Source organism: Carassius auratus, unplaced genomic scaffold (genome assembly GCF_003368295.1).
Source record: "Carassius auratus strain Wakin unplaced genomic scaffold, ASM336829v1 scaf_tig00215261, whole genome shotgun sequence".
Classification (NCBI taxonomy): Eukaryota; Metazoa; Chordata; class Actinopteri; order Cypriniformes; family Cyprinidae; genus Carassius; species Carassius auratus.
This window is the reverse complement of record NW_020528011.1, coordinates 533,312-604,417: the sequence shown is the minus strand read 5'-3', so window position 1 is coordinate 604,417 and position 71,106 is coordinate 533,312. Positions and strand designations below refer to the sequence as shown.

Here is a 71,106-nt window from a genome sequence, read left to right as displayed (position 1 = left end):
CGCAGATGGTGCTTGCAACGAGCTATTGTACAACATTTACAAATGGGTTTATGAATCTGTATAATTGTACATCCGCTCCATCAGTAAGGTGTGTGTGTGTGTGTGTGGTGGGTGTTCTGGCGCAATATGGTTGCCGTCTATGTTCAGCTTTTCAAAGAATCTAGCATTACATGAACCGTGGATGCAAGTATGGCTGCATGGACAGGTGTGTGGAGTGTTGCCCAGAACATAACCATACCGCCAACACTAACCGTATGCAATATAATTGTCATAAAATATACTTGACGGAAGTGGTCCTGATTGAAATTAAGGCCAATGCAATATTAGACTTGAGGTCCAGGATTTTCTGTAATAAGGCTGTTTTTTGGTGCATTTATGGTTGGAGGCTTTGTTTAACTGCAGACTCATGAGATTAAGTTTATATATATATATATATATATATATATATATATGTGTGTGTGTGTGTGTGTGTGTGTGTGTGTGTGTGTGTGTGTATGTATATATGTATATGTATGTATGTGTGTATATATATGTGTGTGTGTGTCTTGTATAATCTTTTTTTTGTCGTATTTCTCACATTCTGAACCTCACAACACTTTTAGCAATTGGACTTTATCCTCTAATGAAATTTTTACACCTTCCATGTTCCCAAAACCTCCACGTCTCCAGTGAATTTCCACTTAAAATAGTCACAAAAGAGGCTATTGTCTGTAAAATAAGGCCTTTATTTCTGTAAATGGTCCTCATACTGATTACAACGAGGCAGCATTGTGCAGGAACAAAGGCTCATTTCAGATCAATGGTACATCAGGCTGTAGTGTCTCTGCTAAATTCATACGGTGACGTTTGAATGACCCGGGAACACTTACTGAAATTGACGCTTTTGTTCAGTCAAATAAAAGTGAACCTTCAAAATCAGCTGTAGGTGTGACTCTACAGTAAAGCCACAAAAATGAATGTTTTGGTTTTTTTATTCGTTCATCATTATTACTGAAGCACTGCTCAACATACCTGCATTTATTTATGCATTTAGCAGACGCTTTTATCCAAACGACTTAGAGTGCATTCAGGCTATCAATTTTTACATATCATGTGTTCCCGGGGAATCGAACCCCCAACCTTGCACTTGCTTGCTTGCTTGCTAGAGCAGTGCTCTACCAGTTGAGCTACAGGAACACTATATGATGGTCACAGACACAATTCACTTCCACAAAGTTGTGAATCACATCAAAACACAAATGCGAAGGATGAGCTAGTGCAGATCTGACAATTCAGGCAATTGAGATTTAAATCTTCTGATTTCTGAAGCTATATCGTGATTCTGAGGTTCTATCGTGATTCTGAGGATATATTGTGCTTGTATTGTGATTCTGAGGTTATATCGTGAATCTGAGGTTATATCGTGCTTATATTGTGATTCTGAGGATATATTGTGCTTATATTGTGATTCTGAGGATATATCGTGATTCTGAGGATATATTGTGCTTATATTGTGATTCTGAGGATAGATCGTGTTTATATTGTGATTTCTGAGGATATATTGTGATTCTGAGGTTCTATCGTGTTTATATCGTGATTCTGAGGGTATATTGTGATTCTGAGGATATATCGTGTTTATATTGTGATTCTGAGGATATATCGTGTTTATATCGTGATACTGAGGATAGATCGTGTTTATATTGTGATTCTGAGGGTATATTGCGATTCTGAGGATAGATCGTGTTTATATTGTGATTTCTGAGGATATATTGTGCTTATATCGTGATTCTGAGGATATATTGTGCTTATATTGTGATTCTGAGGATAGATCGTGTTTATATTGTGATTTCTGAGGATATATTGTGATTCTGAGGATATATCGTGTTTATATCGTGATTCTGAGGATATATCGTGTTTATATCGTGATTCTGAGGGTATATTGTGATTCTGAGGATAGATCGTGTTTATATTGTGATTTCTGAGGATATATCGTGTTTATATCGTGATTCTGAGGGTATATTGTGATTCTGAGGATAGATCGTGTTTATATTGTGATTTCTGAGGATATATCGTGTTTATATCGTGATTCTGAGGGTATATTGTGATTCTGAGGATAGATCGTGTTTATATTGTGATTTCTGAGGATATATCGTGTTTATATCGTGATTCTGAGGGTATATTGTGATTCTGAGGATATATCGTGTTTATATCGTGATTCTGAGGATATATCGTGTTTATATCGTGATTCTGAGGGTATATTGTGATTCTGAGGATAGATCGTGTTTATATTGTGATTTCTGAGGATATATCGTGTTTATATCGTGATTCTGAGGGTATATTGTGATTCTGAGGATAGATCGTGTTTATATCGTGATTCTGAGGATATATTGTGCTTATATCGTGATTCTGAGGATATATTGTGCTTATATTGTGATTCTGAGGATATATCGTGATTCTGAGGATATATTGTGTTTATATTGTGATTCTGAGGATAGATCGTGTTTATATTGTGATTTCTGAGGATATATTGTGATTCTGAGGTTCTATCGTGTTTATATCGTGATTCTGAGGGTATATTGTGATTCTGAGGATATATCGTGTTTATATTGTGATTCTGAGGATATATCGTGTTTATATCGTGATACTGAGGATAGATCGTGTTTATATTGTGATTCTGAGGGTATATTGCGATTCTGAGGATAGATCGTGTTTATATTGTGATTTCTGAGGATATATTGTGCTTATATTGTGATTCTGAGGATATATCGTGATTCTGAGGATATATTGTGCTTATATTGTGATTCTGAGGATAGATCGTGTTTATATTGTGATTTCTGAGGATATATTGTGATTCTGAGGATATATCGTGTTTATATCGTGATTCTGAGGATATATCGTGTTTATATCGTGATTCTGAGGGTATATTGTGATTCTGAGGATAGATCGTGTTTATATTGTGATTTCTGAGGATATATCGTGTTTATATCGTGATTCTGAGGGTATATTGTGATTCTGAGGATAGATCGTGTTTATATTGTGATTTCTGAGGATATATCGTGTTTATATCGTGATTCTGAGGGTATATTGTGATTCTGAGGATAGATCGTGTTTATATTGTGATTTCTGAGGATATATCGTGTTTATATCGTGATTCTGAGGATATATTGTGCTTATATCGTGATTCTGAGGATATATTGTGATTCTGAGGATATATCGTGCTTATATCGTGATTCTGAGGATATATTGTGCTTATATTGTGATTCTGAGGATATATCGTGTTTATATCGTGATTCTGAGGATATATTGTGATTCTGAGGATAGATCGTGTTTATATTGTGATTTCTGAGGATATATTGTGATTCTGAGGATATATCGTGTTTATATCGTGATTCTGAGGATATATTGTGATTCTGAGGATAGATCGTGTTTATATTGTGATTTCTGAGGATATATTGTGATTCTGAGGATATATCGTGTTTATATCGTGATTCTGAGGATATATTGTGCTTATATTGTGATTCTGAGGATATATCGTGTTTATATCGTGATACTGAGGATAGATCGTGTTTATATTGTGATTCTGAGGGTATATTGCGATTCTGAGGATATATTGTGCTTATATTGTGATTCTGAGGATATATCGTGTTTATATCGTGATTCTGAGGATATATCGTGTTTATATTGTGATTGAGGATATATCGTGATTCTGAGGATATATTGTGTTTATATTGTGCTTCTATTGTGATTCTGAGTGTGTCGTTATCTGAGTTTATATTCTGAATTTTAGTTTATGCCTAGATTCTAAGTTTTCATCACAGTTATGAGATAATAACTTGTACTTCTTACTTTATATAGTGATTATTCATTTTATTTTGCGACTGCGTTTAAATCTCAAATCTTGGTTGTAGTGAGATAAGAAAAAAAGTTGCATCCTGTGGCAGAAACAGTCTTTCATACATTTCTGTTTAAGTATTTGTGAAGAGTAGTTCTAGTTTCTGAGTGAGTGTTGTTTCTACATCAGTTGTTCCCAGTGTAGTAAGAGCTGAATGTTTGGCCTGTGTTCTCTCATACAGAGGGTTTTCTCCTGGTGTTTGCTGCAGATGTCCGTGTTGATCTCCTGAGAGAGATGTGCCTTTATTCACATCAGCTGAGAGGAGGAGAGTCGTGTAACCGCAGATCAATATCTGCGCTGCATGAGGGAAACGCATCCGATGTGAAAGCAGGGAGTTTCATCTGCACTGAGCCTCTAATAACGTCTAATAATCCCAGAGGATCAGAGTCCGTCTCACAGAGTCCTTCTTCTGTAAGACGGTGAAGCTCTTGAAACAGCAAGATGCTCAAACTCCAAGCTGAACTCCTAAAGTTATTCTTCTGAAAAAATACAAAGTCACTGTCAAGATTCAGTTCAAGTTTATTTGTATAGCACTGTTTACAATACAAAGCATTGCAAGAAACTTTACAGAAAATGAAGTTTCAACAATATTTAGTAGTATCTTGTCAGTTTATGTGCATATTACAGAATTTGTTTTGGAGAAGGATTAATACAAGACGTAGCAGCAACTTTTATTTGATGCAATCACACTTGAAGTGATAATTTAACCAAAAGTTCTGATTTGGTGACAGTGACAGAGATGTCATGTGACGAATGATTAATTTCTATATGATAAACATCTGAGTGTGACTTTGCACAGTGTGCTGTCACTCATTAGCACATGATTTATGTCTGAAATGAGATCGGAGCAGCATATTAATCTCAGCGGTGTGAACGTCTCTCAGCGTGATTATTATTCAGTGCACACATTTCTCCATTATCTTATCCAGCTCCTCTGAAAGCTGCAAACATTGATTTATGCTGTTGTGTTTCAGGACAGGCTTTCTCCTCGCCTGTTTACCGAGGTCAGGAACATCCGATAGAAACCCAAATGACTGCTTCCTGAACCGCAGAATAATCCGAGATCCAGCAAAACACCGGACCGCAGTAACAACACTCATTTACTGCACGGAGAGCAATAATACAGCAGCTCTTAGTTTATTAACCCTGCGAAACCTGACATACTGTATGAACCTACAGTCAGAGAAACATCTCATTTCTCCAGCAGTAAATCATCATATTATTCTGATTTCTGAAGATCATGTGACACTGAAGACTGGAGGAATGATGCTGAAAATACAGCGGAGCATCACAGAAATAAATTACAGTTTAACACAGATTCACATTACGTTAAAATTAAACATGTTTCACAATTATTACTGTATTTTTGAACAAATAAATGTAGTCTTGGTAAGCAGAAACAATAAAAAAATTAACTATTCCATAATATTGAACTCTATTGTAATAATATTTAAATAATATTTAAGAATTATGAATTGCATATTTTAGTTTTAACTAATATATTTTTTTTTTTTTTTTTTTTTTTTTTAATTTAGGAAGCAGTTGAGGAACCAACAGAAAACTTACAGATTTACATCTAAAGTAAACGAGTATTATCCCATATATTTTTGCTGACGTGTATTTTTTGAACAGAAGGTTCAGGAAGAACAGCATTTATTTGAGACAGAAATATTCTGTACCATTATGAGTGCCTTCGCTCTTCATCAACTGAATGTGTCCTTGATTAGCGGAAGCATTAACTTCTCCTCCCAAACTGGAGAGGAGCAGGAGCTGAGTGCAGGTTCAGCTGGTGAACGACCGCACTAATGGACAGAGATCGGTCCAGATGAGTGTAATTGGTGAGCGCTGACCGATGACACGAGACTCACACACTCAACATGTTCCTCTAACGAGCTTCTGAGCAGACGAGGATGAGGTCGGCCCATCTGACCACGCAGGTTAATTAGCGGAGATCCCAGCGACTCTGAACTCTCAGCCAGAGACTAATTGAATTCCTTGATCACTGACGAGCTCCGAAACCTCAGCAGAACTCAGACGGAACGTCCTGTGCCTTCATGATGGATCCGTGAGAACCCTGGAAGACTGGGTTCCGTACTGAGGCCTAAGCGGTACTCGTGTGTGTGTGTGTGTGTGTGTGTGTATAGTCCATGGCCTTAGAGCCTGTGTTTCCCCGGCAGACTTCTTCCTTCTCAAGAGGGTTTTAATCACCTCAGATTTCTCCATATTCTCCTAGACGGATGCTATATGTGTATTTGCCCCAGAGACCTCCTCCGGGAAGGATGGGGCTTCCGCAGCGTCCCTGTTCCAAGCGGAATGGGAACGTTTTCCCCGGTGTTACCTGATCTCACCCGGTGAGGTGGTGCTCTGACATCGGTGAGTGAGCTGCTTGTTCTGAGCCCCGGTCTACACCTAACAGGGGCGCAGCGGCCCACAAGAGGAAGCACCCGCGGCGCTTTGGGTGGCGTCTCCGTTCCCTCCTTCAGGGAGGGACGTTCTGAGTTTATCTCCCACAATTATCTTTGAGCATTTTTGACTTAATCTCAATTTCTGCTTTTTCTTATGATCCTTAGTTTATATCTTGCAATTGTAACTTTTTTCCTTAATTCTGAAATGATATCTCACAATATTGTTTTTCTGTTTTTGGAGTTTTCAGTTGATCTCCCACAATTATTTTTTTTAGCATTTTGACTTAATAGCAAAATTTACTTTTAACTTTTTTTTTTGTTTTGTTATATCTTGCAATTTTTTTTTTTATTTACTCAATTCTGAAACTGTATCTTACTAATATATATATATATATATATATAATTACTTCTGGTAATTCTGAGATTATTTCTCATAATTTTGAGGGTTTTTGTTACTGCAATTCTAAATTTAATTTATCACAATTCAGATTTTTGGGTTCTTAAGTTCACATCTTACGAATCAGTTTTATTCATTTTTTTCCCCTCACTGTTACAAGTTTAAATACCAAACATTCTGTCTTTACCTTTCAAAACTGTACGTCTGTATTTCATAGTTCTGAGTTTGTGTCACAGATCTGAAAACAATGTCAGAAATTGAGATTTAAAAAAGTTACAATTACCTTTTTTTCATGTTTTTTGTTCCATGTGGAAACAAACATCCATAGCTCTGAGTTTTATCTCTATTGCACTGATATTTTTCCAGGTTACTGTCGTTAGTCAGTGAGTTTAATCACACGTTGATGCTCAATTATTCTTCCTTTTCTTTTGCAAGTGAAACGAATCTTCATAAAGAGAGTTTAAACAGTTGTGCAGTTCAGTAGCTCTTCTGGGAAACTCAATGCGAGGAGACGTCATGCTTTTCTCCATCATAATCAATCCTCCAGACTCCTCCAAAACATCAAGATCTTAACTTCCAGAAATATGATCTCTCCTAATGAACCGATAACAGACGAGAGAGAGAAAATACAGCAGAGGAACTGATTGTCAGATATATTTCCCAGAATGCTTTGCATGTTAAAGGAACAAAGTGTTCAATAGAAGTTAAGCTCTGGATGATAAAGCTCATTACTTCCAGTTGAACAGCTGAGCCACTTTAGTTATATCTGAAGAAAAGCTTCACAGATAAATTGATGTATTTTGGTGGAACTAATCTATTTAAGATTTCAAAACCATATGTAATTTAACTTCATTGTTTAAACCTGTATTTAATATATGTATATTTGATTGATCTTGAACCCAGAACATTCCTTTAGAAGCGTCCACGCGCCTGAATCTCTCCGTGTGAGCGTGCATAATAAACCTCACGAGGATTGATGTGTTTGTGTTGCATGAGGTTCTTCTCCACACAGAAATTACCTGAGAAGTGAAGAAGAAGAAGTCCCTGAAGCTCCCTGAAGTCCATCTCCGCTCGGGAAATGAGCTTTAAACTGTGAGGAAGAGGAAGGCCGTTTCAGACAGTGGATGTGCAAATATGAGGCGATAGAATCTCAATGAGGTTTGAGACGGAGAATGAATAAACAGATTAAAGAGAAAGTGGCTACGCCGCACCAAAGCAAATCTAATTCTGAACGCGCTGGATCTCCTGATTTAGAAAAGAAAACTGGCACGTGTGTGATGAAGAAATACAAGGATGACCTTCTGGTGGAGTTTACAGGAATACTTCAGGAATACTTCAGGTAATAGTTAAAGGTGTTTTTTTTATTTATAAAATAGTATTTGGTTTTCATTCAACTCAAGGATGTGTTTGAATCGTTCACCCAAAAGAGAAGAATGACTGAATGTGTTCATCCCAGATCAGGATGAGTGTGTGTCTTCATCAGGTTTGGAGAATCAGTGTCTGATGGATGTGAATGGGTGCCGTCAGAATCCGAGTCCTGACTGACAATGGAAAGTGTTACTTACACACGGAGTTATTTGTAAAGCACTTTCATGATATTTTTATGAAATCCCTTGATTGAGAGTCGTTCTGCTGAAATATCAGACCAGAGATTGTCCAGAGAAACAGAATTATTGTTTTTATTTTAATAACTGAGAGATTTATTGATCATTTGAGGCTTGTGATCATTTTATTACTTAGTATTTCTGTCTTGTTTCCTATAAGCATCCATATATTAAGACACGTTTACTTAAGAAAAAAAATTACTTTTTAGTATTAAGTCTTGTTTTTCAGAAAAACATTTTAAAAGTTGCTTAAATATGAACTTACTTCAAAGGGGAAAAGTTAGTTTTATTTATTTCAAGAGAAGAAAAACATGTATTAAACAAAAAAATATATAATTAAGCTTAGTGTGTGTGTGTGTGTGTGTGTGTGTGTGTGTATGTATATATATAGGAAAGATACTTTAGAATGTTTTCTAAAACTACTATGTATTAATTTTTCAAAAAGTTAGATATGTCCGACTAAAATGTTTAAGAAAACATTCCAGTAATGAAGCAGAAATAATGCTCACACTTTGAGAATGTTCCTAAAAACAAAGAATCAAAGAAGTTTTTGACGTCTTAAGACATTAACTTATAGACTGGATTATTGTGATGTTTTTATCAGACTCTCATTCTGACGGCACCCATTCACTGCAGAGCATCCACTGATGAGACACTGCTGCAGTGCTACATTTCTACAAACCTGATGAAGAAACAAACTCATCTACATCTCGGATGAACACATTTTCATATAATTATAATTTTTACATGAAACACAGATGATTTGTGTCCTGACAAATGAAGCGAGAAAAACAGGAAGTGCTGTTGACTAATCTCAGGTTTTAATGAAAGGCCGCATCACTTTATATAAAATAATGATGACATAAGAATCTCTGGAGATCGCGCAGGAATCACCTCCAGCTTCATTTGTGCTGAATAATTCATGCTTCATTAATTGGAGAGTAAATGAATTGCGATGTTTCCATACATGAATAATGTGAGCGATCAGTGTGTCTGAATCATTTACAGCATCCCTGAAGAGACCTGGCAGGAGTCTGTACACCATATAATCATAAAATAACACATTTAATTCTAGAATTAATCACTCAATAAATAATTAACTCAATGAGCAACTAAATAGAAAATAATTTAGTTACTTATCGAATAAATAAATATTTTAGTAACTTTTATAAATAACCAATGTATTTACTAATGAAAGAAATAAATGGTTTAATTACTAAAGAAAGTTATTTTATAAATAAATAATTACTTATTGCATACATGAAATTACAAATTTAGTTACTATATTAAATAATTTAATTAAGTGATTTATTATATTAAATTAATTTAGTTACTTAAACATTGCATTTACTTATTAAATCAATTATTTATGTATTAAATAATATAAATAATTGAGCTACTTATGAAATAAATAACTAATTTAGTTACTCATTAAATAGTTAAGGTGTTTATAATATAAGTAAATAATTATTAAAATTTGTGATTCATGATTCACAATGTTTTATTTTATTTTTATTTTCATTTCCGTTCAATTTTTACATATTTTATGATGTTTTTGACATTTCTTTTTTTAAGGTCTATATAGTTTGAATCACTGTTTATATTTTATTTTATTTAACTTTTTATTGAAATTTCTAGTAACAAAAACATGCAAAAGGAAATAACCAAATAATATGAAGCACAAAGCATCTGTAAAGCCGTTGTTGTTGTTAAGATTGAGAAAAAATGCTGTGTATTTTCTACAATATAAAACACAAAATTAACATGGAATAATTTTCATTTTGACATTGTGCATTTGAAAAAGTAGTTAACTAAAAGTGACTAGCTAATAAGAAGCAGCAAATAAACAAATCTAACTAAAAGCTAAATCAAGTGCTAAACCACAAAATAATGATTTGCAAAAATATGATTAGACTACTACTACTAGACCGCTTCTTCTGTGGCATCATGAAGCATCTTTATTTTTCAGAGTCGATGCAGTTTGTTCTCAACACCAGTGTATTTGCAATTCAAAAGCAAACTCATGGAGGTTAGAAACGATGACTCCCTGACAGTTTAATCGCTCCTCAAGAGAAACAGAGAGAGATCCAGGCCAGATTAAAACATAGGTTAGCTGTAAAAGTTAAACAGCCTCGTACAGCACACTCCAGATCCAGAGAGCTTCAGAGACTCGTATAAATGTGTGTGTGTGTGTGTGTGTGTGATCAGATGCAGAGCAGAACACGTTCCTGGATCCATTGCATCAGTGTCTCATCAATGGATGCTCTGCAGTGAATGGGTGCCGTCAGAATGAGAGTCTGATAAAAACATCACAATAATCCACAGCACTCCAGTCCATCAGTGAACATCTGGAGAAGACACAAGATGAAACACATCCAGCATTAAGATGATTTTAACTCAAACACATAGAGTCTATAATCCAGAATAACACTTCCTCCAGTGAAGAAGTGTTCTGGTCTGAATCAGGAGAGAAATCTGCACTGATCCAGCAGCGTTTGTCCGGCTCAGTTTGTCTGTTAGAAAACGAGGAGCGACAGATCGAGCACAGTTCACATTAAACAACTCCGGCTGAACCTGATTCAGTCTGACGGAGAGAAAAGGGCAGCTGTGTGATCCGGTCTGTTCATCCGATGTAAGACGCTTTACTTGTCTATCATACGCTGGTCTTCAAGCACGCTGCATGAAAACATGTCTCTCTCCTTCAGAAGCGGCTCGGTTTGAGCGACCTACTGTATTCAGAGAAACACTGTCTCTACCACTGCTATCAGCTCAGAAAGATCTTATCCTAAAAAGGATTTACAGTATTTAAGGGAAGATGTTAATTATGGACTAGGTGCGTAAAGATCTGCCATATTTTCAGACAATGTTTTGCATGTTTCTAATGTAAGTTTTCCAGAACGTAAAGCATTTATCAAATGCAAATATCTCTGAAAAAAAAATCAGTTTTATGATTACAAGAAGCTACATGAACTAACTTTAAGTGCAATGTAGGATGTATTGAATATAAAGTGACAATAGGATAAAAACAAGGCTGAGCTAACAATGGACACAAAGTACAGTTTGCACCATTTGCAAATATCTTACATTCTTTACATATAATAAAAAAAAATCTAACTTAATTTTTTTAATGCATTCGTTTTTTTTATTTTCAGTTTTATGATTGCAATGATCTCCGTGTTTTTTTGTTGTTGTTGTTGTTGTTTTAACAAGGAGTGAAAGTTCAGATTAAATCATTTTTCTACATTTTCCAACCTAGACATGCAAATTGTACAAATGCATTAATAAGATTTGCAGCACTGTAACCCAAACAGCATGACATTAAAAACACCAGCCATGAGTTTGATAGGGAATGCATGTACGTCATCTTTAATAAAAGCTGACAAATGCATAAAAAATAGATATTTACAATGAGTTTAGCATGCAGCCTTTAACAAGAACTGGTATGCAATCTCATGCACTTTTTATATTATTGCATTATACGTGCAATGATATATTATTATATATATATATAGCATTCCTTACTTGCAGTGTAGTGTAGTCCAGAGTCGTCTAAAGAGGGTCGGTGTGAACTCACTCTTTACATGATGTTAAATGTCACTCCTTGATCTTTCTGCACTCAGGAGTAATTCAGCTTCCCATCAACGCTTAGCAAAAGGCTATAGCTCTCAAAAGACACTTTTACGGCTTTGGCTCTCATGTCTGATGATGTTATCGACACACACATCTGACCTGACTTCACACAAGACGGTTTGTTCAATTAAACTGCAACTAAGTGATTTAACACTGCTGAACTAATTAACCAGTAGTCCCCAGTTTTTTTCCAATTTTTCCATCCCTGTTTCTCAAGAAATACTGAAGATATCTTAATATCCTTTCAGATTTAGGTTGTTAACAAACATTTATTTGATCATGTTCATTTTTAAGTTCCTATATGGTTCAGACACAGAGATTTGGGGATCTCAATGTGGTTCTACGACTAAAACTGTTCCAAAATCATTATTTTTCCAATGTTTGCATGCCTGTAACTCAAGGAATACTGAAGATATCTTCATATCCTTTCAGATTTTGGTTCTTAACAAACTTTTCTTTTGGTATTTAAATTTGTAAGGCCCTGTCTGGGTTATACTCTGAGATTTGGGGATCTCAACATGGCTCCGTGACTGATTTAAACAGCTGGCTTCACTGCTGCAGGCCCAGAATGCTGTGCATACAGTAATACCTGAGCTTGAGGAGTGCATTCACACATCCACCATCTGTAATGAGAAGAAGATGCGTCTCACACACACAAACAGAGCCTGTTTATACTGGCCTTGAGGTTCTGCCTTGATTTGCTGTGTGCGAGCCGTGCTATGCACTTCAAATGGCGTGGAATATTTAATTAGCTCCGCCTCGATTGATCGTCTTATCCTGACTGGCTCTTAACTTATCCTATTTGCATGTGTCTTTTAACAGAGGGCTTCAGAAGCGCCTTGAGGGTTTAAAAACAGCCAGGCACCTTCAGTTCACCCTGTCCACATCCATTAGCATGGCTCTGAATACTGAAGATCATATGAGCTGTGTGTGGTGCACGAGCGCCTCCTCAGGACACGAGCGGGACTGCACAGAAGGAGGAAACCAAGCCATATACAGTAATATAGAGCAGAGGATCACAGATATATTCACAACAGGCAGGAAGCCACTATTTACTAACAACTTAGCAACACACAAAATACCCTAGCAACCAAAAGGACCACAGGAACTGCTCATGATCAATGTTTCTATAACACAACACCAACACAACCAGGCTTACAGTCATCATTTAAGAGTGAAACGTTTTCAAAGTTGTCAAGAAAAAGAGCTCGACTTCACCCCGAAACAAATGATATATGTACTTCTGTTAAAATTATTAAAAACTATGTAATAAATAAATTATTATCATTAAGTTTTGCATTGTCTTAAATGACATTAAGCACATTTTATTACAAATTCACATTATTACCTGAAATTATAAAGATAAATATGTAATATAAAAGTTTATATATATATAGTATTTAGAGATAGTATTAAGAAGTAAATATGTATGGCAGTAATTTGTTATACTAAAGTAGTAACTACACCTCATATAAATATATTTTATTAGGAAAAACATTAGCTTTTACATTTTTACTTGTATTTTCTGCTGCTAAATATAATATTATTGTAGTGTTAATGGATTTTTGAACTGTTATGTAAACATTTTCAAATAATTACATTTTCAGTTTTATTTTTGCTGCAAAATATAATTTGCTCTGTGTTATTAGAACTAAAACAATTATTGCATCTTAATACAAAGTATTTATTGTTATTATTTATAAGTGAAATATTAATTCGAAATATTAAATTGTTATACTGCATTTAATTTATACCATCTAAAAAGAAGTGTATTATAGTATTATATATATATATATATATATATATATATATATATATATATATATATATATATATATATATATATATATATATATATATTTACAATAATTACAAAAAAATTATAAAGTAAATTTCCAGGATGCATTAGCAATTTGACTCATTATAGAAAGCACAATGAATTATTTCATGTGCAAACCTTACTTTAATTAATGCAAATTAATAACTTATTTTATGTATCTCCTGATTTTAGGTGAAATAATGATGGCATGCTCACATTTATATTTGTTGAATCTTTGTGCAAGTACACAGCAGGAAAGTGTTTGACCAGACGTACTGTTATCATATCAGGATGAAATCATGCGAAGCCTGTGTGGAAAAAAAGATAAGCTCAAAGGTCAAACCCCGTCACAGTCTGTGAGGAGCGAGTGTATCTTCATGTGCATCCAGAGGCAGCGGATGCAAACCATGTGCCATGTTGCCATGCCAACCAGCCTCGAAGCAGCATCCGAAGTCTCCTGTTATCTTAGAAACAGATGGCAAGCCAAGGGTCACGCGACTGACCGAGTAAATCATGAGGCTTCCAGATACACATTTAACTCCCCTTTCATTTTACAGCCAATGGCAGAGCATTAATAGCCAGCAGATATCCATTAATATCTCTTACTGTTAATATCTCTTACTGTATAAACTGCATGAGCTGTACACCACTGCTTTTGACCTTAAACTGTTTTACTTGTCTGTCTAGATGCAGATATAAACAGTTGAGTTTTAACTCAACCACAGTCGAATACACAGTTTTATCTGTGTGTGTGTGTATGCGCGCAGGGTGGATTTACCCACCCCAGTTGGCAACAACGAATTAATTGTTATGGCCAATTTGAAAATTAACGAGCGCGAATCTTTCGTGATTCACGATCCCGCTCCGAACTCCCGAACTGATTCAAATGATTCGCGATCCCCAAACTGACTCAAATGATTCGCGAACCCGCTTTGAACTCCCGAGCTGACTCAAATGATTCGCCATCCCCAAACTGACTCAAATGATTCGCGAACCCGCTCCGAACTCTCGAACTGACTCAAATGATTCGCGATCCCGCTACGAACTCCCGAACTGATTCAAATGATTCGCGATCCCCAAACTGACTCAAATGATTCGCGATCCTGCTACGAACTCCCAAACTGACTCAAATGATTCGCGATCCCGCTACTAACTCCCAAACTGATTCAAATGATTCGCGATCCCCAAACTGACTCAAATGATTCGCGAACCCGCTTTGAACTCCCGAACTGACTCAAATGATTCGCGAACCCGCTTTGAACTCCCGAACTGACTCAAATGATTAGCGAACCCGCTCAGAACTTTGACATATATTCAGATATAAGTGTAATTAAAAAAATAAATTAATAATTTTTTAGATTTTCAAATATTGCACCTGTCAAACACAGTTACCTACTTTTAAAAAGCGTGAGGATACGTAACAAATTCGTTCACAATTTCATTCATAATTCACCCCATTTATGTTTGAAAAGCGACAGGGATTAAATCGTGGAAATGGAACTTGCTGTATAAAGCATAACGTCACGGAATTCGGCCATTTTTTTATGAATAAATCAAAAGTAGAGCATTTAATCAAATCTCGATATGGGCAATATTAAAGGTGTTCAGTACCGTCGCTCCCTACACGCAGAGTAGGGCACCATCCCAGTTGCACAAAAAGAAAAAACTTCCTCCATTCTCCCATCCGCGCTCGTGACCGCTAGCACCTCGTGTTTGCGGCTGAATGTTCATGATTGATGGATGAACATCTATACCCGGGTAGAGTACATCAGCAATCCAGTGAAGAGAAAAGAAAGCTAAAAGTTAAAAAAACATTGGACGTTGGACGAGTCTCAATTTAGGGACCGTCTCTAAAGTTACATGTGATATTGTTATACACTTTTCTAACGTCAGTAGCGTTTGAAGAGAATGACTTCTAGTCATAAAAACAGTTCTTCTAGGTGACAGCTGTAATGCACAATTGAATTAAATGTTTGATATCTATTAAAATAATCTGTAAATCATATGTAAATTATGCTACTCTTTCACTTGGGCTCAAACGCAAATTTGAAGCTCAATAGCATTTGAGGAGAAAGACTTGCAGTCAAAAAACTATTGTAATGTGTTCATTTAGGTGTCAGCTACAATGCACACCTTAAACATTTTTAATATATATTAAAATAAAGTATAAATCATTTAGGTAAAAACGAGGCCCGTTTATCAATTTCAGGCACATTCCTGTGAAAGATTTATTTTTTTCTCAGGTTCCCTTACGAAAACTACCAATCATTGTTCTTGTAGCCAAGGTAACTGCAAATTAGCCATGGTTTTGTTACTTCAAATAATAATTTACAAAGTATTAATATGATAATTTGTTGTTGTTGTTGCTATAAGAACAGACCGAAGCCATCAATAGCCTTTAAAATGACTTAAAATGCATTATATAAAAAAATAATGAGGCAATAATGATTGGTTAATAATAACACTGTTACAATACATAATGTAGGCAAATACAAAATAAACAATGTTATGTACATGTTATTACAAATGCCATGTGATTGCTGTTGTTACACTTACAGGACAATCAAATCCTTGTTTAGGCGACTGACCAAACATTTCAATCAAATATTCACTTCATCTTTCATTTTTGGACACCTTTTTGCTATAGATAACACAGGCTTTATAATTTCTTCAACAAAAAACGTGCATATCACAACCCTTACAGAAATAAACCATGGTTTTATCATAGTAAAACTGCTTAGTTTCCTTTTGCATGTTTTCTGAATGCTTGAGACTATAAAATAAATTAGAGTCATAATAAAGTTATAGCCACAGGTAAATGTCGAGAGCTACAATTGTGATTTGTAAATAATACAATGTATTCTTTCAGTTTTCTTATTTTTATTAAGTTTTCATAGATGTTTTAATTTAAAATTGCCAAAACAATGACACCATATTTTTCAAAAACAATTTCTAAAAGTACATTTGTATTTGTGCCTATAATGTTTATTTATTTATTATTATTGTCAGCTAATAAAAGCTATGCTTCAGGATCATATTCATATAACATCTAAGGCTAAATGTAGCTCTTGACTGGTTGAGTTAGATGATGATTAACACTAAACTGTAGAAAATCAGCTGAGACTCCCCATTTGTAAATGTCATTGGCTGTTAAAATCTTGTGTTTCTTATAATAAATTGACATATTGATAACATCGAATCTTTTATAATGCTCTTAATTACATGTCGAAGCATACTGTATGCATTAGTGAGTGTGTGGTGCTTATGGGGTATTTGGTGCTCTTTAAACTGTGATAACTGTGACAAAATTCAGTACATATACGTCAAAAATTCCTGCCCCCTCCTTGCCACTCCATCAATATTTTTCTAGATCCGCCCCTGTATGCGCGCGTGTTTACACTCATAGTGTTAAATCAACTCTTTAAATGTTTTGCGCTTCTGCCATCTAGTGTCTGACAGCAGGTTTATAATTTTATATATAAAGACATATATAATTCTGGAAGATAAACCCGTGCTTTACAAAACAAAGAGCAAAATACAGCGTAAAAAATGGCACAACTTTTATAATTTGAAATAAAACACGCTGATTTCGACTCCAAACACGTGACAGCAGCTGCTTAACGTGTTTATGACAAAACACTTAAAAATGCAAAGTAATCTTTTTTTGTTTTGAGTAATTGTGATTGAAAAATGTCGTAACAAATTGTTTTGGGAGGCTATACACACTCATTTTGTAATAACTGAATTAATTCTAGATTCATATTTTAACATTAAAATATAATTTACATTTTTTCTTCCCCCTAATCTCTTGCTTTTTTTAAACGTCATTTTGGTCCGTTTTTAAGTAGTCGCTTTAAATTGTTTAGCGTTAAACGCAGACAACATAATTGGAATGTGAAACATAAAATCCCAAAATTCCACCAAAGTGGCTGCGTTCCTCATTAATATTAATTAGGGGTGCTTAGGGCGTTGGCAGCGGTGTTTGCGCGTCCAATTGGGCATAATTAATATTCATGAGTATTCAGGTGCTGGCGTCGTGACGAGGTGGCCGAGTGGTTAAGGCGATGGACTGCTAATCCATTGTGCTCTGCACGCGTGGGTTCGAATCCCATCCTCGTCGATCGCTTTTTGGCTGTAAATCGTTACTGTTGCTATGGTTACTGTCTGAACCTGTTCGCTTCTCGATTAATAAAGTGATGCACAAAGAATAGCGACAGATGATAGGAACACTGATCTAGAGAACATTATAAATAGATAGATCAGTGGTTTGAAATACAGTGTGTGAAGCTATAACTTACAGCACTGTACAGTAGAGTTGCTATATATATACATACATATATATATATACACATAGCATGTACAGAATATCAATAAGAGTGCAATGCACATGCATGGTTGTATGTACAGTATGAACAGCATTAGTGTAAGAACCATGGAAATTAATACAGATGGGTTCATGTGCAACAGTATGTAAAATGTATAGTCTATGCAAAATGAGTAGTGAATTTTTTTTTTTGAAATAGTTAACTTTGTACAGTAGTTTCATAACTTAATGTTGTCTGTGCAAAATATGAATAACCATTAAAACATGGTTTGAATTGCCGTTATGGCACACACAAACTAAATTTTATTGTATCAGTGTGGATGCTTATGTCTGCATTTATTTTTGCACAACTTAAAGAGTTATTTTTGATCTATTGATTGACCATTTCTCATAAATGTACACAAACTGATGGAGTTAAAACTCAGCTAACAGCCCTTTACATTGTCAATGGTTTATTTTTTCTTCATTATGTATTTTTCCCCCATGCACAATCTTCTCTATAATGAAGAAAAACACACTGCAACTTCTGAACAGAAACAGAAGCAATGTTTATTGAATGTTCCAGAATAACTTCATGATGTCAGGATGGTGAGCTGATCACAGAAGTCCATCTGTCACGAGTTTAGTCCAGCTGGAGGAGAGAGAGGAGGACAGTTAGGATTGTTTTATGATGCATCAGCAAGTCAGTCAAATGCAAACTTTATATATTCATGTGAGCTTCCATGAAAAGCATGCATGCCTCAAACACACTTGACAATCATGAACACTTGCCTTGACGAAGCCGATATCTTTAGCGTACTGTCTGAAGCACTGGCGGCACATGTTGAGTCCGTACTTACGGATCAGACCGTGTCTGTTTGAGCAAACCCGGCTGGAGAGAACAAGACAACAAGTAAAAAAAAAAAAAAGCATTTAGATTCATTTCCTAAATGACAGCATGCATAAAAAAAAGCACTCGAAGAGACGAATGCAAAACTGATTTAGGAGTTCATTAACTACTACATCATTCACTATTAACTAGCACCTCTATTAGAAATGCATCAAAATAATTAACGAAACCGATTTTATGTAATATCAGTTGATTTTATAATCTGCAATCAACCTTGCATATTAACACTCAACTTCAAAGAAGATATTTGGCTTAAAGACGACAAGAAACTTACATTTAAAGAGACAGTACACCCAAAAATGAAGATTGTTTTATTTACTTTAGTTTCTGATCACTATCGCAACTTAAGTCATTTGGGACCAGCAACTGTCTATAATCTTCCAAATATATTTTAGGTTCATTAAAAGAAATGCATAAATAAGAAATTAGGTATTCCGAATTAATTTTTTCTATTATTAATCTCTGAACAAAATGAATCAGGATGCATTCACCTGAAAAGTACATTTTATTTATATTAACTTAAAACAAGCAAAAATGTCTGCCAATGCGAACAAGAAAAATCTTAATTTAAATCATAAACTAGATTTTTCGTGGCAGATATTTTTCCGAGTTTTAATAAAAATAAAAAAAAAGTACTATTAACAAAACAATACATAACAGCTCAAGTCTTTTTACTTGTAAAGTTAATCTTTCTTGATTCAAGAATTTAGATATTTATATAAGAAAACAAGGAACATTTTAAGAAAATCGGTTTTGTTTTGTTGCAGTGCAGGTTTGAAACACGAGGCTGGAGTAAATGATAGGATTTGTTTTTTTTAAAGTGAACTTTTAAATCCCTTGAAATGATACGGAAAACATTAGCAGCTAATAATGTGCAAAAACTAAAAGCACTGTTCACCCAAAAATGAAAACTCGGTCCCTCACGCAGTTCCGAATCGCTAAGACATTCGTTTTTTGGATTTAATCAAAAAATCTCTAAATATGTGTTCCGATGAAGGAAGGCCTTGAGGGTAAGTAATAAATGACAGTTTATATTTAAGGTTTAAAAGGTTAATAATCGCAGTGTAAGAGCCGCCGCCATATTGGCGCGTCTTCATCAGCACGTGCTTCATGATCAATCAGACGCTTTTAATAAACACACGACGCTCAGAGACGCGCGCGAACACAAACCCTTCAGATTAAACACTCGACTGAAGCAGAACTGACCAGGATCGGGATCCCTGGCCGTATTTTCTCGGGTGACTCCAGTAGAGCTGCTGATGGCCCATCTCGTCTCTCTCGATCGGGATGAAGGAAAGGAAGAAGCGCTCCTGCGCAGGCGCAGAAAAACACGCGAGACTTCCGCCGCGCGCTTCCTGCGTCAACAGTGACGACAGCGCCGCCTAGCGGCAGCCATGCAGATAAAAACAAAGATGGTCAGAAATTACTTTTTACTTGAATGTATTTTTGTCTATTTCTACAAATATACCTGTGCTACTGATGACAGCTTTTGTGCTGCAGGGACACAGATGTAGCTAAAGTTACTGAATTAAAACCAGTTATTGAATGACTCCAAACTGCTTCATTTGTGAAGAAAATTATAGCTTAAATAGAAGGTCAATTTTTTATAGAGTTTTATTTTATTTTGTATATAATATTTTGGTTATGTTTATATATATCTTTTTTAATAAATATAAAATACAAATATAAAATATATATTTTATAAAAGCATTTACAAATACATTCGCCTATGTCACATTTAAAGAAAACCCTATTTGTTGTGTAAACATAGCCTTTAGTCTACACTGTATTTTTTTTTGCCCTGAAATACATTTTATAGTATTTTATGACATTTTATTTTTCAGTTTCAAAAGTATATTGAGCTTCACTGTTCATAACATTGTTACCATATGTTTAAAATATATTTTTACAGAATAAATAGATCATTTCCATAACGTTCGGTTATAATAACAGACTATATACCCAGTTTTCATAACCCAATAAAACCAAACACATCTACACCTAATGGTTGAGATGACAATCAACACACAAAAAGCGTCGCATTTTCAACAATTGAATTGTTCTGGCGAAAAACAAACAAACATATAATTTAATGCTACGTGCAAAAACCCGTATCTTTCATAATATATGACATGATTTAGTAAAAATGTTGTTAGATGCAAGAATTAGACAAAGTGGAAGGAATCATAACAATCATTATCATCGCAAATAAATCTAATATGAGCTTTGTTGCATGCATTGCATTCACTTTTTTTATTCTTAAGGATAAAACGCGAATATATTGTGTGTAATGTGACATCACGCGGGTCCTGAGTCCTGACAGCTGAGGGCCCCAGAGGTTTACTGATACTGTGGAGCCTGAGCAGTAGCTATGGCACGCGTTTTCAGTTAAAATGCGCTTTTATGTGGACATGACAGCCGCCATACACGCGTGCATCTGCGGTGAGGCTTTGATTCTCTTTGCGTATCTGTGTTTCGTGTGGATCTGCATGCGGCAGCTCTTCAATATTCCGCTTTAAGAATCGATAGCAGCAAAGCTAACGAGTGACAGTTATTCACAACGGTACACACATCGGTATGCATTCGCGTGCATCGATTTTCTGACATTTAAACGAGTAATATCAGCAAAAAACAGCTTTTGTTGAATGCAACGGCATGTTTTTGGCTTTAATGCTTGTTCTTGCGCGCGCCGCTGCTCGCTTTAGCATGCAGCTGCAATGAATGCATTGGTGCTGGCTTCATACTTCTTTATTTTTTAAACTTTACCCTGTGCATTTTGTGCAGTCAAACGCCTTCTCGCTTTTATGAAGCTCTAGAATTGAATTACAGTCATGCAAATATTGTGTATACATGGTCGCGTTTCCCGCATATTGTATTCATAGCATGCATGCTCATAAAATACGAATGCATTGACCTGCTAAAAGCACACCGATCACGACATGCATGTAGAAATGAAGGTGTGTTTGTTATGGTGATTCACTGCAGATTGTTGTAAATAACTAAAATATATGCAGTACTACAGTATTCTTGATAGATGTTTGGATTATCTGTACAGTAATGCATTTATTTAAGCAGAATATTGTTACATTTGGAACCAGCATTCATGATATGCATCATTAATCAAGGTTTCACTTGTACTTTTATTAATGCATGTGAATTTTTAGTTTTTTACCCATTTGAGAAGTTCAAAATAATTTGATATTTTGCTTGTAGTTGTTTTTGTCATTGATCGTTATTGTGAAATATTTGAAACACAGTTCAGACTTCACATTGACAGAAAAACAAACTAGACACACAAAGTATATTGATGTAAAATCAGCTTTTAAGAATCTGTTTACATGTGTAAATTCACCTAATAATATGACTTAATATTTGGAAGCTACAGCAAACCGTTTCATTGTATTGGAAACATTATATTTGTATTTTATTATTATCTGTACTATCTATTCCAGTCTACTAATTATGGCTCTCCAGGTTAAATCCACAGAGACTAGTAATTAGGTCTGGACCCCTGTGGGTTTATACTTTAGTTGAATCCAGGGCCACTGTTTTAATACTCTTACTCTCATGTTTCTTAGGGCACTTGGTAGAGAAAGATTTGATGTGCACAATGCAATAGATCACAGAGTGTGTTGTGCATTTGAAATACAATCAGCTTTAATACTTGAGCCATGCATTTTGCTTTTTGGAAAGCTTTAAAAATATTTTAAAGCTGCGATCTTGCAGCGATCTAAAAATAGGAAGCATTAGAGGTTTCGCCTTTTGATAGCAGATAATCCTTTCTTGAATGTTTCTTGAGAACAAAAACGCCTTTTTATATGTGTGTGCTTTTTCATTGTATGTAAATTTTATAGATTTCTTTAAAATGCATTGCTTAGACTCAAAAATATTTAGGCCTAAGCTTAAAATGCATATAATTCCCATGCATTTGGATTACAGTTTTGCCATAAACAAACTAAACTCAATTTGATGCATATTTGTCAATCATAAATAAATGAGTCAGATTTCTGTAACGTGTTTTAAATACAACGTGACCGGGTTTATATATTTATCATCAATTAATCGGCATTGTTTCAAAACCGAAAATTGCTTGTTCCACAACTAACCATATTTCAATGCTTTTGATTTTGTAACTGCATAAATGCAAATTATTTTTATTTATTTATTTTTACAGTGAACAAATTTATGCTGATTCTAAGCCATTTGAATGCATGCATTTTAAAAACAGAATTAAATGCATTCAAATAGATGCAAAAAAAAAAAATTCAAAAGCAATCAAAATCAACGAAAGAGCAATGCTATGTAAGTGCTATAACAACAAACAACGTAATCCAAACATAAGGAAATTTCATATGCAATTCAAATACATAAATTGTCAGATTATGCCTCAATAGTTTTTAGGTGTAGTTACTAGAATTCCATTGTTTACAATAAATATTAATATTTTTTATAAGGTGAATTCATTTGCAAATAAACCGTGTTAATTAAAATCACCCTTTCCATTCGTTTTCCACAGGTTTTAAAAGGCGACTCCATTGCCTCTAAGAAAAATGCCTTACGGGAAACCCCGTCGTTCGATTACATTCCAGAATTAGAGGACCAAGACTAAGCTGCATTTTCTATGATAACGTTTTGTACCCAATCAGACTTTTTTTGCATCGCAAACCTGCCGTCCTCGTCTCCTGAATCGTGTCTCCGACCGTCCCGCGAGGCGACTGCCTATCATGAGATTCCGAATTTACAAGCGAAAGGTGGTAATCCTGACTCTAGTGGTTGTCATCTGCGGATTCGGCTTCTGGAATAGCGGGAAACCGAAGAAGGCGAGCGCCGCCGTGCTTCCCAAAGAGCCGGAAACGGGGAAACGGAGTAGCGTTGGTGGTCAAGAACAAATACACGTCACGATCCCAGTAACACGTAAAACTATCAACGAAACACTTCCGGAAAAACAACAACCAGTTGCCAAATCTGAAACGGACAACACAACTCTGGTGTACAGAGGAATCGTCTTTCAACTCAACTTCGACCAGACGCTAAGAAACGAGGAGAAGTTTCGTTCCACGCGCCAGAAGGACGACCTAGTCGTCGTCGTCCAAGTCCACAACCGTCCCGAATACCTACGCCTCTTGGTGGACAGCTTAAGGAAATCGAAAGGAATCGAGAACGTCTTGCTGATATTCAGCCACGACTTCTGGTCGCCAGAAATCAACCGGATAGTCGCGTCCGTCGACTTCTGCTTGGTCCTTCAGATATTCTTCCCCTTCAGCATCCAACTCTATCCTCAAGAGTTCCCCGGGAACGACCCCAAAGATTGCCCTCGAGACATTCCCAAGAAAGACGCCTTAACCCTAGGCTGCTTAAACGCAGAGTACCCAGACTCCTTCGGACACTATCGGGAAGCCAAGTTCTCTCAAACCAAACACCATTGGTGGTGGAAGCTACACTTCGTTTGGGATCGAGTCCGAGTCTTGAAAGAGCACCAAGGACTCTTATTGCTCATCGAGGAGGACCACTACCTCGCTCCCGACTTCTACCATCTACTCAAACACATGGTGTCCCTCAAGAAAGAGCAGTGTCCTGACTGCGACATCTTGTCTCTGGGAAGCTACGGACACGTCGGGTACTCCAGCAAAGCCAATAAAGTAGAAGTGAAGGCATGGAAGTCCACCGAGCATAACATGGGAATGGCGCTGGACAGAGATACCTACCAGAAACTCCTCAGATGCACCGATGCCTTCTGCACCTACGACGACTATAACTGGGATTGGTCATTGCAGCACCTGACCGTGACCTGCTTGCCCTCGTTCCTGAAGGTCATGGTCTGCGAAGCGCCGCGCATCTTCCACGCCGGAGACTGCGGCATGCACCACAAGCAGTCGGCTTGCATGCCCTCCAGCCAGAAGACCAAGATCGAGAACATCCTCCATAGCAGCAAGAACCAGTTATTCCCCAAACAGCTGCTCATTACCAAGAGACTCCCAGCTTCCGGAGCCAAAGGAGTGGCTCCGCACGTCAAAAACGGAGGTTGGGGAGACATCAGGGACCACGAACTCTGCAAGAGCTACCTTCGATTGCAATGACTTTGTATTGTTTTTGTTGTTTTTGCATCCTCTAATGAAAGCCTTCAAGAGTTCTTTACGTACTGTTTCTTGCTATTGCCTGTTTTATTTGAGATATTCCAAATAAAAAAAGTATGTGACGTTTGGATTTGGTGGTTACGAGCATCATTGAAGTATTCTCAATGAAAACAAGTGTTACCGTCGTCATATTATCTGTTATTAAACAGCATTTCTGTGCCATGTCGAAGACGACGTTTGTATGTATGATCTGCAAAAGCATGAACTTTCTTATGATTATGTGTATTTGTGTGTGTGTATCTACAGACAGTGTACTTTTGATCATAATTTCAGCTTCTGTTTAACGTTATGCTAAAACGACTGGGCTATTTTTGATATGCAGATGAACTATTTTCTATTTGCTTGAATGTACATTAACTGACCGTTTTCCAGGTGTAAGGTTCTGCTTCATATTGAACGTATTCCAGTATTCTAATGGTTTTGAAGCTTTTGCAAGATATTAAAATTGCATTGACTATCTCGCAGTTCTCATTAGCCCCTCATAGACCCTTCGTCCCATTTACACAAGCTTGCGTAGCTCAACAGATCTAACAAAGTGTGGGAAAATAAAGCCTTTGGAGCTAGTTTGTGATGTTTAAGGAGAACTAGTATAGTGAATGTAATCAGGGTTGTTAGCATTAACTAAAAATATTTTTTGATGATGCTTTCAGCTGCCAATAATTTAACACATTTAAAATGACCATGCAATGAAATTATACGCTAAAAATGTTACTAAATCCGCGGCAAGTCACTGATTTTATGACTGATTCATTCATTCAATTGATTCATTCGGACAGCTGAATCATTCAGGAACTAAGCAAGTGACTCTCGTTATGAACTGATGGAAATCCGTCATAGCGTGAATCGTGAAACGGTTGCGTGTCTCTGACTGTCTTCAGAGGAGTTTACATGGTATTTCCTCCATCTTGCTTCTGTATAATGGTAATAAGCGCTGCTTTGTTTACAGCCGCAAACCGAGAAAATGCTGCATGACTGCTGTTCCATAAGCGCCACCTACTGTCTGAATCTAAATTTGCATCTAATCTGCTGTTTTTGTTTCATGCAGATGTTTTATGTAGCATAATTTCACAAAGCTATAATCCGACCAAAATTTAGTTTTGCTTAAAATCATGCAATATAATTTAGATTTAAAACTTCTCATGCTGCACTTTTTTTTTCTTAACTTGTTACAGGTGTTTCTAGTCAAACATTTCTAGTCTAGTTATGCTAAATTATTACCAAAAATTATTACTTGGATTCAATCTTTTAAGTAACTTCTCTTTGGAACTGATTGATCTGATTCAAGCTCATCCACTTCAGTTTTTGAGCGAAAAACCCATTATTTGTGGATAATTTTGGCAACTTCATTCAAAAACTAGTTGATAAAAGGATTAAATCAAAGATTTACAAACATTTTTAACACCAAATTAGCTAAAGGATGAATTATCTGCACAGCACAAGGGTTAAATGAGTAATTTTATTAATAAACCAAACACACACACACACACACACAAAATCTGATAATGAAACACAAGCCAAAAATATTCTTAAGATCATTTTAATTTTATATATATATATAAATGCCTCTGTATTAGAAATACAACTGTTTTCAATTTTGTGTAATTATTATTTAAATCCATCATAAATCCGTAATTTACAAATTATTTACACATTGTTCAATAACCCGTTTCATTCGAAACAATATTAAAATAAATGCTCCCAAGTTCTCTTTAAGCTTTTACAGCATTTCCTGTACGACTCCAAACATTTGTAAAGCCATTTTCTTCTAATTATTTAGTGCAAACGATTTTTCACTCGTGAACAGAAGTATAAATAAAACATCAGCTTTTGTTCCAATGCAATTCTGAGAAAAACAGAGTTTCAACAATCAGTGCAAAACACCTGGACAGTTGTTTGTTCTGAGCTCAGAAATAGAGATTTCATGAAAGTGGAAGGAATGGACTGCGATTCTGTGAACGATATGGTAGTTATAAAACACATAACGAACCGAGAGGGAACAAAACTAATTACTGAAAACACAGAACATCAGTCCGACTCTCAAAACCGGCTGAGATCATCATATTTCACCCCAAATGACCACTGCTTTTCATTATTTTCATTACAATTACACACATTCTGAGTAGCTTATGTGAAAAACATTGTATGTACAGAATTGAAAACCATCCTGTTTGGACAGAATTCTTTTGCTTTTAATGAACCTCGGGATACTTTAAATACTATTAAGGTACTTACCGTTGTACTTCACTTTATATTGCATCACAGTAACAAGAATTAGGCTGAAAGTGTGTTTAATTGTCATGAAAATAATGCATAAGATCTTAACGGTCCTAAAAATAGACTTCATTTTGTTTATGCAAAATATTTTAGGGTGTAATATGATCTTGACAGGCTTCGGCGTGAATAATTAATGTGTGTTTATCAGCTAAAACATGATATAATGCGTCTGAAGGTCCAGTTGGAGCAGCTATACGACCGTCCCGCTGGGAGAGCCGTCTTGGTTTTGGGATGACAACAGACCCTAAAAGAAACAACAAAAAAAAGAAGAAAAAGTGAGTTTTTAAAAAGAATTATTAAAACTTTTATTCAGCAGTGATGCATTAAATTGATCAAAAGTGACAGTAAGGACATAATGTTTCTATTTCAAATAAACGCTGTTCTTTTGAACTTTCTATTCATCTGAAAAATAAAATGCATCACTGTTTCCACAAATATATATATTGATATCAACATTGATAATAATCCGAAATGTTTATTAGAATGATTTCTGAAGATCATGTGACACTGAAGACTGGAATAATTCAGCTGTGCATCACAGAAATAAATTACAGTTGAATATGTCTTAATGCTGGATTTGTGTCAGGTTTTGTCTTCTCCAGATGTTCACTGATGGACTGGAGTGCTGTGGATTATTGTGATGTTTTTATCAGCTGTTTGGACTCTCATTCTGACGGCACCCATTCACTGCAGAGCATCCACTGATGCAATGCTACATTTCTACAAAAATCATCTACATATCAAATAGAACATATTGCACTAGGTATGTAATTATTCAATCATCTCACGATTTGATTCACAATTTTTTTTTTTTTAACTAAGTGAGATTTAGGACAAATTATAAAATAAATGTGTCCTTTATTGCTTTGACAAAATGATGCATGTGTTTTTGTGAAACTTAAATATACTAATACAAATATAGCACTTGCATATTATTGCTCTTTTGTAGGTTTTGATCGCTTCTATTGTCTGCTAAATGACAAAGTGTAAATAAAATGTAAATGTGATTAAAATTAAATTAAAATGCTAAAACAAGCCCCAAATCAAATAAATAACAGAAATAGAATAAATATTTTCATATAAACAAACTAAGGCTTTGTCTGTGCTCTTTCAATTAAAAAAAAGAGGAAAGCACTGCATTTGAATCATGATCCAAACAAAGATGCTGCATTCATGCAACATGAGCAGTTTATAATCTAAATTAGATTTTATAATATCGAAATTTGACGCAAAAACAGAATGGTTTGACATTGTACCATATAGTTTTGTGAAACTATATGGAAAAAATTATCTTTATGAAACAGAAACAGCAGACGAGCTGAATGAGACGCAGATTCACTCTGTGCCAGCAGGTGGAGCCTAAAGCGTTTCCCTGGTTACCGCTGTAAACAAAGCACTTGTGAACACTGAGGCAGGTGGAGCCTAAAGCGTTTCCCTGGTTACCGCTGTAAACAAAGCACTTGTGAACACTGCGGCAGGTGGAGCCTAAAGCGTTTCCCTGGTTACCGCTGTAAACAAAGCACTTGTGAACACTGCGGCAGGTGGAGCCTAAAGCGTTTCCCTGGTTACCGCTGTAAACAAAGCACTTGTGAACACTGAGGCAGGTGGAGCCTAAAGCGTTTCCCTGGTTACCGCTGTAAACAAAGCACTTGTGAACACTGCTGCAGGTGGAGCCTAAAGCGTTTCCCTGGTTACCGCTGTAAACAAAGCACTTGTGAACACTGCGGCAGGTGGAGCCTAAAGCGTTTCCCTGGTTACCGCTGTAAACAAAGCACTTGTGAACACTGCGGCAGGTGGAGCCTAAAGCGTTTCCCTGGTTACCGCTGTAAACAAAGCACTTGTGAACACTGAGGCAGGTGGAGCCTAAAGCGTTTCCCTGGTTACCGCTGTAAACAAAGCACTTGTGAACACTGCGGCAGGTGGAGCCTAAAGCGTTTCCCTGGTTACCGCTGTAAACAAAGCACTTGTGAACACTGCTGCAGGTGGAGCCTAAAGCGTTTCCCTGGTTACCGCTGTAAACAAAGCACTTGTGAACACTGCGGCAGGTGGAGCCTAAAGCGTTTCCCTGGTTACCGCTGTAAACAAAGCACTTGTGAACACTGCGGCAGGTGGAGCCTAAAGCGTTTCCCTGGTTACCGCTGTAAACAAAGCACTTGTGAACACTGAGGCAGGTGGAGCCTAAAGCGTTTCCCTGGTTACCGCTGTAAACAAAGCACTTGTGAACACTGCGGCAGGTGGAGCCTAAAGCGTTTCCCTGGTTACCGCTGTAAACAAAGCACTTGTGAACACTGCAGCAGGTGGAGCCTAAAGCGTTTCCCTGGTTACCGCTGTAAACAAAGCACTTGTGAACACTGAGGCAGGTGGAGCCTAAAGCGTTTCCCTGGTTACCGCTGTAAACAAAGCACTTGTGAACACTGCGGCAGGTGGAGCCTAAAGCGTTTCCCTGGTTACCGCTGCAAACAAAGCAGTGCTGCACTGTGAACTTTAATAAGCTTTAGAAGAAAAGAAAAAAATACCATCTAAGCTTTTCTAAAGACAGTAAGTTCCCTTCACACATGCGTTCATATAAACTCCTACCCCTAGATGAATTGTGATTTGTTCAGCATCTCAACCGATTTGAATCATCACATATTTGAATAGATTTTCAACTGGCTTGTGGTTAATTGTCACATACATCACACACTAAACTCAACCCAGAAGTCGCTACTCACCACTTTTCCAGGCCGTGCCCACGTGCAAACGAATCCCTCCTGGCAGGCAGTGACCAAACAGTCCTCGAGGAAAATCAACACTGTGAGTCTCTCGTGGGCGATTTTCTTACAAACCAGCGGCTCCAGAAGAGGGATTTCCTCCATGCGCGGACACGAAGTAATTCCCGGCATCTTCGCGACATCCGTTTTAGCCACTCTCGCACCAATAATCTGGTTGACCTTGTCGCTGCTCTTGTTGCTGATGAAGCTTATGCTGTGATTGCGTTTGTGCTCCTTTTCCTGATTCCGCTCCTTGCGCACTTCGTGCAAAGCTAACGTCGCGAATTTGCTAACCCCTGTCGCGATCAAAGCACTGTCTACGATGCTGGCTGGTTTGTTGCTGTTTGGGCTGGTGCCTGTCGAGTGCTGCAAACTATTTGAGTGCGGTAACGAAGAGTTCGCGCTATTGTTTCCATTAGCGCCGGTTTCCCCGCTCATTGCGTTCGTTAGAGTCCTTGTTCTGGATAACGGAAACAAAACATCTTCTGTAAGGTCCCATAAGCATAGCTGAGTGTCCTGACCGACCGAGCCAAACCGATAAGTCACGCTACCATTCGTAGAATTTTGCTTGGATAGTCCAGATTGAGCGCTATTCGCCCGTTCGCGATTTCCGTTGAATTGTGCATCGTCATGGAAGTCTTCGTCGCTTCCACTAAACTCCGCCTGCGCTTTGCAATCCTGAACGCTAGTGATGCAATGATCAAACGCAACAACGCTCACCCACGATTTGTGCCCTCGTCCGCGAGCGACGACCCTGGCGTCCGAAAACGACCAGACCGTAACGAGATCGTCTTCCCCGCCTGTTACGATGAATCGTCCGTCGGGGCTCCAGCAAACACACAGGAGCCCACCGAAGTAGCTTTTCATTGTGCCTCGCAACTCTGTCGCGTCAAAGCTGAAGACGCGAAGGAATCCATCCTGACTGACACAGGCCAGAAACTTTCCATCAGGTGAAAAAGCAAATTCGTTAACCGCGCCTTCGCCCACCGTCCAGCGGAGGAGAGGATTGCGGGCTGATTTGCTCTTGCTGGTGTGAACGGCGTAGCTCTCGCCCTGCTTCAGGAGCTGGTAATGCGGCGGAGTCGTTCCACAGGTGTGCTCCACATTGTACAGGTACAAACATCCGCTGCTGTGAGCCACCAGGAACAGGTGCTCTGAACCCGGGACCCACTTTAAACACGTCACCGCCGACTTATCAATTAGTCTCTGTTAAAACAGAAACAAAGAGAGACAGAATTACAAAAGATGCAAAAAAGGTCCAAAATTCACGATTCAAATGTTGTTGCAAACTAAACATAAACAATAAATAAAAATCTTTATGGTTCGAAAATATATATAATTTTCTAAATATAAAATATTATTAATCTATTCATTTTACTTAATACTGAATTTTTTTTAAATATATATATGACAAAGATCAAATTTTGAATTTTAACATGAATGCCTTTAATCACATTATTATTATTTGTTTGTTTTTTTACTGTGACTTAATGGTCACAAAATGTATTTAATTCTTTGATGTAAATATAATTTATTTTATTTATTCATTTTATTTAATATCTCAAATTTTATGTGTATTTCGTTTTAGAATTTATGCAAAGATGATACAATTTAACAAAATAAGATAAAAGTCTTAAATCACTTTTTTTTAACACTCTTTATGTGTAGCTCAAATCCCTGACTTCTCAACAAGTTAAATTTGTTGTTGCAAAAAGTTAAATAATGATACAAAATAATGGTCCTAAAAGAGATTTCTTAATGTAAAATATAATTCATTTATTTAAAAAAAACAAAAAAACATTTAATTGTATCAGAAAGACAACAAAACGTATCTTCCTTAACATAAAAACCTTAAAACACTTAATTTGGTTTTTAACGTAATTTTTCAATAAAAAAACAAAAACAAAGATCTGATCTAGTCCCGATCACTGACTTTAAAAGTAGGTTAAAACTGTTTAGGTTTAATCTCAAATAAAGAAGTCACTAGAATGGAGTTCAGGACTCACGTCTTCATTAAAAAGTTTGCTGGTTTCCTTTTTGATGGGGTCAATGAGCTGTACTTGCCCTGCAGAGAAACCCACGAGCAGCGCGACGCTCTCCGCTGTGGCGGTCAGAGCATTGGAGTCGTGACACATGGGAAGCGTTCCCTTATACATCCGCTTGTCTACAGGTTTGCTCAAGTCAGTGGCCTGGTGACATCAGAAATAAGCAGCAATTATATATATTCACATGCATGATGTTAGGCTAAAGAATGCATGATTTAGCAATTAAAGATCTCAAATTAATGCACGCACACATCTGCATCTGAATCAGGTAATGCACAACATATTCTGGGCTGCACTTGTATGCATTTAAAATTATTTGCAAATGATGCTGTAAACACAATTTATGGAATAATATTATTCAGGACCCATTGCAACATCATGCAACAGGTTACCCACCCAAAACCCGATGCATTCGCTAAAATTAAGCAAATAAATAATCTACGTTTTAAACCTGTGTTTATATAATTTCCACATAATGCAAAAGTTTGCAACAGAATGCAAGCCCCGTACATCACGCATAACTTTAGTTCTGTTCCAAAACAATGACTACAAACTATGTTCTGGATTGCATCTGTATTTAAACATCATGCAACGGGTTTAACGCGTACATAACTCTGGATCTGCAGGAGGTTTGGATTGCATTTACATACAAACTAGAGTTGTAAACATTACATACACACAGTGCGCACTTGACCAATGCACACTTATTTTTGCACATGCATCTGTCAGTTTTATTGGCATAAACTATTTTAAAGCTGACGAAAGAGTCCCAGCAGCTGTCACCAAGCCGTTACCTTTCTGACGCCTTTATAAATGTAAAAGTAAAGCTCCCGGCCCACATTGAAACAGATTCTCTCGCCGTTACCGGACTGATCGTTCACGTTCACGAACGAGACTTTCACCGGGTTCGAGCCCTGCGAGTTGAAGGGCACGCGGTTCGGTCGGCTGTACTCGGAGTTCGGCAGGAGTTTATAGACGCCCTCCCGTGTGCTGAACTGAGTTTTAATTTCGTTCGCCTCCTTTCCGCCTCCGTCCGCCGCCATCTTCCACATTAGTATTCATTCCGCCTCGTGCACGAGCATGCGCGCGCCCCTTCTCCTGACAGCGCTGCGCATTCACGCGATTTAGATGAGATGTTAAATCATGGTTTTGAAAATTTGGCAAATAAATATACAGCAAAGGATACAGAAGAAAGACAGCTGTTTTATCTTTGCATTATACAAAAAATAATATATATATATTTGGCCAGATTTGTTTATTTATTTATTTAGGCCTGTTTAGTTATTTAGTTTTGCCGTAGTTGCTGATTTTTTCATGATTAATGATGCATATTAAAATTTTTAACATTAACATAAGCCAAAAATAAATAAATAATAATAATCCGAATATAATGCATTTCATTGTCAATAAAAAATAAAATAAAAAAAAGCCGATTTATGCTTATTTTCCCACTTCTGTGTAGATGTGACATTTACACTAAACATGAAAAATAAAATACATCAACTGTACCTTATAAAAGCGATTTTGTAAAGTATTAATACATAATAATACATACGGATACATAAAGTTAAGCAGCGGTGAACGTCACGTAACGTAATTAATATTCATGACGCACAACGTCTGGTGAGTTTATCAGAGTGTGTGCTTCATGAAGCGCCTGTGAAACACACTGTACTTGTCTAATGGAAGGAAAGTGCTGGAAAACAGTGCAGTGCCTCCTCTGGTCAGAAAACAACTGCAGATAAAAAACACAAATCAGCACATCCACATACTACTGGGCCCAAAACAAGTCATTTTAATGTTTAGATCAAGAAACTGAAAGAAATCTGCAAAAATATATTTTTGGTTGTTATTGTTTGGATCTCCACTGAAAATAAACGTGAGATACCACACTTATAATTTACTTCTAATTATATGCAGCTAATATTTTACATAATCGTTCAAACTGATCCATAATAGGCCGAAATTTTCTTTTTTCACAATTGGTGTTCATTTTTTTCTTTTTTTTTTAAGCATTTATTTCTCTTTTTTTTAGAATCTTGGTAACCAAACAGTTGCTAGACACTGAATTCCATTCAAATGTTATTTCCACACAATGGATGTCAATGGCTACCATCAATTGTTTGGTTTATTTATTTATTTATTTAACCAGGCAAGTTAATTTAAAACCAGTTCTTTTGTCAGTAACAGACTCCTGAGAACATATATATTACAATACATAAAACACATTAAAGAAAAGAATCAGTTAAAACACTTACAGGTCGAGATCAGAGCACTAGTCATTTTTCTAATGCACATACTGGAATATTTGTCTCTAGTTTCTATAACATTCATATCACAATCCAAACATTTGGGGCAGCAAATTACCAACCATAACTAGTTTTGTTTCTAAGGATAGTCAAGGAAATATAATTAGATGATAGTTGCATTAAAATGAGGTTTTGAGCAGCAAACATTCTCCTTTTGTGCTCAACAGAAGAATGAAACTCACACAGGTTTGTAGAATTTTTATTGTAGGGTTAGGGTTATTTTTTTGCATGAAAACCAATGGGTGTCATTGACTCACAACACAACTGGGCCATAATTGCAACACAAGGAGGTTAAGGAAGGAATGCACTAGAATGCATGGGAACCGTCATCTCACAGGTGGCTTGTGTGAATTCTGCCACCTCAATTCAAAGCCTGTGATATTTTGCAATCTTTCGCTGATGCAGCCAATGAGCATTGGAGATTTGCGGCGCATGTGACACCCAGAACGTTCTGGCCTTGATTGACAGACACCTCTTGTGGCTCCCTGCCCCAAAAAGGACAAGAGGGGTATATGGTAGTGGGCTCATCTCGCCTGGTCTCGCACACACGGCCCGCCGGTCTTACTTTAGCTCTCTATCACCCCTCCTTACTCTAGAGCACATTCCTTCTGGAACGTTCTCAACAGAGGTTTCGAGAACATTTGCTCACAAGTATATAAAGAGTGTAGAAGGCCCGATGCTCGGCAGATAACGCGAAAGCAGCGACGAGAAGTCAACGCAAGACAGAGACAAAAACCCAAAGCAAACGTCAGTGGAGTAGATCTCCATACGCCAGAAGACTTTTTGCACAGACGTTTTCTACAGAAGACAATCATCAAGGTAAGATGAAAAAAACTCAATTTATTAAATTTGTGGTTTGCACTGCTTTTAAAAAATTTTTAATTTAAAACCGTCAAATTTAATTTAAAAGTGCATTTCAAAATGTGTTAAAATTGTATCGGAGCATAGAAACATTTGAATGGCATTGATAGTAAATATTTTATTTCTTTATTTATTTGCATTTTCTCAGTTTTATAACAGCTAGATATTTCTAACATTTTCATTACAATCATAATAAAGCCAAAAAAATATAAGCACATTAAATGTGTTTCATACAGAATCTTAGAGCACATGTCTGCCGGCTCTAGACAGATGGGGCTTTTCAGACAATTTGTTAAATCAGAGTAACTCAAAATATGATGCTAAAAATGAGAATAGGTCATATAACATTAGTAAAACCTCCCAAAATGTGGTATAAAGGACACTTTAGGTGGCATGACTGCAGCATTTGCCTTCTGTGACACGTGACGCTCCTTCCCCGTTTATATTGGTAGTGACAGGTGCTAGACATGTGCTGTTGATTCAATGGGATCAGCTGTTGCTTTTTATCATTCATTTAAAGTTTAAAGGCTTTTGGCCAGAGATAAAAGCTTTTTACTTGGAAAAACGGACAATATATAACAGTATTTTATTTTATTTTATTTGTTCAAATATATCTGTAATTTGAACAGGATTATTGTAGTTAACTAAAATACAATCTATTAAATAAAAAATTTAAAAATTCCAAGGAAACAAATCATGAATGAATAAATGCTTCATATGCATATTTTAAAACAACAAAAATGAATAAAAACACATAACAAAATTACTAAACTTTAACTAAAGAAAGCACATGAAAAACTAAAATATATATATAACAGTGATTTTGACAAAGTACCAAAGTCAATATTTGTATTTTTTCATTTGTTTATTAACAACATAAACATAAAATTATTTATGTAAATCAGAGGAATATAAAACAAGTAAAAATATCAATAATCATTTAAAACATTAATATTTAGTAAGAATTACTAAAGGACAGATATAAATATATTTAAATCAAATTAATTAAATGGAATATATTAATGCTTTATATTCTAGAATCCTTATTTATAATAATCCTGATTATGTATCTTTTATGCAGATGCCCGAGAACGCCACACAGCCCACGATGGAGGAGGAAGCAGAAACCTTCGCCTTCCAGGCTGAGATCGCTCAGCTCATGTCTCTCATCATCAACACTTTCTATTCCAACAAAGAGATCTTCCTCAGGGAGCTCATCTCCAACTCTTCAGATGTAAGTCAGTCAGTGCGTTCTCCATTTGTGTACCAACTCTTGTTCCAAAAATGCACAATAACACAATGCATATCTTCAAAATAGGCATTGGACAAGATCAGATATGAGAGCTTGACAGACCCAAGCAAACTCGACTCATGCAAGGACCTGAAGATTGAACTCATCCCCGATCAGAAAGAGCGCACGCTTACAGTCATCGACACCGGCATCGGCATGACCAAAGCTGACCTCATCAACAACCTGGGAACCATCGCCAAATCCGGCACCAAGGCCTTCATGGAGGCTCTGCAGGCCGGAGCGGACATCTCCATGATCGGTCAGTTCGGAGTGGGCTTCTATTCCGCCTACTTAGTGGCCGAGAAGGTCACGGTCATCACCAAACACAACGATGACGAGCAGTACATCTGGGAATCTGCAGCTGGTGGATCCTTCACAGTGAAGCCAGACTACGGTATGAGCCTTAATAAGTGTTCATTGTTTTTTTTTGTCTATAAAAGGACTGGAACTTGACTTATGCATTTGCTTTGGAATTACAGGTCCATCCATTGGACGTGGCACCAAAGTCATTCTCCACCTTAAAGAGGATCAATCCGAATATGTTGAGGAGAAGAGGATCAAGGAAGTCGTGAAGAAGCACTCTCAGTTCATCGGTTACCCCATTACGCTCTTCGTAAGTCCTTGTACTTTGGTACAAGTACTGCAAACCTTGCTTCCTCTCCACTTGAACAAATAAACCATTGATTTTCATCTTGCAGGTTGAGAAACAGAGAGAGAAAGAGGTTGACCTTGAAGAAGGAGAAAAGGAGGAGGAGGTGGCGGCAGGCGATGAGAAAGACAAACCCAAGATTGAGGACTTGGGCGCCGATGAAGATGAAGACACCAAAGATGGTCAGAACAAGAGGAAGAAGAAGGTCAAGGAAAAGTACATTGACGCTCAGGAGCTCAACAAGACCAAGCCCCTGTGGACCCGTAACCCTGATGACATCACTAACGAGGAGTACGGCGAGTTCTACAAGAGTCTGAGCAACGACTGGGAGGACCACCAGGCTGTTAAGGTTGGTAGGAATATTGAGTCAGAAATGGATGGAGATCTTATTGAGTAGACTAGATGATTAAACCACCAATCATCTTGTTTTTAAACCACCATTTTTATTGGTTAAACCACAAATCCTTTTGTTTTTAAATCACCAATCGTTTTGTTGGCAAACCACCAATTATTTTGCTTTTAAACCACCAATTTTCTTTTTGTTAAACCACCAATCATTTTGTTATTAAACCACCAATTGTTTTGCTTTTAAACCACCAATCGTCTTGTTGTTGCAGCACTTCTCAGTTGAGGGCCAATTGGAGTTCCGCGCTCTATTGTTTGTACCCAGAAGAGCCTCTTTTGACCTGTTTGAGAACAAGAAAAAGAGAAACAACATCAAGCTGTACGTGCGCAGGGTCTTTATCATGGACAACTGCGAGGAGCTCATTCCAGAATACCTCAGTAAGTGTCTTCATTTGCAAACAATTCCTAGAAATTATACATGTGATAACAATTTGACTTGTGAGTTTGGATGTAAACGAGTTCAACTTTCTTCACCAGACTTCATTAAGGGTGTTGTGGACTCTGAGGATCTGCCGCTCAACATCTCCAGAGAGATGCTTCAGCAGAGCAAGATCCTGAAAGTCATCCGCAAGAACCTGGTCAAGAAGTGTCTGGAGCTCTTCATCGAACTCTCTGAGGACAAAGACAACTACAAGAAGTTCTACGAGCAGTTCTCCAAGAACATCAAGGTGTGTTCAAGTTTTGAGAAGTTATTGAAAATCACATTTATCATACTTCCAGGCTAAAATGGCTTTTCCCAATTGCAGCTGGGCATCCATGAAGACTCCCAGAACAGGAAGAAACTCTCAGAGCTGCTTCGCTATTACACATCATCTTCTGGAGACGAGATGGTGTCCCTCAAGGACTATGTGTCTCGCATGAAGGACAGTCAGAAGCACATCTACTACATCACTGGTTAGTAGTAAGAACATTTATTTAAACATTATTTTAACACACAGTTCTTTTTCTTATAAACCTTGCTCTTCTTCTTCTTCTCCAAAGGTGAGACTAAAGATCAGGTGGCCAACTCTGCTTTTGTGGAGCGTCTGCGTAAAGCCGGTCTGGAGGTGATCTACATGATCGAGCCCATCGATGAATACTGCGTCCAGCAGCTGAAGGAATACGATGGCAAGAACCTGGTTTCAGTGACCAAAGAGGGTCTGGAGCTGCCCGAGGACGAGGAGGAGAAGAAGAAGCAGGAAGATTTAAAGGCCAAATATGAGAACTTATGCAAGATCATGAAAGACATCCTGGACAAAAAGATTGAGAAGGTATGAGCCGTTAGCATGCGAGACTTTGGTTTTGAAGTGCACACCCTTCAGAGCCATTAAAGGATACTGTGTCCAAACAGGTGACCGTCTCAAACCGTCTGGTGGCTTCGCCCTGCTGTATCGTCACAAGCACCTACGGATGGACGGCCAACATGGAGAGGATCATGAAGTCTCAGGCCTTGAGGGATAACTCCACCATGGGCTACATGACCGCTAAAAAGCACCTAGAGATCAACCCCGTCCATCCCATCGTCGAGACCCTCAGAGACAAAGCAGAAGCTGACAAGAACGACAAGGCCGTGAAAGACTTGGTGATCCTGCTGTTCGAAACCGCTCTGCTTTCCTCCGGCTTCACTCTGGAAGACCCACAAACACACGCCAACCGCATCTACAGGATGATCAAACTTGGTCTGGGTAAGTTGGATGACAATAAAAATGGTTATTGGTAACGCCCATCAAAAACTCTTACTCTTAATAATTAGTTCATCATTGGCATCTATGACTTTTAACATCAATGGAGCCTTTCCAATGCATAGTGGGGTGGAAATAGCATAAAAATGTTCTTCACACTTATTTAATATGGTTTTTTGAAGAAGGATCCACTAAAACATGTTGGTCAACCATTAGAGTCTTAAAAATAAAGGGTTATTATTGGCTTCGATGTGTCTGCGAAGAACCTTTAACATCACTAACAACAGCGCTAAAGGTTTTTTTATTAATGGAAAAAGATTATTTAGATTATTAAAAGGTTTTTGACATCAATAAAAATAGTTATTTTAAGAACCATCTACTAAAACATACTGGTCCACCATTAGACTCTTAAAAATAAAGGGTCATTATGGTTCCACGAAGAACTTGAAACATCCATGGAACTTTTACATTACACAGAAGCGCTCTTTATAGTTTAAAAAAAATCCTTAAGATTATAAAATGGTTCTTTACACTAATACAAAAATTTTTATTTTGAGAACCGTTCAATGAAAGGTTCTAGGGGAACCAAAATGGTTCCTCTATGGCCTTTATTTTCAAGGGTGTAGTCTTCATTGGAGAACATGACTTGATTATATTAAATCTCTTCTCTTTCAGGCATTGATGACGATGACTCTGCTGTAGAAGACATTGCTCAGCCCGCAGAAGAAGATATGCCAGTTCTAGAGGGTGACGATGACAGTTCTAGAATGGAGGAAGTCGACTAAAGGGTTTTAGTGTACATAGCACTAAATTGTTAATGTGTTTAATTTATTGTTTTTGTAATAAAAAAAAAAACAATCTCCACATCCCAAAGTGAACGTTAACAAGCCAATTAAATTTATCGTAATGTTTTTTGTGTGTGTGTAGTTACTGTACCAGAAAATTGAATTTTCTGTGGTTTTCTAATATAAGCTTCTTTTTTTTTGACCTTTTTTTTTGTAAAACTGACTTGAAAGTTTTTAATAAATTACTACTGATATAAATCTGATCTGGAGTCAGTCTTTATTTCTTCCGTTTTCGCAAGAGCTCTAGAAATTTCATCTCCCTCAGTCTTGGCCCCGCCCCATTTAACGGTTGAAATGGAGAATGCGAATGATTGACAGCCAAGCCCCTCCCCCTGCGCCCATAGGAAAGCACTGAGAAGATTCGAGAGATTTCCAGAGCGTCCGCGTTCTCGAACTCTCCCGTCAGGACGTATAAAAGCGCGCCACCGGCGTAACGCACGCAATAAGAGGATCTCTCAAATCTCAGTGACAGCTGAGGAGAAAACTCTCACAGGCTTAACGGGGAATCGCTTCATCTAAATCACTCCAATAAACCACTCAAGGTAAGAATATAGACCCAGAATAACATCCCAGTTCATCATCATTCAACTTATTTGCCATTTCACGCAAATACTGTGATGATATTCGACGTTTATTCGCGCCTTATTAATTCGCCAACGTTTTTAACGGTTTTGATGCTATTAAGTTAACGTGTATCTTAACAAATGCGAAGTGTTTTACACACTTAAGTTGATGTAAGTATATTTAAATGGACGTATTTCTAGCGTTAAATGCAAACGTTACCGTAAAAAAGTCCTCAGACCATCAGGAGTTGATCAGTTTTAACCTAACATCACCTCAGAGAGATAAAACAAGGCTTTTACAAGATCCTCGATCAATAAAGATGCTTAAGAACGCATTCGAGCACAGCAGACGTCATTATTACACATGAATGGTTATCTTAAAAGTGCATTTTAGATACAGGATTTGTATGCATGCGTATTAATGACTTAAGTTATGCTTAATAAGTTTAACAGAATGCATAAGTGTCTTTAATGACTGAATTAGTTGCATGTGATCTAAAGCTCATGTTAATGCATGTACGTTAAGTTACTGCAGAGAGTTTGGTATTTTCTAGAACCTTGTAATAGCACGTTTAGAACTGCAGGAGGCGCTAGAGTTCGTACAAGCTGTTCCAGAACCACGAACAATCTCTTCAGCTTCATATCTATCTATCTATCTATCTATCTATCTATCTATCTATCTATCTATCTATCTATCTATCTATCTATCTATCTCATTAACGCAACCCTATTGCAATTGAACTACACCATGCTTTGAGTCCTTAACTAGCTTATGAAGGTTATATAGTGATGCATACTACATTAATAAGCCAAATGCATGTTGAACACTAATGCATATTAACTCCGATACTTGCTTTGATGCGACCGCACACTCGTCAAATATTATGTATATGATATATTTGTGTTTGCCATACACAGATGCCAGAGGCACATGATCATCCGATGGAGGAGGAAACGGAGACCTTCGCCTTCCAGGCTGAGATCGCTCAGCTCATGTCTCTCATCATCAACACTTTCTATTCCAACAAAGAGATCTTCCTCAGGGAGCTCATCTCCAACTCTTCAGATGTGCGTAACTGTGTAATACATGACTGAGTTATAGTGTAGTAAGTAGCATCGTAATAATAAACAAACGGCAACATCAACAACACCGTGACAAATCTAATTTGCTGTAAACTTTTCACGACTTGATTTATTATAAATAATTCGAAATATAAAGTAACTTAAACAAGCATGTAGCCTTAATTTAGTAAACACTTTGCATATTGTTTTTGTACTTCAAAGCTACATTGTTATTATAACTGGCTCTAGCTGTGTAGTTTATTAACAAAGCAATAAGCATGTTACTAACAATACAACAAACTGCTTTTTGAACTAATGCAAACTTATAAGTGCATCCTTAAGATATTTCTTAATTTTTTAGGGGTTTACACCTAAGCAATTTTGCATACTGAAAAAAAAAAATGCTTAGGCTTGATGCATTTTTTATTTTTAAATTAATTGTTATTTTTATTACTGGTTACATTACACTTCAAAGCATGTAACAGAAGGTGTTTTTAAAAATAACACTATCAATTAATATTTTTTAAATCATATAATATTTGCAAAAAAAATGTCATGTAGGTTTCAAGTATTTTTCAAATAAGTAGTTCTTCATAAAAATTTTGTATTTTATTTTATTATTTTTTTTCATGACCGATTTTTAAATAGTCGTCTTAAAAATGTTATTAAAACATGATTCAATTGACTTATTTTCTTTATTAACCCTCTCGTTAAAGACTATTCTATTCTCAACATGATGTACATGTCAAACAAATCACTTGTTAAATATCTTTGCAGAAAAGATGCATGAGCTAAATCTTGTACAAACTTGTCTTTTGTGTTATATGTTCAGAAATAATAGGCTACAATGAAAATGCTTCGAATAAATCCTCAACAGTCAATGCAATTTAATTTCAAAGTGAATGCTTTTATACACAGAATCCAAAAATGTTACATTTCTAAACTAAATCTGAATCTTTGGGGGGGGGAATCGATTCACAATTTAATTATTTAAATGCTTCCTCTACATCATTTTTTACTAATGGTTTTGTATATTACAAACAGTTATTAAAATGTTCTGCACAGAATAAGGTATAAAATATACTTTATAGTTTCTGTACTGTAATAAAAGTTATTTATTGTGTTTATTGTCTTAATGTTTCATCAGTTATTTCTGCTTTTATTCAGATTAGCTGTAGATGACACGTCTTCGAGCGCGAGATCACTTTCAGTTTAATCTCGTTTTCATGTAATAAAATGCGCTGAATCACTATAGAAATCACGATTCTTATCGGAATACTGTCTGAAATCAAAGATCCACGATTCAAAAATCATGTTTCGAGATCGATGTATATACATGGTCAGGGTTTGTAATCGATGCATCGATAAAACAAGTGAATCGTTACACCTCTATAAACGACTGCAACAAATTATAGTTACTATTAAATTTTAAAAAATGGCATGTAGCCTTTTAAGTGAGCTATACCTCCGTAATGACATGCAAACAGCAAAACAAAAAGATGCACGGTGCAAAGAAGTATTACAGTGCTTTTAAAAATATGAACGCAAATTAATAATAAGAATTAAAAGATGTAAAGCATTTTGCCTTCAAGTAGTTTTTCATTAAAAGAATCAAGAATAGTCGGTAATAAGATATTAATAATAAAATGCATATTACATTTTATGTCTTTTAAAAGCTTTTAATATGTGACTCTAGAGCACAAACCCAGTCATAAGAGTCTTATATTCTGAACTTTCTGAATAAATCATCTCTCCATTGATGGTCTGAGATATGATTATTTGAAAATCTGCAAAGAAATATTGAGAAAATCATCTTTAAAGTTATTCAAATGAAGTTCTTAGCAATGCATATTATGAATCAAAAATTAAGTTTTGATATTTACAGTAGAAATTGACAAAATATCTTTACTTAATATTTTCATGATTTTTGGCATAAGAGAGAAATTAACGATGTATTGTTTTCTATTGCTACAAATATATCCTAAGCAACCAAATTTAATAAACCAAATGAAATATTATTACCTTCCACCAGGCTCTGGATAAAATCCGCTATGAGAGTCTCACAGACCCGAGCAAGCTGGACTCAGGAAAAGACCTTAAAATCGAAATCATTCCCAACAAACAAGAGCGCACGCTGACCCTCATCGACACGGGCATCGGCATGACCAAAGCTGACCTCATCAACAACCTGGGAACCATCGCCAAATCCGGCACCAAGGCCTTCATGGAGGCTCTGCAGGCCGGAGCGGACATCTCCATGATCGGTCAGTTCGGAGTGGGCTTCTATTCCGCCTACTTAGTGGCCGAGAAGGTCACGGTCATCACCAAACACAACGATGACGAGCAGTACGCCTGGGAGTCGTCCGCTGGAGGATCCTTCACCGTTAAAGTGGACAACTGTGAGTCTCGTTTGATTTAAGAAAGTCAAAATGGCAAAAAACTCGATTCGAATTTTGTGCTTTTGTAATTTAAAGGGGGGAAAAAGTTTTGTCTTCTCTCCTGAGGCCACAAGAGGGCGCATCGAGCAAAATATCACTAATGCACATTTATTCAAAGCTATAAAATAACAGGAATGTCTTTGGAGGAAAAAAAGTGCATAATGTTTAAAATAGTGTGCATTAAAATGTAATTTATTTCTGTGATGCTCTGCTGTATTTTCAGCATCATTCCTCCAGTCTTCAGTGTCACATGATCTTCAGAAATCACGAAAATATTCAGATTTTTTTTTACAGTTTTGCTGCTTTATATATATATATTTTTTTTTTGGAACCCGTGATACTTTTTAAAGGATTCTTTGATGTATAGAAAGTAAAAAAAAAAATAGCATTTATTTAAAATGGAAATCTTTTCTAACAATATACTCTACTGCTCAAAAGTTTGGGGTCAGTAAATTTTTATTTTTATTTTCTTTCTTTCTTTTTTTGAAGGAAATTAAAACATTTATTCAGCAAGGATGTGTTAAATTGATAAGATGAGATTTTAATTGTTAGAAAAGACTTATATTTTGACTAAGTGCTGTTCTTTTTAACTTTTTATTCATCAAAGAATCCTGAAAAGATATTTGGCAGCACAGAACTGATAATTATAATAATAATTCATCATATTATTCTGATTTCTGAAGATCATGTGACACTGAAGACTGGAGGAATGATGCTGAAAATACAGATTTGATCACAGAAATAAATTATATTTTAAAGGATATTTAAACAGAAACCATTATTTCATATTGTAATAACATTTTGCAAATTAAATATTTTTTTTCCTGTATTTTTGATCACAAAGAGTACTTAAAAACATGAGATGCAGTGGAATGAAAAAAAAACAACAGGCATAAAGTCTCAATGTTTTTGCCTTCGAATGTGGATTTTTATAAAAAAAACTGACGAATATTCGAAATTCAGATATCTTTGGCCAGCCCTAGTTTGATGTAGTGACAGATTGTGGTTGAGATGCTGAATGTGAGCCGTGCCTGAGGTTTACGAGAGATGTTTGTCTCTCTGCAGCCGAACCGATCGGTCGAGGAACGAAGGTGATCCTGCATCTGAAGGAGGATCAGACGGAGTACATCGAAGAGCGACGGATCAAAGAGATCGTCAAGAAGCACTCGCAGTTCATCGGATACCCCATCACACTCTTCGTAAGTCCCCAAACAACCTAAACCTACCCATAAAGCCTTCCCTGACTTAACCAACCAACCATCAGGTTATTATTTCAGTAGTTCGGCAGTTTACACTTCTCATGTTTAGTGACGATATGTAGCTAACAAAATAAATTTATCTTTTATTTAAATGTACTAATTAATTATTTCTTACGTTTTTTTTTTTTTATTAAATATAAGAAATACTGTAAAAAAATTGTTAATAGATTAACGATACGTTAACTCGAGGTAATTTTTTTATTAAATATTAAAAATAATTAAAAATATATATAGTTAAAAGATTAACGATAAATGAACTTCAGTTAATATTTTGGTAATTTAATTAATAATATATTTACACTTCTCTGATGTTGAATAATTACATTAAATATACCTTTCTTAATTATTTTTTAATTAAATATTACACATTTACAAAAAATAACACCAAGTCTTCCAGTAATATAAGCAGTGCTTCACGCCTTTGTTTTACTGATGAACGCGTCTCGTTGGTTTCAGGTCGAGAAGGAGCGAGACAAAGAGGTGAGCGACGACGAGGCGGAGGAAGAGGAGAAGGAGGAGAAGAAGGAGGAAGAGAAGGACGAGGACAAGCCCGAGATCGAAGACGTGGGCTCCGACGACGAGGACCACGATGACAAGAGCTCGGACAAGAAGAAGAAGAAGAAGAAGATCAAGGAGAAGTACATCGACCAGGAGGAGCTGAACAAGACCAAGCCCCTGTGGACACGTAACCCTGATGACATCACTAACGAGGAGTACGGCGAATTCTACAAGAGTCTGACCAACGACTGGGAGGACCACCTGGCCGTCAAGGTGACTGACCACACCTAACCGGTCAAACCGGTCGAACACTGGCCATTTACTGTCAGATACACACACACACACACACACACACACACACACACACACACAGAGACAGAGACACACACACAGAGACACACACACACACAGAGAGAGACACACACACACAGAGACCGAGACACACACACACAAACACACACATGAATATATATATAATAGTGCTATTAAGCGATTAATTGCATCCAGAATTTTTTTTTACATAATATATGTGTATACTATATTTATTATGTGTATATAAATGTATAAATACACAAGCATGCATGTATATATTTCAGAAAATAAATGATATGCATATAAATATAGACATGTAAATATTTTCAAATATATACTGAACGTGTGTTTGTGTGTGTATATGATAGATATACACAGCACGCATTGATATCATGATCACATACAAAATAAGTTTTTGTTTGCATAATATATATCACATAATTAATGTAATTATGTAAAAATTGAATCTGTGTGTGTGCGTTTATTTGCATGTATTATATACATTTATATATATGCATTCTCTAAACCCATTCAATCAGATTACAGTTTAAATTACATCAAGCGTGCAATATTTTTATTTCTTAAAAAGCTAAGTCTATGCAACACGAGGAGGTCATGTGACCTTGTGACACGCTACTGATCAAAGTGTTAGTTTCTCATTGCACTGTGTGTGTCATGTTCTGTGAAGTATTAAGCTGATGTGTGTGTGTGTGTGTGTGTGTGTGTGTGTGGCAGCACTTCTCTGTGGAGGGTCAGCTGGAGTTCCGCGCGCTGCTCTTTGTTCCTCGCAGAGCTCCCTTCGATCTGTTCGAGAACAAGAAGAAGAAGAACAACATCAAGCTGTACGTGCGCAGGGTCTTCATCATGGACAACTGTGACGAGCTCATCCCAGAATACCTCAGTAAGTGTCTGAATCCAGGAGGAGGTATCTCCCAGGAGCCTCAGAGCCTAATGTGATCTCTGTCTCCTTCACCAGACTTCATTAAGGGTGTTGTGGACTCTGAGGATCTGCCGCTCAACATCTCCAGAGAGATGCTTCAGCAGAGCAAGATCCTGAAGGTCATCCGCAAGAACCTGGTCAAGAAGTGTCTGGAGCTCTTCACCGAACTCTCCGAGGACAAAGACAACTACAAGAAATACTACGAGCAGTTCTCCAAGAACATCAAGGTGTCATAGCGCTTTATTGTTAGAGCACTTTATACAAAACTGATTGATTCCAGGCAGCTCCACAGGAATGAAACAGATCACTTATACTACAATAATAAGAGAAGATATCGGACAATATCTGTCTGAGATACAACTATTAGAAATCTGGAATCTGAGGGAGCAAAAACATCGAAATATTGAGAAAATCATCTTTAAAGTTGTTAATCAAACATTACGTTTTGATATTTACAGTAGGAAACTTACTAAATATCTTGATGGAACATGATCTTTACTTTAACTAATTTTAACTAATTTTTAACTAATAACTAATTTTTGGCATAAAAGAAAAGTCAATAATTTTGACCCATACAATGTATTTATTTCTGTTGTTTCCCCAGAGACTTTTTCTTGAACATTAAGTCCCAAAATCTTGATACACTTTAATTGCATTTTTATTTATTTATTTGTCTATTTAGAACGTTTTTTTTTTTTTTGGCTGTAAATTCTTATTAATTTAGACAATTTATACTCTGAAAAATAATATAAATATATAAAATACGTGGATTTGTCTTATTTAGCTTTTTTATTTTCTATTAATTATTTTAAATTAAGCTGTATATTCTTATTAATTATAGTCAATTTAGTCAATTTATACTCTGAAAATAATATAAATATATAAAATATGTGTATTTGTCTTATTAACTTTTTTTTTTTTTAGGCCATTAATTAAGTCAATTTAATCTTAAAAATGTGCAACCTTACAAATAGTAACTAAAAAAGCAAAATATAAACAATATTTAAAATCATTCAGTTTAATTATCAATTCTGTTAGTTAGTGTATATATATAGCTTTTTATTATTTTTTTATCAAAATTTGAATCGTCTTAATTCGATATCTATTTAGATTTTTATTATTTAATAAAATACTTTAATTATAATAAAATAATTTAATATACTTTTTTCATGTTTCAATTATTATTTAATTTTTTTTTAAATCAATTTTAATGATGTCTTAACTGGATATTTATTTCGATTTTCTCACTATTATTATTTTGTCACTTCAGTTTAAAAAATGTTATGTTTAAAGTCCCAGTTTATACTGTGCACAATTATTATGCATGCAAAATAATATTTAGAAAAGATTTAGTTTCTATTAAATTATCACTCTCTATTGTACTCAACCCTTCTTCCACCAAAAAAAAAAGCACATTGTTAGAGAAAGGTAAAAATATAAGACAGTTAATTTCTAGTTTCATTCTCGTCCGATAGTATAATATATTAATTGTATTTTAGATGATTAATTGAATCAGTCTTTTAACTGAACAGTCAGTGATATCTGTGTTTTCCCGCCACACAGCTGGGCATCCATGAAGACTCCCAGAACAGGAAGAAACTCTCAGAGCTGCTCCGCTATTACACATCATCTTCTGGAGACGAGATGGTGTCCCTCAAAGACTACGTGACTCGCATGAAGGACAGTCAGAAGCACATCTACTACATCACTGGTACAGACACACTGAGCTCTCCATGCTCTGCACATCACTGTATTCATGACTGTAACTCACGCTTGCTCTTCTTCTTCTTCTCCAAAGGTGAGACTAAAGATCAGGTGGCCAACTCTGCTTTTGTGGAGCGTCTGCGTAAAGCCGGTCTGGAGGTGATCTACATGATCGAGCCCATCGATGAATACTGCGTCCAGCAGCTGAAGGAGTTCGAGGGAAAGAACCTGGTGTCGGTGACCAAAGAGGGTCTGGAGCTGCCCGAGGACGAGGAGGAGAAGAAGAAGCAGGAGGAGAAGAAGGCCACATTTGAGAACCTGTGCAAGATCATGAAAGACATCCTGGAGAAGAAAGTGGAGAAGGTACAGACCAACCTCAAGCTCACAAATATGAACCGACGTCTTAAAATAGTGGCTTTGCATAGAGTCATGTTTAAAAACCAATTCATATTATAGATATGTGAAATTATATGTGGATATGTTTAGTTTATTGCACATTTATTTTTCTTCACCTTGTAGTACTGTGATATATGTGTATATCGTATTTTCCGGACTATAAGTCACACTTTTTTTTGTCATAGTTTGGCTGGTCCTGTGACTTATTTATCAACATAACCGTCTCCAGCCGCCAGAGGGCGCTCTATGCTGCTCAGTTCTCCTGTAGTCTACACTGAAGACATAGAGCGCCCTCTGGTGGCTGGAGACGGTAATGTTTTCTCTTGGTTCTTGGGTCTAAATAAATGTGACTTTTAGTCCAGTGCAACTTAATGTTTTTTTCCTTGTCATGACGTATTTTGGGACTGATGCGACTTATAGTCAGAAAAATACGGTATATATAATTTATTTATATGCTACAGGAGTATAATTTATCATTTTATTTTAATTGCGTTTTTAATTATTTGTCTTATCTATTTAGAATTTTATTTTATTTTTGGCTGTAAAGTCTTATTACTATAGTCAATATATTCTTTGAAAAATAATATAAATATATTAAATAAAAGGATTTGTCTTAACTTTTTTTTTTAGGCTGTATATTCTTATTAATATATTCAATTTAGTCAATTTATAGTCGAAAAATTATATAAAATATTATGGGGATTTGTCTTATTTGTCTTTATTTTTTTTATTTTTTTTTTAGGCTGCATATTCTTATTAATATAGTCAATATATGCTTTGAAAATTTTCTGTGGAAAATGTTTAATTCTTTGCAATTTAAATTCTATTACATTTTAATAATTATAGTGCTGTACTGTTAGCTGTACTATTTACTTAATTTAACTCCATTTTATCAAATTTTTATTATGTATCTATTCAGTTAAATCTGACATAATTGCACTCTGTGCCTAAAATTGTAAAAGTTGCCATGTATAAACCCCTAATATAATTAGGGTGAAAAATTAATATAATAAAATGCATACAAATATTTTTGGGGAAATATTTAGTTTCAATTACATTGCACTGTGATATTATAGTTTTAACCGTACACTACTGTTGTAATTTTATATTTATTCAATCTAATCTGAATTGATCAAATCTTACAAAATTTCCACGTGTCTCTAAAATGTAAACGGCAGCTATATATTTTCACGTTTTAGTAGTTAAATTGATTTTCTGGTTTGGAATCCCCTGAATGCATTACAGTGGTGCATCTACACATTGCTAACGCTGTGTTGATCTGTGTGTCAGGTGACCGTCTCGAACCGTCTGGTGGCTTCTCCCTGCTGCATCGTCACAAGCACCTACGGCTGGACGGCAAACATGGAGCGGATCATGAAGGCCCAGGCTCTGAGGGATAACTCCACCATGGGCTACATGGCAGCCAAGAAGCACCTGGAGATCAACCCCGATCACCCCATCGTCCAGACGCTCCGCCAGAAAGCAGAAGCCGACAAGAACGACAAATCAGTGAAGGATCTGGTGATCCTGCTGTTCGAGACGGCTCTGCTCTCCTCGGGCTTCACGCTGGACGACCCACAGACACACTCCAACCGCATCTACAGGATGATCAAACTGGGCTTAGGTGCGTCTGAGAACTCAAACACAGCAGATTGCATTTCCCAAACCAGCATCTAAACCAGGTTTGTGTTTCAGGCATCGACGAGGACGACGTGTGCACAGAAGAGCCGAGCTCGGCCCCCGTCGAGGACATGCCTGCGCTGGAGGGAGACGAGGACGCGTCCCGCATGGAGGAGGTCGACTGAGGGACGACCCTGAGCCCTTCGTGTTTGTAGCTCTGTAAAAAGATTATTGTTCAGATTATTGATTACTCTTGTTGTTCTTGACCACATCACAGTTCCTGTTCATTTCAGTTTGGTTGATAAAGCTTTCGGAAACATCTCGTCATCCCACATTCCCTTTATTGTGTATATATACATATAATCATTTTTTTTATGCACTGTTTTGTATTTATTGGTTGACATTCCAGCTTTGATTTTGAGTGTTTAAGGGACACTGATGCTGTATTATTGACATGACGGGATCCTGAAATAAAGCTTACCATATCAGATCGTTTGATACCTGTGTCTTCTTATTTTATTTAAAGGGTTAAACCTTGTAAGTTGTTACAAAAAAAAACATAAAAATTGTTACTTTCATAGTGCAATCTTCAGAGTCGTCCTGTCTAGACACATTAAAAACAGCATAATTTAATTAAATATTACAGTGGTGAATACCTATTATTGTATTTTACTGTAAAAATTTGCTTTTTAATTTAAATAATAGTCCAAAAGAAAAAGAAAAAATGCACTATAGAAGACATAAAACTAATTAACCTTACTGTAAATAAAATAAAAATGCTTAAAACACAACCGTTAAGTCTTACTGTAAATTTGTAACTTAAAAAAAAAAACAAGTTTACAATATATATATATATATATATATATATATATATATATATAAAAACCCGGTAATAAAAAAAAATGTTTCAAATCTAGTGATTATAACTAAGTTTAAATGTGTTTAAAAAATGTTTACAGTCGTATTTTATACATTGTTACTAAATAAACAAAAGCAAAAATCGTACAAACTTATTGTAAATGGTTACTATAAATACATAAAAATAAAACGTTCATAATGTGCCAAGTTATTATTATCTGTAGATACAGAGAGTGTCCAGCAGGTGGCTGCAAAACAACACAAAATACAATTTACATTTCAAACGCTTGAGAGATCACGAGTCCATAAAGATAAATAATATTATGTTTACACATTACTGAAAGCCAACACTGAGTTATTAATTTTCTCCTCAGTGTAAAAATAATAAAACACATGCACTGAACTGATCGCAGTGTGTAACTTCAGCAGATAGAATCTCGCGCACACACACACACACACACACACACACACACACACTGACAGCGGCTCCATTGATTGTCTGCAGGCTGGAAACACACGCGTGTGAGTGCCATGCCGAATAAAACCAAGAAAGACAAGGTGAGACACAACCTGCGGTGTTTGAATGATGAAGAAACCCTGTAAAAGTGCTTAAAATGTGGATTTATTAAACGTTAGCCTCGGATCTCAGCTCGAGACATTAGCATGTATGCTAACTCTAGCTCTGCCCACCATAAGCTCTCCTTTTATCACAACGAGTTACTCTCTGGGTTATAAACTTTACACGATTTACAGCCCTGGAGGCGAAACAGAGCACTTTAGGACACTTTACATGTGTATTTTCGTACAGTTTGTTTAGTGGGCGTTCAGTGTCGCGGCGAAGCTAACTTTAGCATGTTAGCGGAGTAAAACGGATGGTTTCTCGTTTATAGAAATATCCCTTTCATCTAAATTCGCGCTGAAATGTCCAAAATGCTCTTCTTTGAAAATGAATTGCATGTCTTTTATTATATTTGGTGTTGGAGTCCAGATTTGGACGTGAAATACTTAAGCCGGATTGCTAATGCTAGCTGTCAGTCAAATGGTCTGTTTTTATTAGCCGATAATTAAAACATTTTTTGAGGGTGAAAATGTTTTTTTTTTTTTTTTTTTTAGGATTCACCAAAATCTGCAAAAGTGAGTAAAACTGGAGGACAGGATAACTCTGAGCATGAGGTAATTTAGTAAAATGCGCTATTTTATGTATTTGTGTATTTATTTATGTATTTATTGGCTTCTATTTTATATAATTATCTGTTATCTGCAATGCAAAATATAAAATGTGTCTCGTTCTGATCATGTGGAGAACCTATTTTAATGCAGGATGTTTTGTTCAGATTATGCTCAGTTTGGCCTCAGATTAAAGATCATTTTATGCATCGAGTCTTGCATATTCATGTGTGAACCATGTATATTTATTTATGTATATATATGAATATAAATCTATAAATGTACATGTTTTCAAAGTATAAACTTTATATGGGTCAAAGACGAAAAGTGTTTAAGCATTAAAAAAAAGTGTAATACTGCTTTAAACTTTTAAACTGTTGTAGTTTCCCCGCCAAAAAATTCAAAAAGTTTTCTGTTTTATTTAATTGCAATTTAGTTTTTGTTTTTTCTGAGCAAAAAATAAATATCATACATTTTCTCCTGATTTACAGAAGCCACCCAGTAAAATGTCATCCAGTGTAACAATCTTAAAAGAATAATTACTTCCACCCCAAACACTAATGAGTTGTAGTTTTACATTTTTTACATTTGCCACTATCCTAGGTTTTGCCCATTTGTCAGTAAGAATTTTTTACTAATTTAAAACACAATAACATTTAGTATGCTCCATTATTCTTTTAGATATTTTAATATGTACAGGTCAGAATAAACACGTTGTTTGAGTTTTTGCATAAATATTGTGTTACACTGAATGACAATGTAACATTATTTCAACCAAATTTTGACATTTTATTCTCTAAAAACTTATTTGAAACCTTAAAAGTAGACATTTTACTTACATTTAATGTGCTTTCTATGGACACAGAATCACTTTTGTACATTTCTTTTGATGCGGACATCTAAACGTCTTTGATCCATGTATGTCTTTATACATCATACATGTACACAGATTAAACATAAACTTTTATTTTAGATGCGATTAATCGGTTGACAGCGTTAGTTTTTAAAATGTTACCCAAAAAAAAACAAAAAAAAACAGGAAAAATATTTAAATAGTGTTTTAAAAACTATTGTAAATCGTAAAAAAAAAAAGTTTACAATTTGGCAAACTTTTTGTAAATTGTTAGTAAAACATAAAAAATGTGTTAAAACTGTTCAAAAACATAAAGATGTGTTTAAAACTGTAAACCTTTAGTTTAAATCGTTACCATAAAAAACAATAACATTGCAGTACACAATAAAGCTACACATTTAAAAATATAAAGAAATTCTTGTAAATTGCTACTTTAAAAACATGAGACAAAAACATAAGAAAAATGTGTTTATGACGTGCAACTTTATTGGACATTGTTACAAAAAAAAAATTGCATTTAAATGTTTCAAAAGTTGTTTGTATTTAAAAATCTCTATTGTAAATTGTTGCTATAAAAAATCGGATATAAGCTCTGTCTGAACATTGCATCTGTGCTGTAAGGATATGTTTGGAGCTTGTTAGTTACAGATGTGAGCCGCTGATATAAATGTTCTGGTTATTCCTCTGTTCATTCAGCAAAAGTGCATAAGCATGATACAAATGGTGTTGGAGAGATGAGGATGTTCGGTGTTTCTCTCCCTCAGGGCTCGAATAAGAAGGGCTCTAACAGCGTGCCGCCCGTCACACAGCTGCTGAAGGGCAAAGCGTCCGGATCTCAGGCTCCGCTGAAGAAGGAGAAGCGTCCGAGCTCGTCTCGATTCAGTCTGAGCAACAACCGAGAGCTGCAGAAGCTGCCCGCGCTCAAAGGTGACACGCACCTCCTCTGATTGGCTGGTCAAAAGTGCTCTGCCATATTATTGGTCAGTGTTACTAAGCCCCGCCCACACGGACATGATCACATCAGCAGACGAGAAAACTCGTTTCAGAAGCGGAGTAATAATTACATTTCGACTTACTGTGTTAAATAAGATTAAGAGTAACGGCTGATGACAATTTAAGGAATGAATTCTAAAGTTTAATAACATGTTATTTGAATTGCGATAATGTTTTAAAATATTACTGTTTTTTTTCTATATTTGTAATCAGATAAATACAACCTTGACGAGCAATATCTAATCTTATGCTCATTTATATATATATAAGCTGTTTATGTTAATATTTTCTATTCTGCAACAGCATGCACATTTTCATATACATATATACATTGATATTTATTTATTTAGCTTTAGACTTTTTATCTAAATCATCTAATTAATATAGAACATCCTGAGAAATTGGATAAATGAGTTAATGCTCTGTGTGCTTGATGAAGCTTTGAGCGTCAGTCAGAGTTTAGCTGTGTGTTTACTGGGAGCGAGAGAGAAAAGAGCCGATGCTGATGCTGTTGAGCTGATATCAGTGAAAGTATGAAGCTGCTTTCACTTCCTCGTTTGCGGTGTGTGTCATCATTTCATATATTACTTGATCTTCCTCTTTAGATCTTTATTTTCTCACGTCTGAGCTAATTAAAGACCATTAACGATCCTCACGTGTCAAACTGTTACTCGGAACGAGAGCGTTATGTAATCATATTTCATTAATGCATGTTATTGATTAAGATGTAAGAGAGACAGATTTCTTCCTAAGTTTACATTTTCACTGCTAGTATATAGTATACATTTACAATTACAGTATACCAGTTATATATAATATAATAGCCTATAATAATTTTTTTTTCTTTCCGTTAATATATAATATGTGCATTTTATATTTTATATTGGCTTCTGAGTTTTTCTTCTTTTTTTTTTTGTGCAGTATTTTTTTTTTAACATGATGCATCTGTCTGAGTGATGCTGGGCTTTTGTGAATGGGTGCCGGCTCTACAGAGTGTTGTGAGTGGTTGCTACTTGCTGGTTTTTTTGTTCTGTGTGGTGTGATAGGTCTCTCTAAGAAATGCTATAAACAAAGCATTAATAGTTTGGGAATCTTGTGCTGTAGGATTCAGGGCCCGATGATTTTTGTGATGACAAGAACACGGGAATGTGTTGTGCAACTCTTCTTCTGCCTAAAAACAGGAATCGTTCAGATTTAGCTCGGTTACATTTTAAAAGATGACTTAAGTTGCATGCAGTTAGTTGATTACTTCCGTTTTTAATACTAAATTTGGATTAAATAATAAAACACAGAATGCAATTTTTAAAAAGTGTTAGTTTTTATTATTTAAATTGATTAGGCATCATTTAAAAAATAAAATTCTGCCGTTAAAAACTTGAGTCTAGAAAATGAATAGTGTAAAACTGAGAATTTGGATGAAATAAAATAAAAAGCGTTTTATGGCACTATTATTGAACACATTTTAATAAAGCATTAAGTTGTTAATTTTGAGTAGGCATCCTGTTTGATGATTAAAATTAAACTCAGTCATCAAAAAAAAAAAGGAAAACACAATTTGATAAAAAGTAACATATTTCAAAGGGCAAGAAATTGTTACTTTTTTATACATTCTATTGATTAATTAATTAAAATGTAATTATTAAAAAAATATTTTTTTATTAAAAAAAGCATTAAAAATCTCTGAATGTAATTAAATTAATTTTTATAATTAAAGTTTAATATGAAAATGAAGATGACAGAATTTAAAGAAAAAAAAACTAAAATACATTTCATTAGTCACTAATGTTTTTTAAATGTAAGAATAAGTGATTAGATTGATGAATTCACTGGAATCAAATCTAATTCAATCACTGAAACACCAGGAGAAGTCCAGCCGATGTCTTCTGCTTGTATTCTCAGCTCACACTTTTCTTCCCGTTGTAAGCTGACCAATCACACACACTCTGCATGCGTCAATCAAACCCACAGCTCCCGCCCTCCCCTGCCCCCGCCAGCCAATCAGCAGCCTCCCCAGCCAGCCCTCTGCTGCTTGAGATCACGTGATCTCCTCCAGCCAATCGGTGGCCTCCCTTCGACGGCTGACATCACTAACTAGCTGCTTCCCTCCAGCAGCGGAGCTTCATTTTCTGCTGAGAGTGTTTGTGCTAAAATGGAGGCTAACAGCTCGTCCTAGCCGTCTCGCGCCCGATCCGAGCCGTAGATGTTGACATGCTCTAGAGAGGAGTCCAGGATGGTTCTGGATGCTCCGAGCGCCAACGGGCCCTTTCAGCCGGTGGCCCTGATGCACTTTAGAGGTGAGACGTTTGTCTTGTTGTGTCTGTGTGGGCAGGGAGAGACGAGGGAGCTTGCTATGCCATGATTTGTGGCCACCGTTACGAAAGCAGAAGAATTTGCTCCGTTTGGGAGACGCTGGAGACGTCTTTGTTTACATTAACAGCGAGCTGACTCCTACACTGCATCTGTACGCATTTATGCAACATTTGTGGCTGTAATAACCCATGCATCTTACATGCATCTGAAGCGCAGCGTGGAAGGGGAAAACTCTGTTTACAGTGCACTGGATGAGAAGGGGGGGGGCTGTTTAACTAGCCTCCCATCCCCCCAAACAGTCAAGGGAAGTGAGGTCACGGCTTCAGGAAGAGTGCATGTAAATGCATGTGAGCTCAAGCCGCAGAGAAACTGCATCCTGATGGCTTTGAGTTTCCTTCGCTTCACGTTCAGATGATTCTTCACGCGTAAATGATTTGTTTTTTTAAACATGCGTTTTGTTTCAGTTTGCTAATCTTAACTAACATACTCCTTGAACTATTCCTGCATGCATACTGTAAACGTTATTAAATATCCCTAGGATTTCCCTTGACTTGCGTTAAACATCAGAAATCTAAATTATTCCGAATTATACAATAGTGTATTTTCAGCCCTTATTTTTACTCGTTCAATCAGATTGCAAAAAGTTTTCATAAAAAAAGCATGAATAAATAAAATAACCACTTAATTTATTAGATAAGTGGATGCCACTTGCATGTAGTCTAGAAACATTTATCAATACATATTGGCGCATATATTATATTCTGCACACAGTCTAGTGTTATCTGAATTAACTTTAAAAGCATCTTTAGACTCACATGATGCAATAAGTGGAATCCTGTAATTATCTCAGATAAACATGCTTCTGGAAAAACAAGATTGCATTGCATTATGGGATGCATTAATGAATGCACACAGAATATTTGCATGCAGTATGTGAAGTGCTGGTGTGTGAATGCACTGCAGATCGAGATCAGTTCTGCTCATGCATTAGTTGTTGACGCTGACGTCTGCGCCTCAAATGTCATTGCACTGCTGTTCTCACATGTTAACCACAATCACCACTCCCATGTGCAGAAAGGGAAGCGTGAGGCCGGTTTCTCACAGGCGTGACCTTTAGTGAAGAAAACGCGCTCAAGTCCTGATCGCAGCTGAAGACTCTGATGATGATACAGCTGAAGAAGAGGCATCGATGCATCACAGACGACAGCGAAGAGAGACACCTACTCCTCCGTCAGTGTGTGTGCTGAAGTAACACAGCGCTCATGTGCAGCTTTAAAGGAAACCATGTGATCGAAACGTTTCGAGAAGCCCAAAATATACTGTTCCTCTGACGTCAGTCCAGGAAAAACCCTGCAGCTGCAGCGTCGCTTTAACCCTGTGAAGCCTGACATTGCTTTTACACAAAATATTACAAGATCTCAAAACGATGTGTTTGTGAAGTGTTATATTTGACTCGTTTATAGTCTGATACAGTGATGATGTGAAAGGAAAACAAATCAGTTTTAGTTCAAATATGAATTTTACTTGATCACAATCAGACCAGATCTGACAGCAGCAGCTTTCATACAGTTACACCGAAAGAGCTATGACTGGATGAAACACTCTTAACACACTCTTAACGTGTGTGTAGATGTTCCTCCGGCCGAGCAGGAGAAGTTATTCGTGCAGAAGCTGCGTCAGTGCTGCGTCCTCTTCGACTTCATCTCTGACCCCTTGAGTGACCTGAAATGGAAAGAGGTGAAGCGTGCGGCGCTCAGCGAGATGGTGGAGTACATCACCCACAACAGGAACGTCATCACCGAGCCCATCTACCCCGAGGTGGTGCACATGGTGAGAGAAACACACAAACACTGTATATATCTGTGTCTCGGAGCAGAAAACATGAGTCTTCAGTCTCTGGGGGATATCTGTAGAAATACACAGTACGAGTCACAAAGATACATTTCTCTTTTATGACAAAAATCTTGAGGATATTAAGTAAAGATCATGTTCCATCAAGATATTTAGTAAGTTTCCAACAGTAAATATATCAGAACTTAATGTTTGGTTAGTAATATGCATTGCTTAGAACTTCATTTGTAGAAATGTAGCACTGCATCAGTGTCTCATCAATGGAAGTGAATGGGTGCCGTCAGAATGAGAGTCTGATAATAACATCAGAATAATCCACAGCACTCCAGTCCATCAGTGAACATCTGGAGAAGACAAAACCTGAAACACATCCAGCATTAAGATGATTTTAACTCAAACACACAGAGTCTATAATCCATAATAACACTTCCTCCAGTGAAGACGTGTTCTGGTCTGAATCAGGAGAGAAATCTGCACAGATAAAATCATCTTAATGCTGGATGTGTTTCAGGTTTTGTCTTCTCCAGATGTTCACTGATGGACTGGAGTGCTGTGGATTATTGAGATGTTTTTATCAGACTCTCATTCTGACGGCACCCATTCACTTCCATTGATGAGACACTGATGCTGAAGTGGATTTGAATATATAAACCGCTGATAGTGCATCATCGCTCAGCCGTACACGGTTGTGTTGAGCGTTCGGCAGATCTGTGGGCTTCGCCGTCCTTTTAAAGTCCAGTTTTTGGGCGACAGCTTTGCGTTGAGCAGCAGAGCGTCGATTGACCTGCGCTTGACCTCGTGCTTCTGCCAGCTGCAGTTATTACACCGCTTTGATATTTATTAGAGCCCACAGCTGATGTGAAGCCGAGGCCTATCCAAGTGCAAATGGACTTCCCAAATAAGCATGATAATATGTTCTCGAGCACATTTCCTGACACACACACACACACACACACGCTTTGATGATTAAAGGCAAGAACTTCAAAGTGCTGCGATCGGGAGGATTAAAACCGCCTCTTCTGATTAATTTGTGCATGTTCTGCCATGTTTTATTAATCATCAAGCTGAATGCACGGTTCATTGATCAAAACGTTCTCCTTTAGTGTGTTCTCAGTAACCAGATATGCATCTATACACACGTTTTTCATCTTATGGGGTTTGTTTCAGTTTGCAGTCAACATGTTTAGGACGTTACCTCCATCGTCCAACCCAACCGGAGCAGAGTTTGACCCCGAGGAGGATGAACCCACGCTAGAAGCGGCCTGGCCTCACCTGCAGGTGGACTTTTATTATGAAATTACTACTTTTATTCATCAAGGCTGGAATGATGGAATGATGCTGGAAATACAGCGGAGCATCACAGAAATAAATTACACTTTAACACAGATTCACACAGAAAACCGATGATTTAGATTATAATAATATTTCACAATTTTGACTGTACTTTGAATCAAATAAATGCAGTTTTGGTGAGCAGAAAAGACTTCTTTCAGACGCACCAGTCCCAAGCGTCTGAATGGTGTATATATAATATGTATATAACGCTATTATTTGTTACAGTCTTTTTCTTGTTAACAAATTCATTTTATTACAATATTGTTTCATTGCAATACAGTAAAAATCCTGTAGATGAGAATAATGTGTGCACTTATCTGTATACAATATAATTTCCCACTAAACGACTTATAAATGCATCCTTCAAATACATATTTTTCTTTCCACAGCTCGTTTATGAATTTTTCCTGCGGTTTTTAGAGTCACCAGACTTTCAACCAAACATAGCCAAGAAATACATCGACCAGAAGTTTGTGATGCAGGTGCGTTGAAATGTGTTCAGGCTGATTCGTTTGGTTATCTGTTTTTAACAATCACTTGACATTGAAGAAATTATTAAAATCGGTTAATCGTTAACATTAAAATGGCAAAATGCATAGGTAGGACTCCAAATGCTGTTTTATTTAATATATTTAATAAATGTGTATGTTTTCATGCTTTATTTTGATGCATTAATGTGTGCTATACACAAATTCTTTATTATACCCTTAATTTTTTAATCCCAATAATATTAATGTCCTCTGAAAACAGATGTTTTGTGTGGGTCATCAAGTCACTTTTGCATGATTTGCATGATTACCAGAGAGTTTTGCATTAGAAAATGGATCAGTTGATGTCCGATCAGCCGTTTTAAGGCATGTCTGATCTGATCTGATCGCAGCTCTTGGAGCTGTTTGACAGTGAAGATCCTCGCGAGCGTGACTTCCTGAAGACGACCCTCCACCGCATCTACGGGAAGTTCCTGGGTCTCCGAGCGTACATCCGGAAACAGATTAATAACATTTTCTATAGGTGAGACTGCAAAATATGACCCAGGACTTGCAATGCATTCAACAGGGCAATAAAGTTTTTTATTTTTAATTTTTTTTACCGAACATTTGACTTTTTATTTTTTTTATTTTTTTTTTTTACGATTTTTAACTAGTCAACTTAAAAATGTAAATACAATATGATTCTAGTGACTTGTTCTTTATTAAATTAATTTTAAAAAAAAACGCCTCACACTAATTTCATAACATGACATTACTCATAACATGAGTAAAAATGCATATAATATCTGCCGAAGTTGACCCCCGATAACCTTTTATTTGATTTGGAAAATAAAAAAAAAACTAAGTTCCCTTGAACCATCTTCATTTCAAATTTAGATTTTTCTTAAAAAAAATTTTTTTTTTGCAATTAATTTTTTTTAATACATTTCTAATTTCAGTTGTTTAAATGTCAAATTATTATTATTATTATTTTTTTCTTCATTTTAATATAACATTTAGTTTTTTTGCATTTGAAAAAGAATTTAATAAAAATAAAACAAAAAAAGTTGTTTAAATGTTGAATTATTTTTTAAATGTAATTCATTTTATTATAACATTTATCTTTGGCCCACAGCCCTCAATCAGTTTAGATTTCTGGGAGCTCTGGATCAATTGATGTTATATTATGATTTTATTGATTGATATATAATATCTGCAATATATAAATTGATACACAATATATGTTTTATCTCTCTACAGCTTCATCTATGAAACAGAGCATCATAACGGAATAGCCGAACTTCTGGAAATATTAGGAAGGTATGAAACATTTTTTGTTTATAAAATCTATCTCTGCTCTCAAATCCAATTTGCTTAATGAATTGGCATTATAATAATGTTTAGTAATGATATTGGTGTCTTTCATCGTTCATGATCTGCTGTCTCTGTTCTGTTGTGTTTGAAACCTCATTCATCAAGTTTTTGTAATTATTCTCTGTTTTTCTCTTGTCCTCCAGCATCATTAACGGCTTCGCCTTACCGCTGAAAGAAGAGCACAAAATCTTCCTTTTAAAAGTGTTGTTACCTTTGCATAAAGTCAAGTCCCTCAGTGTTTATCACCCACAGGTACGACCTGGAGCTTATATCCATTCATGTGTCACAGTTTGTTGAAAACTTCATTTTTCTTTGTAACTTATTACACCATGTTTGTTTCATTCTAATTAAGCATATATAATATATATATAATATATATGTATGTATAATACACACACACTCCCTCTTTCAGATAATTAAGAGTAAATCTTTTAACATAGGACATTATTTATTTGATGATTTCTTACATTTTTTATTTTCTAAAATGCTCATCATTGTAATAATGCAGATGTTTTACTCTTGTATTTTGTAATTACCATTTTTCTGAATGAAGATTTTGCTTTATGAGATCATAAAGTTATTCGTGCAGAATTAAAGAACAAATATTTTGTTTTTCAAGTAATTGTTGACGAAATCTACTCCCTTCCACATTAATATTTTTTTTCTATCTATCTATCTATCTATCTATCTATCTATCTATATATATATATATATGTGTGTGTGTGTGTGTGTGTGTGTATATTTGAAGAGTTTTAAGCAAAAACTATCTCCGTTTGTTTTTTATTATTATTTTAAAAAGTCATGGTTTTTATTGTTTTTATTGTACTTTATTGCGCTAGTAAGCTGCCATTTGTTTTACCTAATCAAAATAACACTTCTGCAGTTTGATTGAGATTCATTTGAATGCAGAATTAACAAAAAAACATTCAGCAAAATTCTTAATATGTGTGTATATGAATATATATATTCATAAATGTACATATGTTATACATGGTATGAGTTTATTTTATATTATAAATTATTTTGTAATCATTTATATAATTAAAACAGTTTAACTATAGAAAGTAAATGTAAATAAAGACACTTTTACTTAAATATATAAATAATGTATAGAAAACTTTGTAACATATTTTACATGTATATTCCAAATTCTTTCCATATTAGATTCTCCTTCAGGAAAATCTAACTAGATCAAAAATTTAACGTGCATATGCATTATATTAATGACATTGTGTTTTTGTGCATTGTGAATGATTGGCTGATGTTGTTGTTTCTGGTCCTTCAGCTGGCGTACTGTGTGGTTCAGTTTCTGGAGAAGGACAGCACACTCACAGAACCGGTGCGTCTCAGCGCCACCTGCTGCTCACTCTCTGTGCTCTCTCTGCTCTCTCTCTCTGCTCTCACTCTCTTTACTCTCTCTGCTGCTCACTCTTTCTGCTCTCACTCTCTCTGCTCTCACTCTCTGTGCTCTCTCTGCTCTCTCTCTGCTCTCACTCTCTGTGCTCTCTCTGCTCCTCACTCTCTGTGCTCTCACTCTCTGTGCTCTCTCTCTCTGCTGCTCACTCTTTCTGCTCTCTCTGCTCTCAGTCTCTCTGCTCTCACTCTCTGTGCTCTCTCTCTCTGCTGCTCACTCTTTCTGCTCTCTCTGCTCTCAGTCTCTCTGCTCTCACTCTCTGTGCTCTCTCTGCTGCTCACTCTCTGTGCTCTCACTCTCTGTGCTCTCTCTGCTGCTCACTCTCTCTGCTCCTCACTCTCTGTGCTCTCACTCTCTGTGCTCTCACTCTCTCTGCTGCTCACTCTTTCTGCTCTCTCTGCTCTCAGTCTCTCTGCTCTCACTCTCTGTGCTCTCTCTGCTGCTCACTCTCTGTGCTCTCACTCTCTGTGCTCTCTCTGCTGCTCACTCTCTCTACTCTCTCTGCTGCTCACCCTCTGTACTCTCTCTCTCTGCTGCTCACTCTGTGCTCTCTGCTCTCACTCTCTGTGCTCTCACTCTCTGTGCTCTCTCTGCTCTCACTCTCTGTGCTCTCTGCTCTCAGTCTCTCTGCTCTCACTCTCTGTGCTCTCTCTGCTGCTCACTCTCTGTGCTCTCACTCTCTGTGCTCTCTCTCTCTGCTGCTCACTCTTTCTGCTCTCTCTGCTCTCAGTCTCTCTGCTCTCACTCTCTGTGCTCTCTCTCTCTGCTGCTCACTCTTTCTGCTCTCTCTGCTCTCAGTCTCTCTGCTCTCACTCTCTGTGCTCTCTCTGCTGCTCACTCTCTGTGCTCTCACTCTCTGTGCTCTCTCTGCTGCTCACTCTCTCTACTCTCTCTGCTGCTCACTCTGTGCTCTCTGCTCTCACTCTCTGTGCTCTCACTCTCTGTGCTCTCTCTGCTCTCACTCTCTGTGCTCTCTCTCTCTGCTGCACACTCTCTGTGCTCTCTCTGCTCTCACTCTCTGTGCTCTCTCTCTCTGCTGCACACTCTCTGTGCTCTCTCTGCTGCTCACTCTCTGTGCTCTCTCTCTCTCTCTCTCTCTCTGCTGCTCACTCTCTGTGCTCTCTCTCTCTCTCTCTCTCTCTGCTGCTCACTCTGTGCTCTCTGCTCTCACTTTCTGTGCTCTCACTTTCTGTGCTCTCACTCTCTGCTCTCACTCTCTCTCTCTCTGCTGCTCACTCTCTGTGCTCTCTCTCTCTGTGCTCTCTCTCTCTGTGCTCTCACTCTCTCTGCTGCTCTCTCTCTGCTGCTCACTCTCTGCTGCTCACTCTCTGCTCTCACTCTCTCTGCTCTCTCTCTCTCTGCTCTCTCTCTCTCTGCTCTCACTCTCTGTGCTCTCTCTCTCTGCTCTCTCTCTCTGCTGCTCTCTCTCTCTGTGCTCTCTCTCTCTCTGCTCTCTCTCTCTCTGCTCTCACTCTCTGTGCTCTCTCTGCTCTCACAAAGCTGTTTTCTCTTCTGTTCTTTATCAGAATATGCTTATTTTCTGTTATTCCTGCTGAAAAGGCATATGCTTATTTTTGCCGATGCGTCCTAGCAGTGTTCTTACACTTACACGGTTTTCATTTCACATGTGAAGCATCATTTCATTTTTCAAATAATTGTAAATATCAGTATACAATGTTTCATGTTTAAAATACCAAGATATTATTCATGCATTTGTAACTCTAGGATAAATTTAGTTATTCTAATTGACTGATTAATTAACTCAGTAACTCAATAACTATTTGTGAGAAGTTACTAGTAACTATAACTATATTCACTATATATTGAGCTTCAGGCTGAAACTTAAGTTAATTTGCATGACAAAAATGAAATTTTTAGGAATTATTTTTATTTCTATTATTTTTATTTATGCGTTAGTATTAGACTTGCACCATTTAACTTTTTTATTGTGAAATTGTTTTTTTCTTTCTTTTTTTTTATTTATGCGTTAAATTGATGAAAAGTGACAGTGAAGTCATTTATAATGTGACAATAGATTTCTATTTCGAATAAATGCTGTTCTTTTGAACTTTCTATTCATCTTTGAATCCTGAAAAATAAAATGCATCACAGTTTTCACAAAAATATAAACTGTTTTCAACATTGATAATAACCAGAAATGTTTCTTGAGCAGTAAATCAGCATATTAAAATGATTTCTGCAGATCATGTTACACTGAAGACTGGAGGAGTGATGCTGAAAATACAGCTGTGCATCACAGAAATAAATTATTTTAACACATTCACATAGAAAACAGCTGTTTCATTTTTTTTAAAAAGCAAATAAATGCAGCTTTGGTTAGCAGAAGAGGCTTAAAATGGTAATTATGGCGAGCTGTTGGCCGCTGGTGTAGTGTGTGAGGAGTGTTTTGTTGGTTTCAGGTGGTGATGGCTCTTCTCAAATACTGGCCAAAGACTCACAGTCCGAAGGAAGTGATGTTTCTGAACGAGCTGGAAGAGATCCTGGACGTCATCGAGCCGTCAGAGTTTGTTAAAGTGATGGAGCCGCTCTTCAGACAGCTGGCCAAATGTGTCTCCAGTCCACACTTCCAGGTCTGCTGGACACACAGAAGCAGCTCGAGCTCATGAAGGAGTACCTGTCTAACTGTAATCACACTCCTGTCGTCCTCAGGTCGCAGAGCGAGCGCTCTACTACTGGAATAACGAGTACATCATGAGTTTAATCAGCGATAACGCTGCCAGGATCCTGCCCATCATGTTCCCCTCGCTGTACCGAAACTCCAAAACCCACTGGAACAAGTGAGCCACTGTTTACAAGCCTTTATTCTGATATATTTATATATAAAATCTAAAGAAATTGAAATCGTATCACTCCAGTTGTACAATCCTTACTCTGGCTGCCTGTGCTTTACACGGTAGATTTGAACATTTTATTTATTATCTATAAGTCTCTAAATGGTATGGCTCCTTCACTTTAAAAGCGTTTCAGTCCATCCACACTGTTCAGATGAAGAGTCTTTTGATGTCTCTGATGTCACTTCCTCTTCCTGTCTCCAGGACGATCCATGGGCTGATCTATAACGCTCTGAAGCTCTTCATGGAGATGAATCAGAAGCTGTTTGACGACTGCACACAGCAGTTCAGGGCCGAGAAGAACAAGTAGGAAGCTCTTTCACACACACACACACACACACACACACACACACACACACACACGCACTCACTTGCACTCACTCTCACACACACACACATGTTTGTTTTTGTGTAAAGTGTGTTCATCCCATAGGTGTAATGGTTTTTATTCTGTAGAAACTGTATATTCTATGTCCCTTCACCAACCCTACACCTAACCCTAACCCTCACAGGAAACTTTGTGCATTTTTACTTTCTCAAAAAAACTCATTCTGTATGATTTATAAGTGTTTTGAAAAATGGGGACATGGGTTATGTCCTCATAAGTCACCCTCTCCTTGTAATACCTGTGTCATACCCATGTCATTATACAGAGTTGTGTCCTGATATGATACAAAAACAAGAGCACACTCTCTCTCTCTTTCTTTCTTTCTCTCTCTCTCTGTCTCTCTCTCTCTCTCTCTCTCTCACACACACACACACACACACACTCTCTAACACATACTCACATGCACAAACACTCTCTAACACACTCACTCACACACTCACACACACACTCTCTAACACACACACACACACACACTCACACACTCACTCAGACTTTGAGTCATGTCGTCGATAAACTCTTTCTTTCTCTCTGAACTTTAGAGAAAAGGCCAAGTGGAAAGAGCGTGAGGAGGCATGGATAAAGATTGAGAATCTGGCCAAATCAAACCCACAGGTGAGCGTCTCTGACACCGCAGCATTACTCAGAGCTCGTCTTCTCCAGCACATTCACTTTAGTCATGTATTCAGATCAATATATTGTCACGATCATTTCGACTATCACTATCAGTTTTATTTCACAAACAAGTTACTTTTTTTTTTTTTTTTGACTATTGAAATGCCTGACTGCTGTAGTTATTGGAAACTGTGCATTTGTCTTTATTTAAAATGGATGCATGTATTCAATAGTATTTCAGAGGTTTTGATAATGACTTTTTCTGCTTTAGTTTGTGATGCACATCGACTCCAGCAGCCTCAGCAGTCCGATGGACATGGAGACAGACCAGATCATTGAGGATGTCAGGATGCTAAAGAAGACCGTAGAAGAAGAAGCCACTCAGGTAAGAGATGCTTTAACATTTAAAGAAAGGTTTGGGGTCAATGAGATTTTTATTTTATATATATATTTTTTTATATTAATCTCTTCTGTGCACTAAGGCATTTTTTATTTGATAAAAATACAGTAAAATATATTAGTAAATTGTGAAATATTATTAAAGCTGTATAGCTGACTATCTGTATACTTGCCTTACAGACATAGAGAGAGAGTGAAATATTTACTCTCAAATGAAACCATTCAAATACAAAACTATCAAGAAATCTCATGCATTCGGAAGATCTCAGAATCAGTCCAGAAATCGATTCTTCATCGATTTATCATCTCTCTAAATCACAGTTAAAGGGATAGTTCACCCAAAAATGAGAATTCTGAACTAACCCTTTAAAGAAGACATATAATGCCAATGTTTTTACAATGTTATACAAGTCTCAGGTGTCCCTGAATGTGTCTGTAAAGTTTCATCTCAAAATAACCAAAATATCCTTTTGAAAATGCCTATTTTGAGTTTAAGCAGAAACAGCCTCGTGCCTGTCTCTTTAAATGCAAATGAGCTGCTGCTCCCCGCCCCCTTTTCCAGAATACAGATACGTCATTACAGCTCAAGCCGTCTAAAAACATCTGTTTTGGTGCCGGTTATCAAGTTTATTGTGCTGAAATCAATGTGGGTGGAAACTTAGATTAAGAGGCGGTGATTATTATAATGAGTGAGATCACTTTGTGACATCACTAAGTGATTGAAATCAGACGCGCTCGTTTTATGAGACGCTTGGAGAAAAAGGAGTTAATCGTTTTCACGTTTCGTTGGATGGTAGATGCATAGGGGACCTGATTATTATAACACTTAAAACCTGGAAACGTCAGATTTTCTTGATATGTCACCTCTGTTTCCCACTGGATATTCTGTGCAGATGTCCTTTCACACTGTTTTATCTCATCTCTCCACGCAGATCCACAGAGACCAGCGTAGAGAACGTCCCCTGATGCGACGCAAGTCCGAGCTGCCTCAGGATACCTCCACCATGAATGCCCTGGAGACGCACCGGTGTGCCGAGGACATGATTGGTGCCCAGGACGGCCACTAGAGGACCACAGACGCCCGAACCCCAGTCACCACCTTCAGCACAGATGACCAGCGGTGGAGGACCACAAACACACGAACACGTTCTGTCCAGAACCAACCGCGCCGGAGCTCATCCCACATCCAGACCCCCTCGATCCTGACTCATCCTCTTCTCCGCTTTCGTTTGTCCGTTTCTCTCTCTTAAAGGGATAGTTCACTCCTAAATGAAAATTCTGTTGTTAATTACTTTCCCAACCCGTAAGATCTCCGTTCATCTTCAGAACACAAATGAAGATATTTCTGATGAAATCCGAGAGCGCTCTAACCCTGCATTGACAACAATGCAACTGAAATGTTCCCAGGCCCACAAACTTAGAAATCAGTGAAACATCAGGGGTTAACGAAGCTATTACAATACTGCGCGAAGAAAACAAAAATAACGACTTTATTTAACAATTCTTCTCTTCCAAATCATGTATTCTGCCATTACGGAGAGTATCAAAACACATGTTTGCGCTTTTCCCAAAATTTTATTAACGTTTTCATTATTGTTTACGTTCAGGAGGAAATGCGCAAATGCTAAACGTAAACAACGCTGATTGAGTTCTGGGGGAAACGTAACTCTGGGAGAAGAATTGTTAAATAAATTGTTATTTTCTTTGCGCATAAAAAGTATTCTCGTAGCTTTGCAGAATTGTAGTTGAGCCACTGATGTCATATGGACTGTTTTAACGATATCCTGATTACGTGTCTGCGACTGCGAACATTTCCGTTGTATTGCTCTCAGTGCAGGATCAGAGAGCTCTCGGATTTCATCAGAAATATCTTAATTTGTGTTCCGAAGGTCTTACGGGTTTGGAGCGCCATGAGGATGAGTAATCAATGACAGAATTTACATTTTTGCGTGAACTATCCGTTCGAGCTTGAACCGCACTTTTATTCGGGCGAGCGAACGATTCTCAGGTTGTTCGGAGGCCGAGAGCAGCGAACCCTGTTCAGATTTGTGTTCACTTGTTTCTGAAATGAAACCGACTCGGTGTGTATTTCACATCACGCTTGCAAAATACCCTTTTGTTTTTGTCCAGATACTTTGCAATAAGTTCGTCCAGGGAGATTTTGGTTGTTCAAACAATGGCGAGTGGCCTTACGGTGGTGAACTAGTTTTTAAATGAGCGTTAAAGCATTTAAACAGGCAATACCGAACGGTTTGTTTACCCAGTTTTCAACCAAGCCTTTATTTGCATAGAGTGCCTTTTTAGATCGAGGAAAAAAGTAGTTTTCGCTGGTTTGGCTAACGAGAAATGCGGAACCCAGAGAAGCCTGACAAAAGAGAAGTTCTCCTGATAAACTTGAACGACTTTCTCTGACTTGTTTGTTTTTTCTTGGGTACGGTTTGGGACGAATCCCTCTGAACCATTGTTTGAACTCCCATTGGGTTTGGCCTCGTCGGAGCTACGGTGCAGTTCTCTCTCTGCGGTCGTACGGTTTTTATTCTCGGCCCGTATAAGCTCGTCTGTCCGATTTGAATGTGCAAATAATTAAATTGGTTGGTTTTCTCCCTCCTGACCTTTCTCTTGGGTTTTTTCTCTCACGGCTGTAAATCGGAAAATATAGTCTATGAAAGATGATTTTTCTCGCCGGTGTCAATAGCGTAACTTGCGTTCTTTTTCCAACTGGAAGCTTTCATTGTGGTGAATTTCACTTTACGTTTCGTTTCATGAAAGAAAATACAACTGCAAAGTGTCCTTTAGTATGCGTCCCCCTACTAAATGGCTCCATCTGATATTGTACATATTATGTACTGTTATGATCCATCTATTATTGAATGGTAGATCTCTTATTTTGTACAAATTTTCTCGTGTACAGATGAAAACCGTTATTAGCCACTTGCAGACAGTTGGTATTTGACAGACTTCTGTAACTGCGTTAGAAGCATTTAGGATTTAATTTCTAATGTTTTTGTTTTTTTACTATTTGTAATTGAGAACTTTTCTGTCTCTGCATTCAGCTGTCTGAAGAAATCCATCATAAAATAACCTTCATATGTGCTTTTCTCCAAATCTCAAGTGGTATATGTCTATATACAGGAAATAAAGAAAACGTGTTTTATATTTTCATCTTACAAGAACGTGTTAATTGTATTCTGTGTCGTGCATTTGTGTGTTAAAGCGTGATTGTGACTGACATTTTAGCACTAAACAAAGGTTTGAAGGGCTTTTTATTTAATTGT

At 36.7% G+C, this 71,106-nt stretch overlaps 6 protein-coding genes and 1 non-coding gene across 10 annotated transcripts; 5 read left to right on the top strand and 2 right to left on the bottom strand.

Moving 5' to 3' along the window:
* Positions 1-17,764: 17,764 nt before the first annotated feature.
* On the top strand, positions 17,765-17,846 carry trnas-gcu (transfer RNA serine (anticodon GCU)). Its single transcript has one exon. It is a non-coding gene; the product is annotated as a tRNA-Ser (tRNA).
* Positions 17,847-18,577: 731 nt separating this feature from the next.
* Positions 18,578-20,302, bottom strand: LOC113094132 (40S ribosomal protein S29). Its single transcript, XM_026259810.1, has 3 exons — positions 20,146-20,302; positions 18,822-18,921; positions 18,578-18,681 (listed from the first exon to the last, which is right to left on the bottom strand). Exons 1-3 carry the CDS (start codon positions 20,205-20,207, stop codon positions 18,673-18,675), a joined length of 171 nt encoding a protein of 56 aa, XP_026115595.1. The 5' UTR covers positions 20,208-20,302; the 3' UTR covers positions 18,578-18,672.
* Positions 20,303-21,232: 930 nt separating this feature from the next.
* LOC113094131 (alpha-1,6-mannosyl-glycoprotein 2-beta-N-acetylglucosaminyltransferase-like) lies at positions 21,233-25,530 on the top strand. 2 transcript variants are annotated; one of them, XM_026259808.1, is made up of 2 exons: positions 21,233-21,381; positions 23,456-25,530. In XM_026259808.1, the coding sequence occupies exon 2, from the start codon at positions 23,664-23,666 to the stop codon at positions 25,014-25,016; it is 1,353 nt and encodes a 450-aa protein (XP_026115593.1). In that variant the 5' UTR covers positions 21,233-21,381; positions 23,456-23,663; the 3' UTR covers positions 25,017-25,530. The 2 variants fall into 2 exon arrangements, with proteins under 2 accessions (XP_026115593.1, XP_026115594.1); XM_026259809.1 differs by lacking the exon at positions 21,233-21,381 and adding an exon at positions 21,393-21,514.
* Positions 25,531-26,594: 1,064 nt separating this feature from the next.
* On the bottom strand, positions 26,595-33,297 carry LOC113094130 (WD repeat-containing protein 20). Its single transcript, XM_026259807.1, has 4 exons — positions 32,937-33,297; positions 32,104-32,286; positions 30,059-31,303; positions 26,595-27,591 (listed from the first exon to the last, which is right to left on the bottom strand). Exons 1-4 carry the CDS (start codon positions 33,192-33,194, stop codon positions 27,538-27,540), a joined length of 1,740 nt encoding a protein of 579 aa, XP_026115592.1. The 5' UTR covers positions 33,195-33,297; the 3' UTR covers positions 26,595-27,537.
* A 1,749-nt stretch (positions 33,298-35,046) lies between these two features.
* LOC113094108 (heat shock protein HSP 90-alpha 1) lies at positions 35,047-40,366 on the top strand. Of its 2 annotated transcripts, XM_026259778.1 has the most exons (11): positions 35,047-35,270; positions 36,394-36,546; positions 36,631-36,997; positions 37,083-37,216; positions 37,302-37,601; positions 37,870-38,035; positions 38,135-38,325; positions 38,404-38,551; positions 38,639-38,907; positions 38,988-39,321; positions 39,994-40,366. In XM_026259778.1, the coding sequence occupies exons 2-11, from the start codon at positions 36,394-36,396 to the stop codon at positions 40,101-40,103; spliced, it is 2,172 nt and encodes a 723-aa protein (XP_026115563.1). In that variant the 5' UTR covers positions 35,047-35,270; the 3' UTR covers positions 40,104-40,366. The 2 variants fall into 2 exon arrangements, with proteins under 2 accessions (XP_026115563.1, XP_026115562.1); XM_026259777.1 differs by lacking the exon at positions 35,047-35,270 and having other exon boundaries at positions 36,388-36,546.
* A 179-nt stretch (positions 40,367-40,545) lies between these two features.
* Positions 40,546-51,445, top strand: hsp90aa1.2 (heat shock protein 90, alpha (cytosolic), class A member 1, tandem duplicate 2). The gene is made up of 11 exons (XM_026259776.1): positions 40,546-40,705; positions 41,645-41,794; positions 43,821-44,187; positions 45,292-45,425; positions 45,942-46,256; positions 47,031-47,196; positions 47,272-47,462; positions 48,799-48,946; positions 49,034-49,302; positions 50,626-50,959; positions 51,031-51,445. The coding sequence occupies exons 2-11, from the start codon at positions 41,645-41,647 to the stop codon at positions 51,138-51,140; spliced, it is 2,184 nt and encodes a 727-aa protein (XP_026115561.1). The 5' UTR covers positions 40,546-40,705; the 3' UTR covers positions 51,141-51,445.
* Positions 51,446-52,237: 792 nt separating this feature from the next.
* Positions 52,238-70,998, top strand: ppp2r5cb (protein phosphatase 2, regulatory subunit B', gamma b). 2 transcript variants are annotated; one of them, XM_026259789.1, is made up of 16 exons: positions 52,238-52,371; positions 52,927-52,986; positions 54,598-54,760; positions 58,767-58,966; positions 60,155-60,265; positions 60,712-60,804; positions 61,203-61,333; positions 62,053-62,112; positions 62,310-62,418; positions 63,452-63,505; positions 66,001-66,171; positions 66,251-66,378; positions 66,637-66,738; positions 67,360-67,432; positions 67,704-67,817; positions 68,764-70,998. In XM_026259789.1, exons 1-16 carry the CDS (start codon positions 52,345-52,347, stop codon positions 68,896-68,898), a joined length of 1,731 nt encoding a protein of 576 aa, XP_026115574.1. In that variant the 5' UTR covers positions 52,238-52,344; the 3' UTR covers positions 68,899-70,998. The 2 variants fall into 2 exon arrangements, with proteins under 2 accessions (XP_026115574.1, XP_026115575.1); XM_026259790.1 differs by lacking the exons at positions 52,238-52,371; positions 52,927-52,986; positions 54,598-54,760 and adding an exon at positions 56,898-57,120.
* The last annotated feature ends 108 nt before the right edge of the window (positions 70,999-71,106 follow it).

Coding starts and splice junctions, on each gene's coding strand:
- LOC113094132 (XM_026259810.1), bottom strand. CDS start 20,207: ATGGGCCATCAGCAGCTCTACTGGAGTCACCCGAGAAAATACGGCCAG. Junction 18,922..20,145: donor GGCCAGGGATCCCGATCCTG/GTCAGTTCTGCT, acceptor TGTTCTCTCCAG/CCGGGTTTGCTCAAACAGAC.
- LOC113094131 (XM_026259808.1), top strand. CDS start 23,664: ATGAGATTCCGAATTTACAAGCGAAAGGTGGTAATCCTGACTCTAGTG.
- LOC113094130 (XM_026259807.1), bottom strand. CDS start 33,194: ATGTGGAAGATGGCGGCGGACGGAGGCGGAAAGGAGGCGAACGAAATT. Junction 32,287..32,936: donor TTTATAAAGGCGTCAGAAAG/GTAACGGCTTGG, acceptor TGATGTCACCAG/GCCACTGACTTGAGCAAACC. Junction 31,304..32,103: donor GCAAACTTTTTAATGAAGAC/GTGAGTCCTGAA, acceptor CTGTTTTAACAG/AGACTAATTGATAAGTCGGC.
- LOC113094108 (XM_026259777.1), top strand. CDS start 36,388: ATGCAGATGCCCGAGAACGCCACACAGCCCACGATGGAGGAGGAAGCA. Junction 37,217..37,301: donor GTTACCCCATTACGCTCTTC/GTAAGTCCTTGT, acceptor TTCATCTTGCAG/GTTGAGAAACAGAGAGAGAA. Junction 38,326..38,403: donor AGTTCTCCAAGAACATCAAG/GTGTGTTCAAGT, acceptor TCCCAATTGCAG/CTGGGCATCCATGAAGACTC.
- hsp90aa1.2 (XM_026259776.1), top strand. CDS start 41,645: ATGCCAGAGGCACATGATCATCCGATGGAGGAGGAAACGGAGACCTTC. Junction 45,426..45,941: donor GATACCCCATCACACTCTTC/GTAAGTCCCCAA, acceptor CGTTGGTTTCAG/GTCGAGAAGGAGCGAGACAA. Junction 46,257..47,030: donor AGGACCACCTGGCCGTCAAG/GTGACTGACCAC, acceptor TGTGTGTGGCAG/CACTTCTCTGTGGAGGGTCA.
- ppp2r5cb (XM_026259789.1), top strand. CDS start 52,345: ATGCCGAATAAAACCAAGAAAGACAAG. Junction 58,967..60,154: donor ACCCCGAGGTGGTGCACATG/GTGAGAGAAACA, acceptor GGTTTGTTTCAG/TTTGCAGTCAACATGTTTAG. Junction 60,266..60,711: donor CGGCCTGGCCTCACCTGCAG/GTGGACTTTTAT, acceptor TTCTTTCCACAG/CTCGTTTATGAATTTTTCCT.